Source organism: Equus quagga, chromosome 7 (genome assembly GCF_021613505.1).
Source record: "Equus quagga isolate Etosha38 chromosome 7, UCLA_HA_Equagga_1.0, whole genome shotgun sequence".
Taxonomy (NCBI): Eukaryota; Metazoa; Chordata; class Mammalia; order Perissodactyla; family Equidae; genus Equus; species Equus quagga.
The window spans coordinates 68,585,468-68,656,245 of record NC_060273.1 but is presented as its reverse complement, the minus strand read 5'-3'; the positions used below and the strand labels follow the sequence as shown (position 1 = coordinate 68,656,245).

The 70,778-nt window shown below is 42.4% G+C and overlaps 2 protein-coding genes across 4 annotated transcripts; one reads left to right on the top strand and one right to left on the bottom strand.

Moving 5' to 3' along the window:
• Window positions 1–8,111: 8,111 nt before the first annotated feature.
• Window positions 8,112–21,221, bottom strand: ATOX1 (antioxidant 1 copper chaperone). The gene is made up of 4 exons (XM_046668702.1): window positions 20,972–21,221; window positions 14,304–14,379; window positions 11,332–11,501; window positions 8,112–8,247 (listed from the first exon to the last, which is right to left on the bottom strand). Exons 1-3 carry the CDS (start codon window positions 21,188–21,190, stop codon window positions 11,377–11,379), a joined length of 420 nt encoding a protein of 139 aa, XP_046524658.1. The 5' UTR covers window positions 21,191–21,221; the 3' UTR covers window positions 8,112–8,247; window positions 11,332–11,376.
• A 15,768-nt stretch (window positions 21,222–36,989) lies between these two features.
• Window positions 36,990–70,212, top strand: G3BP1 (G3BP stress granule assembly factor 1). Of its 3 annotated transcripts, none has more exons than XM_046668407.1 (12): window positions 36,990–37,142; window positions 55,006–55,118; window positions 57,474–57,555; window positions 58,020–58,193; window positions 60,678–60,768; window positions 61,702–61,795; window positions 63,063–63,264; window positions 64,530–64,631; window positions 65,301–65,412; window positions 65,624–65,752; window positions 66,148–66,257; window positions 69,128–70,212. In XM_046668407.1, exons 2-12 carry the CDS (start codon window positions 55,024–55,026, stop codon window positions 69,332–69,334), a joined length of 1,398 nt encoding a protein of 465 aa, XP_046524363.1. In that variant the 5' UTR covers window positions 36,990–37,142; window positions 55,006–55,023; the 3' UTR covers window positions 69,335–70,212. The 3 variants fall into 3 exon arrangements, with proteins under 3 accessions (XP_046524363.1, XP_046524364.1, XP_046524365.1); XM_046668408.1 differs by lacking the exon at window positions 36,990–37,142 and adding an exon at window positions 37,602–37,770; XM_046668409.1 differs by lacking the exon at window positions 36,990–37,142 and adding an exon at window positions 37,826–37,849.
• Window positions 70,213–70,778: the final 566 nt, after the last annotated feature.

Below are 70,778 nucleotides of genomic sequence, written 5' to 3'. Positions count from 1 at the left end.
GGGAAGACACTTCAAAGAGATAAGCAGTCCCCTCCAGAGAAGCTGACCCTTGTTGAACAAGAGAGGCCCAAGTAATCACCAGGTGGAAAAGAGATGCCAGATGCATTCAGGTTCACTGATGGGGAAAATGGCGAGCGACTGGAAATGGGTGAACATCCAGAATAAAGGGGTCATGAGGTAGACTGTGCGATGGCAGACGTCAGCGTGCTGGCCTGCTCCCCGCGTGGGTGAACAGGATCAGACATCCACACGTGCAAGGATGGGTAAGGATGCTTCTGAGTGGAGCAGCTCCTTTGGATATTAAAGCTTGCGTTTGCAGACTATTCTGGAAAGATGCATGTGAAGTTGGTAACAATCAGTGTCTCTGAGGAGGAGGACCACCGATCTGAATTGAACAGGATATTTATTTTCCTCGGTATACCCTTTTGAACTGTTGGCAATATTTTCCATGTTCCTGTATCATCTTTTTTCTTTTAAATTATGAAATATTTCTAGCACACAAAGAAAATGTAGAGGATAATAAAGTTACTATCTTTGTATCTACCTGCTGGCTTTGACAAATCTTAACATTTTGCCATATTCAAATGGAAAAACCTACAGTTCTTTTCCTGTCTTTGTTCTGGTTACCAAATGTGTGGGGTTTTTTTCCCACACCAAGCAACTCTGCGACACTAGGTGGGTGTCCTACAATTTAACTCAATTCTGACATTATCTAGCTGGAGATAGCATCAGATTCCACAGGTTAAGGGCTCAGTCCCACAAGACTCCTCCTCCTCCTCAGACGCCAGTCACAAGTAGCAGCTCCAGATTCCCCAGAGCTTCTGCCTGACTTGGCTACAAGTCAGAAGTTCCTGTGACCTCCTCCCCTTTGGATTCGATTATTTGCTAGAACAGCTCACAGAACTCAGGGAAACACTTACGTTTGCTAGTTTATTAAAGGATATGATAAAGGATACACTTGAACAATCAGATGAAGAGATACATAGGTGAGGTCTGGGAGGGTCCCAAGCACAGGAGTTTCTGTCCCCGTGGAATTGGGGTGCACCACTCTCCCAGTACATAAATGTGTTCATCAACCTGGAAGTTCTCTGCACCCCAATTCTTTTGGATTTTCTACATAGACGATTGTGTCATCTGCAAACAAAGACAGTTTTATTTCTTCCTTCTCAATCTGCATACTTTTTATTTCCTTTTCTTGCCTTACTGCATTAGCAAGGACTTCCAGTACCATGTTGAAAAGGAGTAATGAGAGGGACATCCCTGCCTTGTACCTGATCTTAGTGGGAAAGCTTCAAGTTTCTCACCATTAAGTATGATCTTAGCTGTAGGTTTTTTGTAGATATTCTTGACCAAGTGACGATGTTTCCGTCTATCCTTCATTTACTGAGACTTTTTATTGCGAATGAGTGTTGAATTCTGTCAAGTGCTTTTCTGCATCTGTCGATACGATAATGTGATTTTTCTTTTTTAGCCTATTGATGTGATGGATTACATTAATTGATTTCCTAATGTTGAACCAGCCTTGCATACCTAGAATAAATCCCACTTGGTGGTGGTATATAATTCTTTCTTTCTTTTTTTTTTGGAGGAAGATTAGCCCTGGGCTAATCCTCCTCTGTTTGCTGAGGAAGACTGGCCCTGAGCTAACATTCATGCCCATCTTCGTCCACTTTATATGTTGGACACCTGCCACAGCATGGCTTGCCAAGCGGTGCCATGTCTGCACCCAGGATCCAAACTGGCGAACCCTGGGTCGCTGAGAAGTGGAATGTGCAAACTTAACCTCTGCACCACTGGGCTGGCCCCGATAATTCTTTTTACACATTGTTGGATTTGATTTGCTAATATTTTGTTGAGGATTTTTGCATCTTCATAGGAGATATTGGTCGGGAGTTTTCTTTTCTTGTAATGTCTTTGTCTGGGTTCCATATTAGGGTAATGCTGACCTCATAGTATGAGTTAGGAAGTATTCCCTCTGCTTCTGTCCTCTCAGAGAAATTGTAGAGAATCGGTGTAATTTCTTCCTTAAGACACCAACAACTGGTTAATTTTAAATAATAAGAGGATCAGTCTTGGGAGAAAGGTCCTGGGGACCTGGAGCCCCAACATCTGCTCCTCTCTCTCCCCTGAGGTACCTGCATGGAACCTTAGGTTTCCATAGAACACAGCTTGAAATCACTGATCTAGACCATGGATTGACAAAATTTTTCCGTAAAGGATGAGATAATAAACATTTTAGGCTTTGTGGGCCAGATGGTCTCTGCTGCAATTATTCAACTCAGCCATCGTAGTGCAGAGGCAGCCACAGATGATGCACACATTTGAGATGAAAATGTGTCCATGAGCTATTGAGCGAAAGAAGCAGGTTACAAACGTCAATGCTAAAAATGAGTTAACACTTTTTCAGTGCTTACCACACACTCACCACTGTGCTAAATGGCTTACATGGATTATCTTATTTAATTCTCAGAACCAGCCTACCATACAAACGCAACATCTCCAATTTACGGATGGGGACACAGTGGCCTAGATGGGGCAAATAACTTGCCAGTGTGATACGGAGCTAGGATTCGAACCCACGCAGTCTAACTGCAGAGCCTGAGCTGTGAAAGGCTACAGTCCATCGCTGTTTATGTTTACTTAATTACTCTACCTGAGCCTTAGAAGGATCTTACACCAAAAAGTAAGAGGATTTTCTTTGCCATATGGAGATTGAAGGGGGGCGTTGATATATAAATAAGATTATCTTTAAAAAATAAATAAATAAGATTGTTTCAATTTTTTTATAATTATTCTCTATGGTCACAAGTTAGATATTTCCATTAATAACATACTAACACCAACAAGTGAGGCAGTAGGACTTTTCCTTTCCCTGTTCAGTTCTATCTAGAATTCCGCGAGGCACGTGCCATCTCTGGAGGCGCTTGGTCTGAGGAAGAGGCAGGGGCCTGCAGTGATCGAGACGGGGAGCATCTGAGGCCCCCACTGGCTTGGTTGGTCCCTCAGCCCTGGAGGGAACTGGGAACTCTCAGATGGCAGGCTGCTCCTCCAGCCTTTGGCCTTCAACCCCGCCCTCTGCCCTCTCTACCATCTCAATGGCCTTTGTGGCCTCTTTAATTACTAGGAACAAAGAGGAAACCACAGCTTCTGTTTAGACCAGAAAAGGAGTTGATACCCACAAACTGGCTGCCTCAGTGAGGGCTGTTTCCGAATTGGCCTCTGGGCAGAGGAGTGACTGAGCAGAGCAGCGGCCAGGCCTGATGTTGGATGTGGCCTCACTGGGCAGCTCAACCCTTTTACAAAGTGGTAGGATTTGGGGACACGTTCTCCAAAATGTGCACTAGACTACCAGCATCGACTGAGCGCCTACCACGCGCTGGGCGCCGTACGCACGTTTACCTGTGAGGTAGGTGCCATCCAGAGCCACGTTCCCCGGATGAGAGATTGAGTAATCTGCCCAGGTTCCCTCCGTTTGATGACCTCGTGCTCTCTCGCCTCAGTCCAGCTCTTTCCATGCTGAATCGGGAACCGTGTGAGCTGGCACAGGATCACTGGGGGCCCAGAGCCACTTGGCCTTTTCCATGTTTTCTCGGCTTCCACTATCAAAAGGGCATCAACAAACTACCTAATGACCAAGTGGTCTGATAACTCCAGCTCTGTCCTTGAGGAAGGGCTGAGAGAGGGAGTTCGGGATGTTCCCTGTGGGGTAGACCAGGGAGGAGTGGTAGGGATAGAGAAGAAAAAGCTTGTTCTGCCTCTGAGGAGCCACCACGGGGAGGGGCTAGACTGGGGCCCCGAGTTTCAGGAGAAACCCAGCCCCAGTCATGAGAAGTGCCAGGGAGATAAGGGTGGGTTCACCATGAGAACTTTCCCTCACAAGCTGTCTGTGGCACTGCCTTTCAGGGTGCTGTGCAGGCCAACCCTCGGGGAAGAGGAGGCGGACGTGATGCTGGCCTGGATGACCAACTAGGTCTTCTCATTTCCGAAGATCCCCCGATGATGATAACAATAGCCAAGCTGAGCACCCTCTGTGCGCATGCCTCATCTCAATTCACCCTAAGAAGAAGGTATAGTTACTATTAATCCTATTTTACAGATGAGAAAACTGAGATCCTGGACAGTTAAGTGACTTGTCTAAGTTCACACAGCTGGTCAACAGCCAGGCTGGCACTGACTCAGCGGTGTGTCTGCAGAGCCTGCCTTCTCATCCAGGATACCGCCTGCTTCTGGCTGTCTGGGATCTGCAGCCCTAAAAGGATTAGGATGCTGGGCTTATCTATGATAAGCAGACCGATGGGAGATAGCATCCTTATTTCCAGAGGCTCTGAGATTTTATTCCAAGGCTCCGTTCCATGGTCGTGGGGTTTGCAGGCCATCTCCCTCTTAGGAAGCAGATTGGGAAACTTGTCCACTTAAACTAAGTGGCCACAGCCCCTGAAGACATGGAACTCTAAAAGCAGCTCTGATGGACACTCCCAAGAAATTACAGACTTGGGCTTTTTGAGAGACTGGCACTAATTAAAGGAGGAGGCCACAGAGGGCGCCACGACCTGAACAACCACCGCTCACCTCCCTCCCACACAGGGCGGAGCTTGAGCTTCCATTTTTACTTTTCACGGTCTGCCACGGTTGAAAGGATCTAGATCTGAAGTATTTTAAATTTCACTTTTCAAATTTCAAATTGCATAATTGTGAAACTTGTTCAAACAAAATCTTTCTTTGTGGAATGCCATCCTGAAGCCTTAGGCGTGTGATCATCTTATGTAAGTCTCACAATAGTCACATGAGGTGGGTACTATTGTGATCCCCATTTTGCAGATGAGGAAACTGAGTTGCACAAAAGTAACTTTCCAAGGTGATTCATTTATTAAGTGGTGGAGGAGGAATCTGAATCCAGGTCTGCTGAAGTCCAGAGGACGGCTTCACACTGCTGGGCAAAGCCCAGTAGATCAAACTATGAGCCGACCGCCTTGGTCTGGGTCTGGGTCTGGGTCTTCGGGCTGGAAGAGGCCAACCCATTGACTCTCCTTTGTGCCCTGTGAAGCCCTCAGGGAAACTCGCCAGCATCACAGAACAGTTTAAAAAACTAGAAACAACACAAATGTCCATCAACAGATGAATGAATAATTCATGGCTTGTGGTACAGCCATATAACGGAATACTTATCACTCAGTGATAAGAAGAAATGAACTACTGATACCCACAATAACATGGATGAATTTCAGAATAATCAAGCCGAGTGGAAAAAGCCAGACAAAAAATGAGTACATACTTTACGACTGCACTTATATAAAAGTCTAGAAAACGCAAACTGATAGTGACAGAAAGCAGACGGGTGGCTGCTTGGGGGCAGAGGGAAGGATGGGAGAGACTACCAAGGAGCCAGAGGGAACCTTCTGAGGTGATAGATGTTGTCACTATCTTGATTGTGCTGATGGTTTCATGAGTGCGTGTGTTTGTGTATCTTAAAAAATTATACACTTAAAACATGCGCAGTTTATTGAGTGAAATTATACCTCAATAAAGCTGTTTTAAAAAAACACTCAAAAGTAAAAAAACTTGCATTTAACAAGAGGCAGAGACAGAAGGTGACTTGCTCAAGTTCACGCAGCATGTGGGGGCTCCCTCTGTGGCCCGCACCGCCACAGGGGAGGGAGCCTCGCTCAAGGCCGGCCCCCAGGCTCTACCCCCAGCCCTGAGGGCCAGAGTGGCTTCTCCCCGCCATGGGGAGGTCAGCACTGGACAAGGCAAGGCTTTGGCCACGGGGTGGATAGGTCGACAAGAGGCAAAGTTGGTGGGAACTTTACCCCAGCAGTCCTGGGAACAATGATGGTTACTGAGAACACTCCAGGGGTGGCTCCAGGCTGCTGTACTCACAACCAGGGACCTTGACAAAAATAGAAACCTGCTAAAGGATCTGACCAGGTGATCTCCTCTATAAGATCAACTCAGCAAACGCCTACTGCGCACCTACCATGTATCAGGGGCTGTCCCAGTTCACCATCTTAGAGGGACCAGAGAAGATGGAATGAGATCAATGCAAGGGCGTGACACAGTAAATGCCCTCCTCAATGGTAGCCATTACACACCCATCACATATTCCCTCAGTGCCTGTCCTGTGTCCTTGAGGACAGGAAGGACACGTGGACAAGAAGCTTTGCAACAACTGAAGCCAGTCGGATAAATGCTGTGAGGGCTAAGAGGAGAAATAAATTACTTCCAGTTGTGGGGAGGCTGTGGTATGTAAGGGAGGGAAAGGAATTTGTACATGGAGACAAGGCGGCGGAGTGGAGGCTGGAGGAGGGGATCATTCCACTTACAGGGAGCGAGACACCTGGGAGACACAGGAGGCACAGTCTGGCTGCAGCGAGGGCTGGGAAAGGCTGGGAAGGTGGGCTGGGGTCAGGTGCTGGGAAGGCACCTGGGAAATAGGTGGACACTGCTCCCCACCCCCACCCCTGCAGAAGCCCGTGCTCTGCTGTGTGATCTCATTCGCTCTGTGGACAGCCAGCTGAGCTGCTGGCAGGCTCCAGAGTTTCTTCCATCCCTGTGGGGCCTGGAAGAACAGAACCAAGGAGATCAGCTGGAAACTTGGATTCCAGGGTAGGAGGTGTGGAGGACAGCCAAAGGAAAGGAACCGCTCTGAGGACCACTCGTCCCAAGAGACACCAGTGTCTCAACCCCCGGACGTTCCCAAGGGGCCAGCCAGCCTGACCACATCTCCTGAGGAAGTTTGAAAATGGAAAAACTCCTCAAGTTCCTACTCCCAGAGCCTACAGAAACTGTGTGAAACTTCTCTGCGGATGGTCAAATCCAAAGGACACCGCCATCTGGTGGCCAAGAAACCCAGATACCATGAGGGATGAGAGTCCCTGTGCCCCAGAGGGACCACGAGGCAAAAATGGCTGATACTTGTTTCATAATTTCCTAATAGGACCAAAACTATGCTGGCACACAGTTTTGAGTCGGAACAGTATTATTTCTGGCCACAAAGTTCCCTGAGGTGCAGGTGCATCATGCAGGTGAGGAAGCTGCATGATGGGAGAGCTCAGGTGACTGGCCCAAGGTCACAGGTGGCCAAGTGCAGAGCCGGTCTTGTCCCAGGGTCCTGCAGCCTTGGCCCCTGACTAGTGCCCAATAAATGGTCAAAGCCGTGATGCTCAATGTGTGGTCTCCAAGACCCTTTCAGAAGGTACCGGAGGTAAAAACTATTTCCGTGTCTTTTTCTTTCTCTAACAATCATACGATTAAGTTTTCCAGAATCTAAAAGAAAAGGAATGATCTCATCTAGTCCTGATGGCTAATGGGATGTGTGCCTGGGTTTTCTTGTTTCAAAAATTCCTGTTTTAATCTCTAATATGGCATAACCTACATAATCAAAAGCTCTTTGAGATACTCAGTAATTTTTAAACGAGTCAAAGGGTCTTAAGACAAAAAGGTTGAGAACTGTTGGTTTAAAGAAATATTTTTAAAAAATAAAATAAAGCTACACACGCGAAAACATTCCATTTTGACATAATTGAATCAACTCTGGGAGGCACTAATTCCTAGGCTGACTGGAATCCCAGCTGCCATTTTGATAGACCTTTGATTAATGAAAAACACAAAAACGAGTGAGGATGTTTACTGCCTAACTAGTGACTGACAGGCGTCAGTTCATTCAAGCCCCACAACTACCATGTGCAGAGGATGCTGTTCCCACATTTTATGCCTGTGGACAACAGGAGGTTGGGGGCCCCCTGGGAGGTCCTGGAGCTTGGACTCTATTGTTGGCAGTCTATCTTCACAGCCTCTACCCTCTAGTCTAACTGCCTTAAGATTCAATATCCCTTAGGTGCAATTTTCTTGATAAGACGAAGGTGTTTCAAAACATGGAATCTAAGAAAGTAGTGAAAAGAAAGGGGATCAACCTGGCCCAACACCTTCACTTTACAGATGAGGAAAAGTGAGGCCCAGAGAGGGGAAGTGACTTGCTAAAGATCACACAGCAAAAAATGAGAACCCACCGGGCCTTACCCCCAGTCAGGAGCTCTAAGAACTCCAACCCAAGTAGGCATTGCGATTATCTCCTTCATAGCAAGTGACATCAAGACCACGCAAGAGACAACACCTCCAATGAAAGCAGCTCGACTTTATTGCAGGGAAGCTAGGGAGGAGGAGGGCGAGTGAGGGTCTCTGCAGGAACTCCGGTCACTGAGCAGGACTGCCAGGCCCCAGGTCTGTCTGGAAGGCAGGAGAGGGTCAGGCCTGGAAGAGATAAGTTAGGTGGAGCAAAGGCGCCATCTGCTGTGCACATGGAGACACTGCAAAAGCAGTCAAGGTTCGCTGAGGGCAGTGGGGGCGGAGGGGGGAAACCCAGGTGCTGGGGCAGGACGGGAAGCCCAGCGGTCAGCCCTGCACACTGCCCCCACCACGTCTGTTACACTCGGCTGGGCTGGAAGCCATTAACCTCGCTGAGTCGACCACCGCTGAGGCCCCCTTCCGGGGAGCTCCCAGGGCTGCTGGGACAGTACTCCCTGTCCTGTTTCAATTCACACTGGGAAGGCAACAGACAAAATCAGGAGGCAACGATTCTGCCAGCCCATCAAGGTGACTTCACAACCAATAAACACTCTCTCTGCTGTTGAAACGGGGTTTCAACTCAGCCACCGGGGAGCTGCTGAAAACAGACCGAGATCTACGCCGCCTGGGGCAAAGCTCGCTGGATGGGTGACTCACCCAGTGCCGTGCCTCTGAATCCACAGGAGCCTTTCCTTACGACACGTGGTTACTGACACAGTACACACAAAACTACATGGTGTCTAGAATTTGCTTCAAAATAATATGGGGGGGCCATAGATGAGACAGTGATGGCAGTGATTTGATAATTGTTGGATCTGGGTAATGGGTACACGGGGATTCATTTTACTACTTGTACGTTTGAAACTTCCTATAGTAAAAAAGCTAAAATAAATGAATAAAAACTACTGTGAGGGGGCCGGCCCCTGGCATAGTGGTTAAGTTCACGCGCTCCGCTTCAGTGGCCTGGGGTCCACAGGTTCTGATCCCGGGCATTGACCTACACACCACTCATCAAGCCATGCTGTGGCAGCATCCCACATAGAAGAATTAGAATGACCTACAACTAAGATATACAACTGTGTACTGGGGCTTTGGGGAGGAAAAAAACAAACAAAACAAAACAAAACCACTGTGAGAATTATTCAGCCATAGAAAAGAAGGAAGTACTGACAGAGGATGAATCTTGAAAAGATGCTAAGGGCAAGAAGTCAGACACAGAAAGTCACACATCGTATGATTCCTTTCATATGAAACATCCAGAATAGGCGAATCCAGAGAGGCAGAAACCAGATCAGTGTTAGCAGGGGCTGGGAGAGGGGGAAGTGGGGAGCGATAACTCAATGGTACAAGGAGTTTTTCTCAAGTGATAAAAAAGTTTTGAAACTAGAGAGAGGTGGTGTTCGTACAACATTGTAAATGCTCTAAATACCACAGAATGCTGTACTTTAAAATGGTTAATTCTATGTCATATGAACTTCACCTCAGTAAAAAAAAACTACTATGAGAAAAATACACATTAAGCTACACAAGGTTTACAACTGGCAGGTGTTATTTTTGTAGGTAAAGAAAATTCACATGCTCAGGCTGTTTCCAATTCAAGGCGTCTATCTTGGGGCTCCCCCATGTGGATAGCCTGCTCAGGATGTTTTTCATCTTCCCTCCCTCCATCCCTTCTTGTCAGAGAACTTTTATATTTTTTATTTTTTTTGAGGAAGATTAGTCCTGAGCTAACATCTACCGCCAATCCTTCTCTTTTTGCTGAGCAAGACTGAGCCTAAGCTAACATCTGTGCCCATCATCCCCTACTTTATATGTGGGACACCTGCCACAGCATGGCTTGACAAGCAGTGCATAGGTCTGCACCTGGGATCCGAACCAGCAAACCCTGGGCCACCGAAGAAGAGTGTGCAAACTTAACTGCTGCGCCACCAGGCCAGCCCCAGAGCACTTTTATCAAACAATCTAATCTTACATGGAGACCCAATATGAAACAGGGCTAGTGGGGACAAATGGTGGGGCCCAGAATCCCACCCACTCACCCTCCCTCAAAACCCTAGGGGTGTAGGAACCAGGTGGTGAACACTGATGCACAGCATGGTAGAAACATTATCCTCCCTTTAAGGATCATCCCTCACATTCAGAGAGATTTCACAGGAACCCCCACATGGCAGGAAAGCGGGGTAGAGGCTGTAGCCCCATTTTACAGATGGGAGGCCTGAGTCTCAGTAATATAGGAAGTGTCCAAAGTCGCATGTGAAATGAGGGCAGAGCTGGAATTAGAATCCCAGAATTTCGATTATTCATCCCGGGCTCCTTCCTGAACATGGGCTGTATCCATGGACAGAAAAGGGATAAGGAAAAGACACATGCGACATCTCACGATTTGCATGTGATGTCACCATACTACAAGACACTGCCATGGCTCAGATTCCAAGGTACACCTTTAGGAAGGAGGCCATACTCAAAGGGGACTGTCACAGCTGGCCAGTCAGCTGTAGCTGGCCGCTGCCTGGGGAGCTCTCCGTGGGCCCACTCACAGAGACAATGCCACCAACCATTATAGAGCTCCAACTCAGGATGCCTGACTCTCCTCCTGGCTCTGCCACTCACCTGTGTGGGGCTTTGGGCAAGTCACTTCCCCTCTCCAGGCCTCATCCTTCTCAAGTACAGTGAGAGCACTGAACCACATCAGGGATGCGACAATCATTGTAACTGCCCCATCAAATGCACTCCATGGGCGGTGACAGCTAGGAGGGCTATGCTGTGAGGGAGTCTGAGAATGCGGCTGGGAACAGAGGGCAGGAACGTTGGATCGATGAGTAAGGTCTGCCCTGGTTTCACAGTGAAGAGTACTGGCCCTGTGCCTCTTACCTGCCCCTCCAGATTACGTAAAATCAAAGAGAATGTCCAGCTTAGACACGCGATTGTTTTTGCAGCGGTCTGGGCAGAGGGCATGCTCAGGAAGCCCACAGCAGTTTCCAGTCGGGAGAGAGGCCAAGTATGAAGTAACTTACCTGGTCAGTGCAAGGGGCTCAAGGTCTAGGGCATAGGCGTCATCTCTGATAGGACAGCCAATTTATCAAAGCAAAAACACATAGCTCTTAACTTAACCCCTGTTGATCAAGAACTGCACCCTCCAAGTCATAAAGGGGGCCCTGGGAGACATTACATAGTACTCTCTCTACTCGCAGTTGGCTGCAAGGATTCCAGGAACATGCGATTTGCAGTAGATAATGAAATATTTTGTTGAAGTGCTGGGGCCTCACCCACCTGCCCGCTTTGGTCCATCCTGCGGGCCAGGGGCCCAGGCCCTTGCTACTTGGGGCCGAGGTAGGAAACGGCCTTTCCTGTTTTCCCCAGGGTCTCCAGCAGAGTGTCCACGCTGTGCTCAGAGTCGATGCAAACCTTCTTGTTGGGCAGGTCAATGTCAAACTGAACTCCTGCAGGAAAAGGAAGTGGGGTGTTGGGGGAGGAAGCAGAGATCCTCCCAGTCACAGTGGGGAAGAGTTCAGGCTCCAAAAGTCTTACTCACAACACCCTTCCCCTTTCCTGCAGACCAGTGCTTAGCCAACTTTTCTTGCAAAGGGCCAGAGAGCATACGTGGCCGTGTGGACTTGGCAGCAAATTCTTCTGTATGCCTATTGTCTTTACAACCCTTTAAACACGTACAAACCATTCTCAGCTGTACAAAAACAGGCTGCAGGCTGGATGACCTGGCCCATGGGCTGCAGTTTGCTGATCCTAGAGTTTGCTCAAGCCTGGGGCTTCTTTTAAGTGTTTTTTTTTTTAATTGAAAAAGTAATACAGACACACCATTAAAAAAAAAAAAAGGGCAAACATTTCTGAATAAAATTAGAATGTATAAGGCCCCCTACTGTCTCCAACCTCTAGAGCACTGTGAGCAGGATGGCATCTACCCAGGCTTTTTCCCAGACAGACAAATGAAAAGCAATTCCCCTAAATGGCATCATACTACATAAATTGGTGTGGCTGTATTTCACTTTCGAATGCCCAGGACGTCTCACCATCTTAGCACACAGAGACTTCCTTCATTCTTTTTAACAGCTACACAGTCTTCCACAGTGTGGATGTACCACACATCTACTCAATCCCCCACTGATGGACACTGAGGTTGCTTCCAATTTTTCACTATTAGCACAACAATGCTAGAGTAAGCATACTTGAACATATCTTACAGAACTTGTGAAAATATTTCTATACCGTGAATTCATACAATGGAAATCGTGGGGAAACAGACAGGTACATTTTAAACGTTAACAGATATTGCAAAGCTGCCCTCCTAAAGGGCTGTGCCAATTTAAAGGCCCCCAACTCAGCAATACATGGGAGGACCTAGAATTGGTCTTGTTGAGACAACAGAGGGTGGAGGGAAAGCCCTTGACTGGTTCCAGGCCTGGCTTCACCACTGACTAGTGGGTGACCATGGGCCAGTCTTGCCCATTATAGGCCTCAGTTTCCCCTCCAGTTCATGAAGGGGTTGGGGTTGGCCAGTTCTTATGGTCCTCCCAGTCAAGTATGCCATTAGACCGTGATTCCTCAGGCCCAGTACTGCTCATCTGGGGCCCCAACCAACTCAGAAAACCCTTCTGACCCTTCTCAAGAGGCCACCCAAGCTGGGGATAGTAGTGAAAGATGGGGAGAAACCTGTCCAAGTTCAAAGGCAGATCTCTAAGCATCAGTCAAGAGGCCTTAAAAATCACATGGCGCAGGGTTTAGTAATAAACTCTGAATTGGTACCTAACGGATACCCGGGGCAAAAAGGTGCAAAGTGCTCTTGCTACACTCTGGGTTTTTGTCTTTTGGTTCAGAAGTGTCTCCTCTTCTTTGGAATAAATATTTTGGTGGCATCATAGAGTTGGAAGAAACTGAAATCATCTAACACAGTACATTTCAAACTGTGCACCCTGAAGCCCTGGGTCCAGGGCAGGTGTCCTTGGCTGTCAAGAGAGAAAGCAGGGCCCCCTTGCTTCATCCACAGCGGGCCGCAATGTGTATGAGGGGCTTCCGAGCAGAGGTTCGTTCTTAAAGTATCCACAGCAAAAGCTGGTGTAGGCTGACATTCCCATACGACAGCTGGGGAAACCCAGGCTCCCGGGAGAAGAGCCCAGAGTCATGTGGTAAGTCAGCAGCCAGGTTCTTTCCACTGCTTCAGCTTCTTTCAAACTAAGATCCTAGTTATCAGGACTGGAAACCAGCCACGACTCACTGGGGGACTTTGGGCAAGTCCCTTCCCTCCCAGGCAACAATGCCAACATCCCCATTCCCCAGATGGAAAGTACGGCTCAGAAGACTGTGTGAAGTGCTAATGAGACCCCAGCCACATGGAAGCCCTTGAAAATGGGGTGTTATTTTCATCCAGGGCTTTAAAAACGAAAATCTTAGAAGACCGACTGCCCTGGCACTACCAGAACTCTGATCACAACTCCGTCCCTCCCTCGTGGGACCCCAAGGCCAGACCCCAGCCCTCTCTGGGCCTCAGTTTCCCCAGCTGAGAATTAAGGGGGCTGGATGAGAATAATGGTTTTCTAAATATGTCCAAAGAAGGTGCTTTAGAAGTGCTACACATGACCGATTCAAAGTTTACTTTTAAATTGTCACATTTTAAATTTTAATAGAAAATGACACTCAGATGTGTCATATAACAAAAGTGATTACACTGGAGATCACCAATGTACTAACGCATGCTGCCAGGGCTCTGGAGCTAGACGGCATGGCCAATCCCAGCTCTGCCACTTACCAGCTGTGTGATCCCAGCCAAGTTACCTAACCTCTCTGAACTTCCTTTCTCTCGTGTTCAAAATGGAGATAATTTAAGAAGCTATCTAGGGGCTGGCCCGGTGGAGCAGCAGTTAAGTTCGCACGTTCCGCTTTGGCGGCCCGGGGTCCGCTGGTTCGGATCCCGGGTGCAGACTTGGCAAGCCATGCTGTGGTAGGCGTCCCACATATAAAGTAGAGAAAGATGGGCATGGATGTTAGCTCAGGGCCAGTCTTCCTCAAAAAAAAAAGAAGCTACCTGAAATGGTTGTGGTGAGGATTCAATGACATGGTCCACAGAAGCTACTAAGCAGAGTACTCGGCACACGCTAAGTACTCAATATATTTCAGTTTTACCATTATTATCAGCTTAAACTCAAGCTTCTCCTGCGCCATGTCTGCATGCATTTGAATATAAGTGTATCTGTCTCCCCCACCCCATTCCCCACCAAGGGCCACTCACTCACCTCCCAGCTTGTTGAGGACCCGAGTGACCGCATTAGAGCAGCCTTCACAGGCCATGTCCACGGAGAACTCGTGCTTCTGAAACAAACAAAGGGGACCATGAGCCAAGTCCTGCAGAGTGACCCACACACTCCACCAGCATGCAGGTCGCCTCCGGGGCCAAGACAGGGGGCAGAGAGACTGGGCAAGATCTGGCTGTCGTCAGACTTCCCAGCAGCCTGTTTCTGACCTCCTACTCTCGTCAACCGCAAAGTCGCGTTAACTGAGGGTTTCTCCATCTCATAGTTTGTTGGATTAAATGAGATAATCCCTCTAAATCCTTTAGCAGTGTTTGGTACACAATGAGTCGAATCACCTGGGAAGCTAGTTTAAAACGGTTTCTGGTTTCACCTTCAAAATTCTGATTCTTGAGCTCTGGGCTTGTCTCGGGACCACCAACAAGTCTGATGTGGGTGGGCCCCAGTACTCTGAGCAATGTTGATCTGGTGGTCTTATTTATGCATCAGAAGATCACTTTCTGCATTAGAATCAGCTGGGAGCTTGCAAAAACTACAGGTTCTGATCAGTAAGCCCGGGCTGGGGCATCCATTATGGCCAGCAAGCCTCCCTGGGGATTCTGACACACGGAGACCATTGCTCTCATCCAAGGGCATCACTCGCAGAGGGAGTACCCAGACCTGGGAAAGGAAAGGATTTGCCGGGGCTCCCAGTGAGCTGGAGGCCAGGCCTGTAAGGGAACCCAGGCTCCTGCACTCTCTGTGCGGGCTCCACATCCTACAGTCTCCAGGATATCTAACGAACCAAGCTCCCAGAAGACAGGGGTTTTGCTCAGTTCACTGCAGCATCCCCAATACTTGGAACAGCGCCTGGTACAGAGCAGGTGCTTAATGCATTTTGTTGAGAGAATGGATGATTGACGTGGCTGGTTGAGGACCTCTGGATCCTTTCCTTTGCTTTCAGACAAAGATTACTTATACCAATACTTCCTTCATTTTTCTTTTTTTGAGGGAGATTAGCCCTGAGCTAACATCTGCCAATCCTCCTCTTTTTGCTGAGGAAGGCTGGCCCTGAGCTAACATCCATGCCCATCTTCCTCTACTTTATATGTGGGATGCCTACGACAGCATGGCTGGCCAAGCGGTGCCATGTCTGCACCCAGGATCCGAATCGGCGAATCCTGGGCCACTGAGAAGTGGAATGTGCGCACTTAACCACTGCGCCACCGGGCCAGCCCCTATACTTCCTTCCTTTTAAAATCTCTAGAAATGAGACCCCTCTTCAGATCCCAGCTCTGACATTTACTAGCTGTATGACCATGAGTAAGTTACTTAACTCCTCTGTGCCTTGGTTTCTACATCTGCAAAATGGGGATGAGAGTCCCTCAGGGTGGTGAATGGAATGAACATAGGATTTTAAGTGTGGTAGCCAGCATGCAAGATGGGCCCGGCAATCTCCGCCTCTGGGTATTTATATTTTTGAGTAGTCCCATTCCACAATATCTCAAGGTTGGTCTGTGGGTCCAGTAGAAGATGGCTGAAGTGATGTTATGTGACATCTGAGGCTAGGTCATAAAAGACCGTGTGCTTCTACATTGCTCTCTCTCCGCGCTCAAGAGGAAGCTGGCTGCTGCGTCTTAAGGACATTCAAGCGACCCTGTGGAGAAGTGCATGTGGTGAGGAACTGAGTCCTCCAGTCAACAGCCATGTGAGGGAGCCATCTTGGAAGCAGATCCTCCTTCCGACGGACCACAGCCCTGGCCAACATCTTCACTGCAACTTCACGAGAGACCCTGAGCCACAAACACCCAGCTCAGCTGCTCCCAGTTCCCTGACTCTCAGAAAACGAGAATTAATAAATGTTTGTTGTTTTAAACCACTAAGTTTGGGCTAATTACCCAGGAACAACAGATAAAACATCAGGTAAAGAGACTCAGACCCAGCAGTAGATTCCACTGGGTAAAAAGTTAGCTATCAGATTTATTATTATTAGTTTGTTCTACTTCCCTCTTTTCTTTCCCTTCAAAAAACAATGGCTATACTTTTCAGGAAGCACTTCAAAAGATTTCAAATCTATTATCTCAATTGGAATTCTGGGCATAGAAATATATCTCGCTGGAAGTACCTCAGGCAAAAATCCCTGCCCCTCAAAGGCCCCAGGCCCCTTATTTATACCCAACAGGTATTAGCCAACTCAGTTTTCTCAACTTCAGTGCGCATAAGAATCATCGGGGAGCCTGTGGACCGAGTGGCTCTGCTGCCACCTGCCTCAGTCGGCTCTGTGGCTCTGGGGTGAGCCTGGGCCGCTCCATTTTTAAGGCACGAGGAAGAGACAGGGAGGCAAGACTACACACTGAGAAAAACTGGTAAAGTAGCTTCTCAAACACTTTCCAAGTCTTAGAACATCTTTGGGTCTGGATCATCATCACGCTGTACAGGGGAAACTGAGACCAAGAGTTAAGCGGCTTGGATTCCCAGCGCTGAATTATTTAACCATGTGACCAGGAGACTACTATTTTATTGACGCCAAATCTGCAAGACCTGCCTTAAATAAAATGGTTCGTTTTTCTTTTCTTCTGGTTAAACAACCTCTGATTCCTTCAGCTTGGTTCGTGACTATTCAATAACCACCACAACAAATGCTGGAAATAGGGATTTGGAATGAGTATTCCAAAATCCTGTCTTTAGGGTGTGGTCCTCAGACCAACAGTAGCAGCAGCAGCTGGGAGCTTGCCAGAAATGCAGCATCTCAGGTCCTGCCCCAGTCAGAATCCTCATTTCAAGACACTCAGTTTATTTCTGCCCACATTACAGTTTGAGATGCTGTTCTAGAACACTAACTACAGCGCGCCCGCAACCTGGTTTTATAAAGCTTTACTGGAACAGAGCTAAGCCCATTCATTTACTTTCACACCATAGTGGCAGACCTGAGTAGCCGTAACAGACCATATGGTTTATGAAGCCTAAAGTATTTACTATCTGGCCCTTTAAGGAAATGTTTGCTGTCTCCTGCTCTAGAAGAACCAACAATCAAGATTCGTCAGTGGTTTGCACCTGTATACTCATCCAAAGCTTTAAAGGGTTTGCAAGACCAATCTAAGACCTAAATCTATTGAATGTCCACCATGTGCCAAATGCTCTTTATTCGCTAAGTTAGCCCTCCCCCAGCCTGGTAAAGGGAAGTAGTCACCCTATTTTACTCAGGAGGAAACTGAGGTTCTCAGGAGTTAACCTAGGGGCCCACAGTCGCATGGGGAGTAGGTGCTGAGGCTGGGATGTGAACCCAGGCGTTCCAGGCTCCAGGGACATCTTGCTGGTTCTGGACCAGCAAACAGCACTGCCGCCCGCTAGCCCCCACAACCCTGACTATTAGCAGGAGTTCTGAGAGTCAGAACACCTTGTGAAGCAGCACAAGGTTTTGCTGCCCAAAGACCTAAAGTCAACAGATATTTGAAGTTTTCCACTGCTGACTAGAGAGAGTGGGTCTCCTTTTGTCCTCCACAGTAGAGAGGTCAGAAGCCAGGAGGTGGTTTCTGGATGGCAAACGTTACAATTCAGTGCTCCCCTCCTCCACCTCTGAGTTGCAAAAGTAAATTTGGTGGGCAGAGGATATGAACAGACATTTTCCCAAAGATGATATACAGATGGCCAATAGGCACATGAAAAGATGTTCAACGTTACTAATCATCAGGAAATGCAAATCAAAACTACACTTAGATATCACCTCTTACCCATTAGAATGGCTATAATCACCAGGACAAAAAAATAACAAATGTTGAAGAGGTTGTGGAGAAAAAGGAGCCCTCATACACTGCTGGTGGGAATCCAAACTGGTGCAGCCACTATGGAAAACAGTATGGAGATTCCTCAAAAAATTAAAAATAGAAATACCATATGATCCAGCCATCCCACTACTGGCTATTTATCCAAAGAACTTGAAGTCAACAATTCAAAGAGACTTATGCATCCCTATGTTCATTGCAGCATTATTCACAATAGCCAAGATGTGGAAGCAACCCAAGTGCTCATCAACCGATGACTGGATAAAGAAGATTTGGTATATACACATACAATGGAATACTACTCAGCCATAAAAAAGACCAAATTGTCCCATTTGCAACAACATGGATGGACCTTGAGGGTTTTATGTTAAGTGAAATAAGCCAGGCAGAGAAAGACAAACACTATATGATTTCACGTATTTGTGGAACATAAACAAACTTATGGACAAAGAGAAGAGATTAGTGGTTACCAGGGGAAAGGAGGGTGGGGGTGGGCACAAGGGGTGAAGGGGCACACTTATATGGTGTCTGACAAATAATAACGTACAACTGAAATTTCACATTGTTACAAACTATTATGACCACAATAAAAAAATTAATTAATTTAAAAAAAGTAAATTTGGGGGTACGGAAAATCTACTTAATGGACAGAGTAATCCATTCTTTACAGAAAATCCCAAGACCAGCCCCACCACTGAATGCTTGATTTTGCACAGTCCCAGCCCCTCAGGGCGTCTACTCTGTCACCTACAGAACAGGTCCTTTAAAGTAGATAAAAAAAGCCCAGTACGCTGTGCAGTTCTTTCAGAGAATCTCAGAACTGGAAGGGCAGGCATGGAGTGGGGTCACATTGGGCAGGTCCCTCCCAGAGAAGGAATTCTTTCTCAAACATCCAGGACGTACAGTCTTGTAACACCGTGATGACTGGGAGTTTTCTAATCCTTCTACTTGAGTGCCTACTATGCGCCAGGCATTGTCCTAAACACTTACGTGCATTACAGTGTTTAATTGTCACCACAATCCCATGAGGTGGGTACCATTATTATCCTTTCTTGACAGACAAGGAAGCTGAGGTTCAAAGGTAAGTTCACTCATTCAGGGGGACACAGCTACTGAGCAGCAGGACCTAGATTGCGCAGTCTCCAAAGTCAAAACATCTAACCACTGTGGTCCTTGTTAAAATGGGGTTGAAACCCGCCTGCCTATAGTTCTGCCCTTACTTGTCCTCGGTCTACGCAAGAGTGGCCACTTCTTGGCAACCAGCTGTTAGTGGCTGTGCCAGATATTCTGCTGGCATTCTCTCCAGTTAATACTAACACCAGCCCTATGAGGTCACAGTTTTTATCCCCATTTCACAGATGAGGAAATCAGGCACAAAGAGGTAAAGCAGCTTGCCCGAGGTCACCCAGCTGGCCAGCAGGGGCACAGATTTTTCAAAGAGGTTCCTGAGATTCCAAGTGTTGGCCTGAGAAACCTCCCAGGTGACACACTCTCCTCCTTGTAGTTTTGTTGGCAGTCCCTCGACCAATACCCTCCTTCCTTCAGCTGTTCATCTGGCGATGTGGTGTCAGTGCCCTCTTCAATCTGATCATCCACTCTGGAGGGTCTTTTGTTTGTCAAAATTCCAAGAAGTGAACAGAGAAGAGAGTGATCCTCAAGCTGGCCTTTCCTTCACTGTCACCCCCCACAAAAACCTGGTGGCCTCCATGGTCCCAGTCCCAGGGTGATTAATGCTGTCCTCGGCAGATTTGCTTAACGGGGAGGGCTGATTCTATCAGGTTCTTTGTCCATACTTTGTATTGTCTGAGGATTTGTCTCAAGGCACCTGCCAAGACCCAAGGGAAACGACACCTGATATGTTTGTGGATCAGCCCAGGGGGCCTCTGGCTCACCTGTTGGCTCCCCAAAGCTAGGCTGCTAAGACACAGGGCACCTGCAGGATACCTCTGGGTTCCTACTTGGAGCAGAACTGTGAACTAGATACCCTGGGGGAAAGTGCTAAACACCACATGACACCAACTCAGGATCTACAGGATGCAACTGGGATCAGAGCTTCCTCCCAAGCCCGTGTTACTACTTTTGTGGTCAGGCCAGGAGAGACTGGGAGCCTGAAGGGGTTTAACCTTGGCTCTGCCCAACTCCCAAGATGACCTTGAATAAGTTACTGGGTTTTTAATATTTTTATCTCAAAAGGCCTTAATTTTCTACAAAATGCCCCATGAGCAACCACGTATATGTGACAAGACTGAGAGAGCTGCAAAGGTGGGCTGAGACCTACTCACTCCTCCCCAAACTCTGTCGCTGAGCAACTGGCGACTTTGGACAGGTCCCTGAACCTCTCTGGGGATCACAGGTTCAGGTTCAGAAAGTGACTAGTAGGAAAGGTTGAAAGCACTGTCTGCATTCAGTGTGGCCCAGCGCTAAGGGCGCAGGCGAAGGCAGGAAAAACACACACCTCTGAAAACCCGCCCTCTCCATGAGGCAACAGCCACCCCATCCCCCTCTTTCACCCCAGCATCCAGATGGAAGGCGCGGGGACTAGGCGTCCCAGATCCGGCTAGCCACCCACTCCCTGTGTGATCTCAGGCGACTCTGCCCTTCTCTGCGTCTCAGTTTCCCAGTCTAGGCAGGGAAGGCTTGGGCTTGTAATCAGGGCAGCCCTAGCAGCTCCGATGTTCTGAAGCTCGGCTCCTAGATAAAACTTCTTTCCGATCCGATCTTCCGGAGGGTCGCAGAAGCTGGGGGCCGGGCGGGGAGAGGTGAGGAGAGAGGCAATAGCTCTGGCCGCGGCCTGAGCCCTGGAATAGCGACATCTGGCCGAGCGGCGGTGCAGCCGACGCGCAAGCCGAGCGCCGCGGGTCTACGCGGGGCGGGGGCGGCGCGGCCACTTACCGGCATGACTGAGGAGGCGGTAGCGGCAGCGATGACGGCTTTCCCGGGTCTGAGCGTTGGCGGGGTGGCTCTTCCGAGAGTGCACGCGGAGAGGCCCCGCCCCCTCCGGCCCGCCCGGCCAGGCCCCGCCCCCCGGCCCCGCGGGCGGGCAGACGCAAGTTGGAACACTGGCCGTCCCGCCTCCTTGCGGCAGGCGGGGTCCCCGGCCGCCCGGCACATCTGAGCCAGGCGGTACGCGGGCCGCTGGGCCAGCCTCCACCGCCTGTTGGCCATTTTTAGAACGCCTGCAGTGTGTCAGGCTGGCGTTAGGGGTTGGGAATCCGTAGAGAGGCTCCCGTAGTGAACAGGCCAGGACCCCGTCCCTTCCTAAAGGGACCATCTCACATGTTCACAAGGTCAATATTTATTGAGTAGCATCCATGGGCCAGCGCTGTCCTAGGCATCCAAGACGGTAGTGGAAAAGACAGCCCAGCAGGGAGCGAAGGAAGCAGGCGATGATGATGCAGTGTTGGAGGAGTTGTGTCGCGAGAGCAGAGAAAGGACCTCTAACTGAAGCTGGAGTGTGTGTGCTGGGGCGGGGGGCGGCTGTTGAAGAGGGGAGGCTTCGGGAGGAGGTAATAATCTGAGTTAAGCGGGAAGAGTCCACGTGCATCTGATGAAGGAAGATGGGGTATTTGGGTAGGAGAGTGCAATTCATGAGAGGCAGCGTTATGGAAATTCATTAGAGATGAGGAAACCCTGTCAAAGAGGAGAGGTAAATGTACAGAATTCTAGTTCCAACATATAAATAAATACATGAATTCCGTCTTTTACATAAAAATAAGCCGGGAATGAACTACCGCAAATGTTACTAGAAGTTATTTTGGATGGGTGCAGGACTACAGGGAAAACCCTGATGTATATATTATTTTTAAAATTTAAAATAGCACGAAAGAGTATACAGCGAAAAGTCTCTGTCCTACGATGATCTTCCCTTTTTAAAGAAAAGGCATACTATACAGAGTTGCACCCTGCTTTTCTCATTTTAGGAACTATCTTAGAGATTTTTTTTTAATAGTCCATATCAATCCCGTCCATTCTTTTTAGTATGACATAGCCTTCTATTATTCAGTTGTACCATAACTTATTTAACCAGTCCCGATGGCAGAAACTATTGCTTGGCTAACCCAACACTCATTCTCAATCTTTTTACTCTAGCTGCTACAGAGGCTGGAACCCCTAAATACTTGCTTTCTCATCCTCCCTTGCAGCCAAGTGTGCCCATATGATATGGCTCTGGCCGATGACTCAAAGGCAGAGTCAGCTAGGAGGCTTCTGGGAAAGCTCTTGCTTTCCTCTCAAACGAAACAGATACCACTCCTTTCCCCTTCCTGCCTAAAATAGTGATGTGCACCATCTAGATGCAAGTGCACCATCCTCCAACCATGAGGGAAATGCCAAGAGAATCACAGAGATGCTGATTCTGGCTGTGTGCTTGCTGAACCCATGCCAACTACAGCTCGTCTCCCACTTGTTATGTGAGAAATGTCAGCCCATCTTTTTAGTTCAGCTGCTGCTACTCAGACTTCATGTTATTTGCCCCTGACACGTTCCTGGTATATCCCCCAATGATGGGCATATGGGTTGCTTCTAATCTTTTAATGCTAATAACTATGATGTAATGATAATCCATATTCATACATCTTTGCTTAATATTTTATGTAAAATAAATTCCTAGATGTGGAATTGCTATTCATTTTTCATTTTGATATAGCCAGATCGCCTCTCAAAGAAGTTTTATCAAGTACATTTTCATACCTCCAGATCAATATGTACTAACCTCACCTGCTCCAATATTATAGGTGATATTTATTTCCTTTTTCCTACTTTTCGTTGCCATACTTTTGTAATGAATATGTATCAAGGAAAGAATCACAGGGAAGAATATTTTTAAAAAGAAGAGTTTGGGAATTCTGAGTTCCAGACTGACAAGCAGTCTCATTACCAGCCTTGTAAACTCGGGTAACCCATTTCATCATTACATGTGTGGGCCTGCGAAATGGGCCCTTTCTGACTGACTGTGCTGTTGCAAGGATAGGAATATATAGACTATAGTCGCGTGTAGGGCTAGGTTCACAGACAGTGGTTGGTGCCTTCTTCCTGGTAATTCCCTACCTCTAGACCACACCTACTAGAGTGACCCTCTGGTGGATGCTGGGGTTAAGCTTTGCAGAGAAGGTCCTTTGTAGCTGCTGCCTACTCCCTCTGGGAGACCAAGTGTCTGTTTTCTGTGTTACAACACAGGTATGCACTAGCTGCCTCCCTGCTTTATCCACCAAGGAACGCTTAGCCTTGGATCAAAGGTTCTGAGCTGAAAGGGCCCTCCCCCACCACCCGGAAGCCATGGCGGGAGAAGAGAGGAGACAAAGCCAAAGGAACCTGGGCTGCAGGCTTGGGAGAGGCGGCATGGCCTCAGGCAGAGTTGCAAACTGGCTGAATCTGGCCTCCAGACATACTTTCTTCTGTTCCTAAAGGGTTCAAAATATTTTTGGATTAGTTGACCACATTTAATTACACTGAGGGTGGTTGCACAACATTGTGAATGTACTTCATGCCACTGAATTGTACACTTAAAAATGGTTAGAATGGTAGATTTTATGTTCTGCATATTTTACCACAATTAAGAAAAAACAAATTTATTTGTAGACTGACATGTAAAAGTAGTTACTTCTTTATTACAAGAACTGAGAAAAGCACTTTTAAAAAAATAAAAATTCCAGATAAAGTTTTAAAAAGAATGAATTCAATTATTCCTCTTGGAAAAAATATTTCATTGCGTTTTTTTTTTTTTTAAAGATTTTATTTTTCCTTTTTCTCCCCAAAGCCCCCCAGTACATAGTTGTATATTCTTCGCTGTGGGTCCTTCTAGTTGTGGCATGTGGGACGCTGCCTCAGTGTGGTTTGATGAGCAGTGCCATGTCCGCGCCCAGGATTTGAACCAACGAAACACTGGGCCGCCTGCAGCGGAGCGCGCGAACTTAACCACTCAGCCACGGGGCCAGCCCCATTCATTGCGTTTTTAAGTGAGAGCAAAACATTTTTTAAATTATTTTATTGAGGTCATAATGGTTTATAACATTGTGAAATTTCAGGTGTGCATTATCATTTATCAGATTCTGTATAGACTGCATCGTGCTCGCCATCAATATTCTAATTTTTAGCTATAAATGTGCCCATTTACCCCTTATGCCAACCTGTCAACCCCTTCCCCTCTGGTAACCATTAATCTGTTCTCTTTGTCCATGTGTTTGTTTATCTTCCACATGTCAGTGAAATCATGCGGTGTTTGTCTTTCTCTGTCTGGCTTATTTCACTTAACATAATGCCCTCAAGGTCCATCCATGTTAATGCAAATGGGGTGATTTTTTTTTTTATGGCTGAGTAGTAGTCCTTTGTATAAATATACCACATCCTCTTTATCCAATCATCAGTTGATGGGCACTTGGATTGTCTCCATGTCATAGCTGTTGTGAATAGTGCTGTGATGAACATAGGGGTACATATGTTCCTTTGGATTGTTGATTTCAAGTTGTTTGGGTAGATACCCAGTAGTGGGATAGCTGGGTCATATGGTATTTCTATTTTTAGTTTTTTGAGGAAGCTGCATACTGTCTTCTATAGTGGTTGCACCAGTGTGCATTCCCACCAGCAGTGTATGAGGGTTCCCTTTTCTCTACATCCTCTCCAACATTTGTTGTTTTTGTCTTGGTAATTACAGCCATTTTAACAGGTGTAATGTGATATCTCATTGTAATTTTGATTTGCATTTCCCTGATGATTAGTGATGTTGAACATCTTTTCATGTGCCTGTTGGCCATCTGTATAGCTTCTTTGGAAAAATGTCTGCTCACATCCTCTGGCCATTTTTTGATCAGGCTGTTTGTTTTTTTGTTGTTCAGTAGTGTGAGTTCCTTATATATTATAGAGATTAACCCCTTGTTGGATATATGATTTCCAAATATCTTCTCCCAATTGGTGGGTTGTCTTTTGTTTGATCCTAGTTCCTTTTGCCATGCAGAAGTCCTTTAGTCTGATGAAGTCCCACTCGTTTATTTTTTCTTTTGTTTCCCTTGTCTGAGAAGACATGGTACTCAAAAAGATCATTTTAAGTTTGATGTCAAAGAGTGTACCACCTGTATTATCTTCCAGGAGTTTTATGGTTTCAGGACTTATCTTCAAATCTTTGATCCATTTTGAATTAATTTTTGTGTATGGTGCAAGATAATGGTCTACTTTCCTTCTTTTGCATGTGGTTCTCCAGTTTTCCCAACACCATTTATTGAAGAGACTTTCCTTTCTCCATTTTATGTTCTTGGCTCCTTTGCTGAAGATTAGCTGTCCATAGATGTGTGGTTTTATTTCTGGGCTTTCAGTTCTGCTCCATTGATCTGTGTGTCTGTTTTTGTGCCAGTACCAAGCTGTTTTGTTTACTATAGCTTTGTAGTATATTTTGAAGTCAGGGATTGTGACAGCCTCCAGCTGTGTTCTTTTTTCTCAGGATTGCTTTAGCTATTCAGTGTCTTTTGTTGTTCCATATAAATTTTAAGATTCTCTGTTCTATTTCTGTGAAGAATGTCACTGGGATCCTGATTGGGATTGCATTGAATTTATAGATTGCTTTAGGTAATATGGACATTTTAACCATGTTTGTTCTTCCAATCCATGTGCGTGGAATATCTTTCCATTTCTTTATGTCATCTTCGATTTCTTTCAATAATGTCTTATAGCTTTCAGTGTATAAGTCTTTCACCTCCTGGGTTAAATTTATTCCTAGCTATGCTATTCTTTTTGTCGCGATTGTAAATGGGGTTGTAGTCTTGACTTCTTTCTCTGCTAGTTTGTTATTAGAGTATAGAAATGCAACTGATTTTTGTAAGTTGATTTTGTACCCTGCAACTTTGCTGTAGTTGTTGATTATTTGTAATAGTTTTCTGGTGGATTCTTTAGGATTTTCTATATATAGGATCATGTCATCCACAAACAGTGAAAGTTTCACTTCTTTTCCAGTTTGGATACCTTTTATTTCTTTCTCTTGCCTAGTTGCTCTGGCCAAAACCTCCAATACTATGTTGAATAGGAGTGACTAGAGTGGGCACCCATTCTTGTTCCTGTTCTCAGAGGGATGGCTTTTAGTTTTTCACCATTAAGAATGATGTTGGCTGTGGGTTTTTCATATATGGCCTTTATTATATTAAGGTACTTTCCTTCTGTACCCATTTTCCTGATAGTTTTTATCACAAATGGGCATTGGATCTTGTCAAATGCTTTCTCTCCATCTATTGAGATGATCACATGACTTTTATTCCTCATTCTGTTAATGTGTTATATCACGTTGATTAATTTGCAGATCCTGAACATCCCTGTGTCCCTGGTGTAAATCCTACTTGATCATGGTTTATGATCCTTTTAATGTATTGCTGTATTTGGTTTGCCAGTATTTTCTTGAGGAATTTTTGCATCTGTGTTCATTGGTGATATTGGCCTGTAATTTTCCTTCTTTGTGTTGTCCTTGTCTGGTTTTGGTATCAGGGTGATGTTGGCCTCATAGAATGAGTTAGGAAACATTTCATCTTCTTCAATTTTTTGGAATAGTTTGAGAAGGATAGGTATTAAGTCTTCTTCGAAAGTTTGGTAGAATTATCCAGAGAAGGGGCTGACCCTGTGGCTGAGTGGTTAGGTTCGCATGTGCTGCTTTGGCAGTCCAGGGTTTCACTGGTTCGAATCCTGGGCACGGACATGGCACTGCTCATCAAGCCATGCTGAGGCGGTGTCCCATGTACCACAACTAGAAGGACCCAAACAACTAAAATATATACAACTATGTACTGGGGGGCTTTGGAGACAAAAAGGAAAAAAATAAAATCTTTAAGGGGCCAGCCTAGTGGCACAGCAGTTAAGTTCACACATTCCACTTCGGTGGTCCAGGGTTCACCGGTTCAGATCCTGGGTGTGGACATGGCACCACTTGGCAAACCATGGTGCAGTAGGCGTTCCACATATAAAGTGGAGGAAGATAGGCACAGATGTTAGCTCAGGGCCAGTCTTCCACAGCAAAAAGAGGAGGATTGGCAGCAGATGATAGCTCAGGGCTAATCTTCCTCAAAAAAAAAAAAAAAGAATTCTCCAGAGAAGCCATCTGTTCCTGGAGTTTTGGTTTTTGAGAGGTTTTTGATCACTGTTTCAATCTCTTTACTTGTGATGGGTCTACTCAGATTTGCTATCTCGTCTTGATTCGTGTTTGGGAAGTTGTATGAGTATAAGAATTTATCCATTTCTTCTAGGTTATCCAGTTTGTGGGCATATAGTTTTCCACAGTGTTCTCTTATAGTCCTTCGTATTTCTGCAATATCCATATCCATTGTAATTTCTCCTCTTTCATTTCTAATTTTATTTATTTGAGCCTCCTCTCTTTTTTTCTTGGTGAGTCTGGCTAAGCATTTGTCAATTTTGTTTATCTTCTCAAAGAACCAGGTCTTAGTTTCGTTGATCCTTTCTACTGTTTTTTAGACTCTATTTCATTTATTTCTGCTGTAATTTTTCTTATTTCCCTCCTTTTTCTGACTTTGGGCTTTGTTTGTTCTTCTTTTTCTAGTTCTATTAGGTGTAGTTTGAGATTACTTATTTCCTTATTTGTTGAGGCGGGCCTGTATTGCTATGAATTTCCCACTTAGAACTGATTTTGCTGCATCCCATAAGAGTTGGTATGATGTATTTTCATTTTCCTTTGTCTCCAGGTATTTTTTAATTTCTCCTTTGATTTTTTTCATTGATTCAATAGTTGTTCCGCAGCATGTTGCTTAGTCTCCACAAATTTGCAACTTTCCCAGCTTTTTCCTTGTAGTTGATTTCTAGTTTCATAGCATTGTAGTCAGAAAAGATGCTTGATATGATTTCAATCCTCTTAAATTTGTTGAGGCTTGCCTTGTTTCCCAAGATATGGTCTATCTTTGAAAATGTTCCATGTGCACTTGAGAAGAATGTGTATTCTGCTGTTTTTGGATGGAATGTTCTATATATATCTATTAAGTCCATCTGGTCTAGTTTTCATTTAATTCCACTATTTCCTTGTTGACTTTCTGTCAGATAATCTATCCATTGATGTAAGTGTGGTGTTAAGGTCCCCTACTATTTTTGTGTTGCTGTTAATTTCTCCCTTGAGGTCTGCTAGTGGTTGTTTTATATACTTTAGTGCTCCTGAGTTAAGTGAATATATATTCATAAGCATTATGTCCTCTTGGCAAGAAGTCCCTTATATCTTTATATAGTGCCCCTCTTTGTCTCTCGTTGCCTTTTTTATCTTGAAGCCTGCTTTGTCTGATATAAGTATAGCAACACCTGCTTTCTTTTGTTTGCCATTTGCTTGGAGTATCGTCTTCCATCCCTTCACTCTGAGCCAATATTTGTCTTTAGAGCTGAGATGTGTTTCCTGGAGGCAGCATATTGTTGGGTCTTGTTTTTTAATCCACCCAGCTATTCTGCATCTTTTGATTGGAGAATTCAACCCATTTACAATTAGAGTGATTATTGGTATATGAGGGCTTAATACTGCCATTTATCTCTTGTTTTCCAGTTGTTTTACGTTTCCATTGTTTCTCTTCCTTTGTATTTCTGACTGTCATTTCATTTTGGTGGTTTTCTGTGGAGGTTTTCTCAATCTTCTCTTTTTCTATAAATTGTGGCTCTGCTCTAATTTTTTGTTCAGTGGTTATTTTTTTTTTGAGAAAGATTAGCCCTGAGCTAATATCTGCTGCCAATCTTCCTCTTTTTGCTGAGGAAGACTGGCCCTGAGCCAACATCCATGCCCATCTTCCTCTATTTTTTTTTATATGTGGGATGCCTGCCACAGCACAGCTTGTCAAGCAATGCATAGGTCCACACCTGCGATCCAAACCAGCGAACCCTGGGCTATTGAAGCAGAACGTGCGAACTTAACTGCTGTGCCACCAGGCTGGCCCCTGTTTAGTGGTTATCTTGAGGATTGTATAAAACATCTCATAGATGATATAGTCCATTTTCTGATGGCTTTTTATCTCCATTAGCTTAAGCAGGATCGATCCCTCTCCTTTTCCACGTCTGAGTTATTGTTGTTACAAATTATCCTGTTTTGTGTTGTGAGTTTGTGACTAAGTTGCAGTGTTTATAGTTACTTTTGATGCTTTTCTTCCCTTTATCATTTAAGTTATAATTAAGTATTTGCTTCCCTGTTCTGAGAGTTGCAGTTTTCTGACTTTGTCTATTTATCTCCTTACTCAAACTTTTCAGATCTTTGCCTTTTCGTTTCAGGTGTGAGGTCACCTTTAATAATTGCTGGTAGGGGAGGTCTAGTAGAGATAAACTCCCTCAGTTTTTATCTGGGAAAGCTTTTATTTCTTCATATCTGAAGCATAGTTTCGCTGGAGAGAGTATTGTTGGCTGAAAGTTTCTGTCTTTCAGGATTTTGAATATATCATTCCACTCTCTCCCAGCCTGTATGGTTTCTGCTGAGAAATCTGTGGAAAGCCTGATAGGAGTTCTTTTGTAGGTTATTTTCTTCTGCTTTTCTGCCCTTAATATTTTTTCTTTGTCATTGACTTTGCTAGTTTTACTATTATATGCCTTGGAGAAGGTCTTTTAGCACTGATGTAATTAGGAGTTATATTGGCTTAAAGTATTTGTAAGTAGGGTTCCTTCCCCAGGTTTGGGAAATTCTCAGCTATTGTTTCTTTGAACAAGCTCTCTGCTCCTTTCTCCCTGTGGGATACCTGTAATCCTTATGTTGCTTTTCCTAATTGAGTTGGATATTTCTTGAATTCCTTTGGGTTTTTAAAAATCTTAGTTCTCCGTCCTCTTCCACCTGAAGCAATTCTATATTTCTATCCTCTAAATCACTAATTTTTTTCTTCATAACTTCAGCTCTATTTTTAAGGATTCTACATTATTTTTTATTAATTGTGTTCTTCATATCCAGAATTTCTGCTCTTTTTTTTTTATAGTTTCAATCCCTTTGGTGAAGTATTCCTTCTTCTCATTAATTTCATTCCTGACCTCATTGAACTGTCTTTCTGAGTTTTCTTGTAACTTGTTGAGTTTCTTTATGACAGCTAATTAATTCTCTGTCATTTAGATTGCAAATTTCTGTGACTTCAGGATTGGATTCTGGAAACTTGTCATTTTCCTTCTGCTCTGAATTGTTGCTGTAGTTTCTCATGGTGTGTGATGACCTAATCTTTTGTCAGGGCACTTTTGTTAGTATCTGGTCGCAGATTCCACCTGTTACTGCTAGGGGGAAGCAGGAGCTGAGTTTCTGATCCCACCCCGTCTGCTGGAAGTTGTGGGGTATTACAGGTGTTTGCGCCAGCTGGGAGAGCATTCACCTGGGCACATAGATCTGTCACTGCCTCTTCTTACAGTTGTGTTGGCCACTGTGCTTGATGGACAGGGTTTCCTTATGGGGTCCGAGCCTGGGCCACTCCTTGGGACCACAGAGGCACTGTGGGCTCTCCCACCAGATGGGAAAGCAATCATGTGGGGACTCAGGGCTGCTGCCACCTCCTCCCACAGTTGTGCTGAGGCATGATCCCACCCTCGGGGCCACAGTAGTACTATGGGCACTCATGCCAACTGGCAGAACATTCACATGTTTGCACAGTGTGGCCAGGAGGCAGGGGAGTGCTCACCTAGCTCCACCACCTCCCTAGGGCAGTCCATCCACCTTCAGATGTATAGCTGCATGGGTGTCTCTGCATCTGTTGTGTTGTGGGGGGTATCCTCCATTGATGAATGAATGCCCATTTAGTTGTGGTTCAAAGGGGAAGAGATAAAGGGAACAGCTCACTCTGCTATGTTGCTGATGTCACTCTCAATACATTTTTATAATATATTTAAAAAATATTATAAAAATAAATGTTAAAAAAAAACCCCAGTGATGTCACATGATGACTCAGATTTTGAGTATCTCTTGAAAAACTGAAAGATCTGGAAACATATCTGCAACTGACAGGATAGGCCAGGTAATGCTGTAATAACATCATCCCCCAAACCTCAATGGCTTAAAACAACAGATTTATTTCTCACTCGTGTTATACGCCCATCACAGGTTGGGCAGGTTGGAAGAGCTGCTCTGTGCAAATTGTTTTCACCCAGGGACCCAGGTTGAGGGCGATCCCCAATATGAGATGACATTGAATATGGGGGTGAGGGTGGGGAGGGAAGACCTTGGCAAATAATCGCCAGCTCCAAAGACTTCTCTGCCTGGAAGAGATATGTGTCACTTCTGCTAACAGTGTTTTTGCCAAAGCAGCACACGTGATCATGCCTATTTTAAAGGGGGCAGGAAAGTATAATCCTACCAGGCACCCAGAATGAGGAGAAACAGGAATGTCAGAAAACGTAACTAAGGACTGCTAAGGACTCTTTAGACAAGGCATGGACTCTTTGAGCTACCACAGTCTCCAGCACTCCTCAGTGGTCTACCAGCTCTGTAGCCAAAGGCCAGGGGACATTTGTCACACTGTCCTCTTGTTCCTTTATTCTCTGCCAGACTACTTTAGGCTTTGGGGATTTAAAGCTGTGTTTAATGTGACAAACCAGACAATTCTTGTGTTAATTCCTGGCTGTTTTTAGCAATTAACCTCTCTGAACCTCAGTTTCTTTCCTTATAAAATAAATATAATAATTAGACCTTTCCTCGTAGTGCTGTTGTGAGAAATAAGGCAATGCTCATAAACTATTCAGTTCAGGGCCTTGCGCATCATAAGCACTCAGCAGCTACTCTTAGGGTTTTGACAAGTTACTTTTTAAATTCATAATGTAGCAAAAGTTTCTTAATGTAAAAATATTTTAAAGAATACAGATAAAGTGAAAGTTTCCTTCATACCCTTATGTCACTGTCTTCTACAGAGGTAGTGACTACTATCAGATTGCTGTACATCTTAATATCAAAAAGTAGAGTTTCTCAGGGCTGGCCTGGTGGTGCACTGGTTAAGTTTGCACTCTCTGCTCCAGTGGCCCGGGGTTTGCCAGTTCAGATCCTGGGTGTGGACCCATGCACCACTTGGCATGTCATGCTGTGGCAGGCATCCCACATATAAGGTAGAGGAAGATGGGCATGATGTTAGCTCAGGGCCAGTCTTCCTCAAAAAGAAAAAGTAGAATTTCTGGCTCATAGGGTGTATGGATTTTAAATGTTAATAAATACTTTCAAATTGCCCTCAGAATGGCTATGCCAATTTATATTTTCTACTAGCAGTATATAGGTATAACTATTTTCCCACACCCTTGCCAACATTTGATATTTAGAAAATTACCATTTTTCACAATTTGATGTGTGAACAGTTATTTAAATTCTTTTTGCCTTGGTTTCTCCATGTGTTCAAAGGATCTGTTTGAGGATTAGATGAACTGTTATGCATATTTTATTATTGTTCCTTCCTTCCTTTTTGGGCTTCAGGTGTAGAGTGATATTAACCTGATTTTGAACATGAGCTCTGCCACTTTCAAGCTAGGTGACCTTGGGCCAGTCCCTTAACCTTTCTGAGCCACAATCCCTACATCTGTAAAATTGAGTTAATACTTCATAGAGCTTTTGTGAGGAGGAATTGAAAAACTATGCCAAGCACCATGCCTGTCACACAGTAGGTGCTTGATACATGCTATGTTATTTTGGCTTCAAGTTTTGTCCCTCTTCTAAGCCTCAGGGAGCGAGGACTCCTATATGTGAGGTCTGTGTATGTACCAGAGTGTGCTACAAAGAACCTTTTGCAAGCAGCTTTGGCTGCAGGTTCCCAGGATTTGCCATGGATTCCAAAACTCTCAAACTACCTGGAAAGTTGTCCATGCAGCATTACCTGGTGGCACGCCTGAGAAAGAAAGACAATCCCAGCCTCTCAGGGGTTTCTCAGGAGCCGTGCCCTTTCCCCTACTTGGGGCTGTATTCTCCTGCCCTGGGCAGTACTGACGAGTGGGTAAAAGAACATGGACTTGAAGTCAGAGAGTCCTAGCTTCCTGCCCTAGCTGTGCAACTTTGGGCAAGCTGCTTAACCTCTCTGAGCCTCTTTCTGAGAAATGGGAAATAGGGCGGTTGTGAACATTAAATGAGATCATCTCCGTAGAGAACATTAGCAAGGTGCTTGGCTCATGGTCAGCACTCCATAGAGTTGGAGGAGGTGATGTGTTTGCAGACAGTTTGCAGCCAAAGGAGGGGGGGAATCCAATAGGCATGTATTTCTGAGCCAGTAAAGGGTCTCTTTGGATCTTTGTGCGATTTTTGTATGATAAGGAGCAAAAGGTAAAGAGGTTAGCAGTCTGGGAGGGAGGCAGATTAAAACTCTGATGCCTCATTTTCAAAACCTAAAGGGGTAATGCTGTACTTCATCTTGTTTGTTTTAAAGATCAAAATTTCCCTATTTGTAGTTCCTCATATCACTATTAAAATCTATATTTAACATTGAATGTCTTTGGAAAAATAATACAGGCACATGTTAAAAAAATTATACAGTACCAAAGGGTATTTTGAATGAATGGAAACTAATAAGGCTTTCTCCTGCCCTGGCCCAAGTTCACCTCACTGTGAGCAATCATTAACGCTTTCTTGTGACTCCTTCCAGATACAACCTGTGCAGGTACAGCACACCATTCAGGAATGTGCACAGATAACTATGGCAATACAGTATAGCTTAGTGGAAATAATTGCCCCATGGTGCCCCTCCCCCGCTTTACTTTTCCCATTATTCTGCACTTCACTTTCTTCATTTATTGATATCTCTTGGGGATCGCTCTATAACCACACACATAGATCTGCCTCATTTTCTCTACAGTTGCATGACAGTCCCCTGTAAGAGTGCACTGTATTGTACCCATCCAGTCCCACACAGATATTTGGGTTGTTTCTTGTCTCTTTCTACCACAGGTGGTGCTGCAATGAATATCATTATACTAGGTCTTTGTTCATAGATGGGAGTTGAACAGTTAAAGATACATACAGGCACATATTTCAAATCACCCTTCATGAATGATTAGCTATGTTTGGGAAACAAAGATCCAAATGATATTCTTGGGATCATTCCTCACCTAATATTTCCCACCACCCTTCCACTCTCCCCACAAAACTGGATTTTCTGGGGTCTTGCCCATGCTTCTTCCCACCCTGATTCTCAGAGCTTTGGGGAGAACTGGCAGAAAGAGAAGGGTGAAGCAGTATACTGGAGGGGTTTGCAGGTTTTCCTTGGCAGTGGAGAGGAAGACCAGTAGGAGGCCCGGGACTCTCCTTTACATGATTAAAGTGACTAGGCCAGGGTTTCTCAGCCCCGGCACTGTTTACTTTTTGGCCAGACAATCCTTTGTTATGGGGGGCTCTCCTGTGCATCCCTGGCCTCCATCCACTAGATTCCAGTAGCCCCTCTACCTAGTTGGGACAAGACCACACGTCTCCTGGGGCAAACTTTCCTCCCCCCGCCCCCTTGAGAATCAGTGCTCCAGACAATTCAACCGTGGTAAATTAGTCACTGAACCTTTTCTAAATATCCAGCAGCTGGGGCCTGAGAGTTTGTGATCTGAGTGGGGAAACGACCGCAGGAGGATGCAAACTTGCTCTCTTCTATGGAAGACAGCAACGACCACCTGAGGGAGCTTGTCCACATTCTCCCCCTGGTAATCCATTGCCCTTTCCTTCCTACCTCCCATTACACAACACAGTGCAGGACCACAGTCTCATTGTAAAACTTTATCCTTATCACTCCCAATTTAGAGGGTTCCCTAGAGGGAACGACTACTGTTTTAAATTTAGAACTCTTCCCACACATCTACATACCTATTTTAACATGCAGGAATCAGGAGTTTTGTTTTTTGTTTCGTTTTTAACATAAATGGGGATTCACTGCATGTTTTGTTGAACTCGATTTTTTTTCCAATTAACTATTGGAGACCGGTGCATATCCATATAGTTCTACCTGGTCGTTTTTTAAAATGCTGCATAGTATTCTATATTATGTGCATATCACCACTTAATCAGTTTGCAAATTGGTGAGCAATTATGTTTTCAATTTTTAAATATTCTAACAAAACTGACAATGCTGCAGTCAACACCGGGTACACGCCTTTTTGTAGGAAAAAAATGTAGTTATCAACCAAGAAGTGGGATATACACAATTTTAATAGAGGCTACCAAATAGTCTTACAAAGAGTTTAAAATTCCCCCCAAATGTGATTAAGAATAGCCTTTACCCCCATCACAGGCTACCTGGGATAAATTACCAATCTGTGAATTTAAAGCTTCGAGATCTGCTCTCATTAGCGTCAGTTCGGAAAGTCATTTTGCAAAATGCAAATTTCTTAGTCCAACCTGTAAGAAACCTTTACAGGGGCTCTTCACGGTCCTCAGAATAAAGTCCAGATTCCTCAGCATGGCTAACATGATCCTGGAGGTTCTTAGCCCAGAATACTTTTAGCAGCTTCTCTCCGCTGGGCTGAGTTCCCTCCTGTGTCCTCATAGCCCCAGGCGCCTGTTCCCGGGCTTGGGAGCAGCTCCGGGCCCAGCGCAGCGCCGGAGTCTCCTGAATGGGTGACATCGGGCAGGGCCAGCGTCTTTATCATCTCTGACCTCAGCCCTTGGAGCTCAATAAACGCTGAACTAGCCCGGCCGAAGCTGGAGTGGGGCCGGGGGCCGCCCGGAGCCTCCAGCCTGGGGCCAGGCCCGGCGCACGGAGGCGAACCGGGGCGCTCCCGGGCCCCTTCTCCGCGCCAGAGGCGCTTCACGTGCTGCTTCTGCAAATTTCTCCGCCAAATTGAACGGGAGACCTCCCCGCGGGGTCACATTCTTGGAATGAGAACGGACCGAGGCGGGTCTGTGTATTTCCACGTAAAATGTTCCTGGTGACCAACAGAGGGCCCAACAAAACGCCCAGGGGACTGCAGAGGGCCAGGCTTAGCCATCAACCGTTTCGGAAAATCCTCCGGGTGTCCACAGTGGAGTTCAAAGGCGGAACGACCTGAAAATAAGCCCCGCACCCCCAGCATTAGAAAACCGAATGACAGTGGTGGAGGGTGACGCACAGGATGTTGCGCTGAGGCCGGGGCTGGTCGGAGGATCTACAAAGCACCTTCCCCGGCAGCAACAAAAAGGGAAAGCCTCGGTGAGCACCGCGAGCCGCCCACCCGGCCGCGCTGCAGGGGCACCGCCACGAACGGCGGGGAGAAATGCGTGTCCTCAAAGGCCGCCGCAGTTTCCACGTGCGACCTTTTGCAAGATCTTGGGGACACAGGGGGAGCGCCTCTCTCCCTCGGCTCTCCCTGAACACTTGCTAACAAGATTGCTGACTAATGTGAGAGCCACCAAGTGCCCTTAGGCGGCCGCACGGAAAGCAAAAAGTTGCTCTAAAAAGAAAAAAGCAAAACCAGGAAAGTTTACCGCTTGGTTTCCCTGGCACCACACTGTGGGGAAAACGTAGGAGAGGGGCCTCAGGGGCCAGACCGACCAAAGGAGGGAAAGAAAGGAAAGAGGACGGATGCCCAGAGCAGGGAAGCCTCCGAGCCGCCCCAGAGGGCACGGAGGCCCTGGGGCTCGGTCTCCTTGGTGCAGTCCAACCCCCGCGTCAATCAGCTCCTTCTTGCGTTGCGATTGGCCAGGGACTCCCTTGGCCTCCCTGGCGCCCACCTCTTAGTTGCTTGGGGTTTACTTCCCCAAAGTACACGGGCCCCACCTTGTGGAGCAACCGCTCCTGCCTGGAAAACGGTTCTCCGCCCAGGGGAACGCGTTTTAACGAATGGGAGCGGTCCCACGTATTTATTGGCTGCCATGGGTATCGGTCAAAGAACCTCCCACCCTCCTTTCCACGATACCTTTAAGTAATTGGTCACTGTCAGTGCCAATCCGTTACTAGGGAAACGAGACCCTCACAGTCTCATAGGCATAAGTCAAAGCCAATCAAGAGCCACGCCTTCATCCTGAGTCAGTACCCAATTGCTGCTCGAAGAGCTCAGAGGACGCAGTCGGGATTGGTCACCAGCCTGCCCGACCTGGCCGCAGCAAGTTAGGTTGAGTGCACTTATATACACCGGCGACGGAGCACGCGTGTGTGCGGACGCAGTTGCGTGAGGGGTTTTCGCCTTCCGCTGTGCTGTGGAGCAAAGCCTGTTCCTCTCCCGCTCAGCCGCGCAGGTACGCCGGGGGGTGGGCGGGGCCGGGCTGCCCGGGGGACCAGGACGAGCTGGGGCGGTCGTGAGAGGGAGGAGAAGTCCGAGCGGCGGCCGCGCACCCCCCGCCCCCACCGCCAACGGCCGCAGGCGCGCGCGGCGGGCGCAGGGCCGCGCGGAGCCTCTGCCCCCGCCCTCACCGGCCGGCGCGCGTGGCCGTGTCCACGTCCGCCGCGTGCGCGTGCCGCTTCCAACGGCCACGCGCGGCGAGAGCGAGCCGCGGCCGCCGCCCGGCCCCAGCGCGATCTCGGGGGCCCGGGGCCCCGCGCGGTGGCTCGCCGGCCTTTCCCGCCTGTGCCCCACGCGCCCGCCGGGCCCTTCCTGCCTGGCGAGGGGCTCCAGCTTGGCCCCCAGCGGAGGAGGCCTTTATTTAGGAGCAGGGGCGACACCAAAGCGCGATAAGGTTTTTTTTTTTTTTTTGGCCCGGGAAGCAGAAGGGTTGCTCCTCGCCTTTAGCGGGAGAAAGGGGAGCGGCGCATGCAGGGGTCCTGAGTGATGGTAGTAGCTAACACTTCCCCTAAGCCCTCGCTCCGTGCCAGGCGCTGGGCTGCGCAGTTGGGGTGCCTGTGTCCCTCTCACGACGACCCGAGGAGGTAGGTGCGCCGATTTCCCTCGTTTTGCAGCGGACCCGGCGGCCCAGAGTGGAGTGACCCGGTGAGAGGCACACAGGCGGTAAGGGGCAGGTCTTCGTTTGAACCCAGGCCTGCTGACTCCTGGCCCCCGCGCCTGTTTTACTCTTTGTTCCAGCGCCCTGTGCGGCTCCAGGGCACCTTTGGCCCCAGAGCACCAGTCCCTGGGGACAGCATCCGCCAGAAAGGCCGCCTGCTGCGAGGACTACAGCGGCATTTGTCCTTGAGGCCGTCACGGGCTTCCAGGGAGACGGGGGTGGGAAGGGGGATTATGACAAAGGGAAAGAAAGAATGTGGGCTTCCTTTCTACATGTCCTCGTACGAATAGGTGATGGATGTGCCGCCCTAAAAGCTTCTGGAAAAAGTAGGGAAGAAGATGAATAAGTGCAGACGAACATGGGCAGTGTTCCTCGTCAGGTTTGGAACTCCTATTACCTTGATGGGAAATTCCCGCCAGCAGTAAGTTAGGCTCTGATGTTAACCTTGAATCTTCTTTCTTCCTTTTGATCGGAGCAGACTTTTGAGAAAGACGTTCGAGAGGCTAGTTTAACTTCCTCGTTTTGTAGTTAAAGAAAATGAGGTTCAGAGCGATGAGTTTCAGATCTCGGCAGCACGTGTAGGTTAACATTTGAAATTGCGATAGAAAAGAAGGTGCCCAGTTACAGCGTAAATCTGACCCCTGCGGAGCTCATGCTGGGTGAAGTGCTGCTTGAGAAGTGTTGGCAATCTTACCCCTTTGGCGGTTGGGATCTTCTGTGGGTGAAAGCCTGTCTACCTTCATTCTTTTCTTTAGCAATGCTAAATAAAAGACTCCTGTGTATATACGAAAGTAGAAGACGCTTTCAAAGACTTGAATTTGTGTTTTTCTACTACAGTTGTACTTTAGATTTTATAAGCCTGTATACACCCTGGCTTAATGAAATAATGTCCCTCTGTTGCAGGTCCAAATCATTACTTTACATCACAAATGTCTCTATTTGAGATAAAACTACAATAAAAGTTTTGGGACTAGCCTTCTAAATTAGTTCTGATTGTAATGGCTTTCAACTTTTTGGAGTTTTTTAAGAATTTTTTTTTTTGTTTGTATAGACACTTTTTGGGATTGGTCTTTATGAGTAAGGATCTTTTGCAGTCAGAGGGAGCGTGTAATTTACATCCTTGTAAGAAAATTTAAGAACTGTGAGGAAGCTTAATATTTGTAAGTGTTTCCATTTATCCAGTACTTTCTATGTTTCTTAGTACAAAGTAGCAATAGGTAAAGGGTCAAAATGTTGCATGGACAAGTTTCATACCTTTGTTGGTGTTGCTATAAATAACAGATTGCTTTATAGTATAACATTGTTTTACTTGGAACTTGCCTTCCTGTAGCAATGCCATTTACCTGCATTTAGACACCTGTTAACTATTGAATTGGCATTTTGAGTTAGCAAATGTTAAGACGCTATACCTGCTTTTAAAATGGTAAGTTTGAGTCCAGCTGATTTATTACTCCTTGAGGTAAAATAAATGAGAATGAGATTACCTTATGCATTAATTGAGGGAAAGTTTTGTTAGTTTCCCGTTCAGGTATTTAAAAAAACACTGTTCTTGGTTTCAGCAAATGGTTATAAAAACTGATATTTCACAGATTGATAGCCCAGTTGATCTGTTATGCGTTCATTTATCAAGAACAGCTGAATTGGAGCAAATTGGGATAATACAAGACTTGTGTGCCTCTCTGCTTCCCAGCTGAGGCAGAGGTTACTTTTGTTAATCTTTTCAATCTGAGCTTTTGTACCTCTTCTGACTGGTAGAGAAGTAGGCAGTTCTTTGTTCTTTTTTTTAACTTGGATTCAGTTTGCTGGTCTCAGCTGACAGTCTGCTAAGGAAACACCAGGAGATTTGGTAATGTTTTTGGTGACCTGCTTTGCACCAGATCTTTGTAATTTACCTTATTGATTTTTTTACTTTAACTTGTTTTAGTACTTTGCATAGAAAGTAAAGGGCAGAGGTTAGTTTTACATTTTTACAGGTTTGTGAATTGTGTATGGTTCTTAGGATGCATCGATGGGTCAGCGTTAAAAGATGAAGTTTGATGTAAAGCCTGAATTTGTAACCTAAACCAATTTTGTCTTTTCGTCAGTTTAATAAAATTACTCACTTGATCTTTCAATGTTTTGCAATTAGACTGGTTTTTTAAAATAATATTTCAGAATTCAAATATGCACTGTATGTCCATTTAATTGTGCTTTACGACTGCCTTGGACAAAACTTACTGACTTTACAAAGGGAGATAGTTGTCAAAGTAGGCAGGTTTAAAACAAAAAGGCACGCACCCGCCCCCCGCCCCCCCCCACCCCCCCACCCGTCAGCTGTTAACGGCTAGTGGGAAAAACCTTTAGTGCAGTACTGTTCTTCCAGCCCTGGAGTTAAATTTAGATTCAGTAACTGTAATCTCACTTGTAGCTGGTGATCACGCTGTGGCGGTTAACCAGGTTTATGTTTTAAAATCTCAAAAGTCAGCTTTCTTTTTACGGATTTTTGTTGTTAAGTAATCTTGGACACCGTGTCTGGCCTTGGTTGGGAAAGCTGACTTGGAAGCTACGTGATATGGCGAAGGCTGGGAATGATCTGCGCATGAAGAGGGGGCTTTGTTTTATTTATTTATTTATTTTAAAGATTGGCACCTGAGCTAACGTCTGTTGCCAGTCTTTTTTTTTTTCTTCTTTTCCCTGAAGCCCCCCAGTACATAGTTGTATATTGTAGTTGTGGTCCTTCTGGTTGTGCTATGTGGGACACCCCCTCAGTGTTGCCTAATGGGCAGTGCCATGTCCGTGCCTAGAATACGAACTGGCGAAACCCTGGGCCACGGAAGCGGAGCACGGGAACTTAACCGCTGGGCCATGGGGCCCGTCCCAAGAGTGGGCTTTATACAGCAGAAAGTAATAAAAAAAATAAGTTCTCTCACAGGCTGTGGCCTTAGTAAATAAATAAGGTCTTTAGATGACCTTAAATGATAGATTTCCCCTTCTGTCCTCTGATACTACAATGTTATGTTGTAATACTGCTTAGCTGTGTAGCCTGTGTACTGTATTTCAGATGTTAATAAAAAATAAGAGGCGGTTCAGAGAAAGCAAGCTGGCGTCCTGGGTGGGACATACTTCCCCTTTGTAGGGATGTACTCCTTCCTGGCTCTTAAGTGGCTATGTAACAGCATCGATGTATATTTGTATAGCCCTTTACGTGTTTTAAAAGTGCTTTCACATATTTTCATGTTTTTATTTCTAAGAGAACTGAAGCTCTGAAATCCAAATAGTTGTCTAAACTCTTTTGTAAAGCATGTGGTTGGTGCACCTATTAGGGAGCTGTAGACAGCTTTGTGCTATTTCCTTATTCAGAAAACCTTGAAGGATTCAGAATTTGGAAGGTGTGAGTCTAACACCTACCTATCATGGTACATTTATCAAAACTAAGAAATTGACATTGGTAAAATACTACTAACTAAATGATTGACCTTTCTTGAATTTCCTTAGTTTTTCCACTAAGGTGCTTTTTCTCTTCGAGGATCCAGTCCAAGGTACCACGTTGCATTTAGTCCTCCTGTCTCCTTGGTCTCTCTCTGTGATGGTTTCTGTCTTTCCTTTGTCATTTATGATGCTGATGCTTTTGATCTCAGTTTGGGTATGTCTGGTATTATGTCTGGACTGTGGTTATGGGTTTGGGAGAAGACGACCAGAGGTGACTTATCAGCCTTCTTATCACATCAGGGCATGTGTAATGTTATTACTGGTTGAATTTAATCTCGATCACTTGATTCAAGTGGTGTATGCCAGGTTAGTATTTGCCCCCTTTGCATAGTCTCTTCATTAGAAGCTAGTCACTAAGAGGGAGGAGAAACGGTGATTTTGTGGAAATATATTAAAGCTACCACTGTAGGGTCTGGCTCCGTGGCTGAGTGGTTAAGTTGGCGTGCTCCGCTTTGGCGGCCCAGGGTTTCATGGGTTTGAATCCTGGACTCGGACATGGCACTGCTCATCAGGCCATGCTGAGGCGGCGTCCCACATACCACAACTGGAAGGACCCACAACTAGAATGTACAACTATGTACTGGGGGGCTTTGGGGAGAAGGAGGAAAAAGCTACCTGTGTAATTACTAAATATTTTGGGGTAGACACTTTGAAGCTTTGCAAATATTCTATTTCTCTAAAGTTTCCTCCCTTAATTTTAGCATTTATTAGTGGATCTTTCCTGCAGCTGTTGCTGGGGTGTTCTAATGGTAATTTTTTATCTCCTTCATTCCCTCTACATTTGAAATTCTTCTGTAAGGAAGACTTGTCTCGGTTTATTTTTAAGACTTTATTTTCTTACCTGTTAATTTTTTTATTTAGTCATTTATGTCACTATAGACTCATGGATATTTTATTCTTTGGGTTGTATTCCAGTGCTATTCTAACTTACTTTTACTTATATTTTTTATTTTACAAATTGTTCCTATTTTGGCTCTTGTGTCCTTTTGACGTTCCCCCATGCTTTTTCCCCCAAGTATTTTCTTTCTTTACCAGGTGATTCAGGCTCGTCTTGTATTTTGCCTGTTGCAGTCCTAGAATCAACCGTTCTCCAGGGAGCTGTCAGGAGCGATTTTGAAGGGAGGTGACAGGTGGTAAATGTGAAGAGTTTGGAAAATAGATTGAACAGTGGACCCGTGATGGTGATACTTACTGCTTTTGCTCTGAGCACAGACATTGGCTTCTGTATTAAAGTTTCTCTGGTTCTGGGAGAACGTTTTTGTTTCTCTCATAACTAAAGTAAATTTCAAATGTTGGAATGCATAGCATAACCTTGCAGAAATTTACAGCAGTTTAGTGTATGCTCAGTTCTTATAAACCCTTACTGGTTATTTTTTCCTACTATTTTTGATAAATTATTAAAGTAAAAAGGCCGCAAAATCCCATCATACCTGGCATTGATAATTAACATCGTGTCACTCTTTTACGTTTGACTTCTTTTTTTCTATTCAGTTTCCCATTCCCCTCCTTTCCCCTGAGACAACCTTTCATCTTTCAAGGCCATTTTATTGATGGGGTAAAAATTTTTAAGAACAGCTTCGTTGAGGTATAATTGACATAGATTAAACTGCACATATTTCAGGTGTACTATCTGGTAATTCTTGGCGTTATTTATACCCATGAACCCATCATCACAATCAAATCCATCACTCCTCATCTCCTGCCCCCAGGAATCCTTTGTCTACTTTCTGTCACTGAAGATTAGTTTGCAATTTTCTAGAATTTTTATGAAAATGGAATCATATAATATGTGCTTTTTTTTTTAATTGCTGGGTAGTACTATTTTGTAAATATACCACAGTTTGTTTATCCATTCATCTGTTGATGGACATTTGGTTTGTTTCCATCTTTTGGCTGTTATGAATAAAGCTTCTTAAGAGACTACCTAACTTTTCCAAAAGTGGTTGTACCACTTGACATTCCCACCATCCATGTTTGAGGGTTCTACTCCTTAATATGCTGGCCAGCACTGTGTGGTCAGCCTTTTAAATTTTAGTCATTCTGGCAGGTGTGTTGTGGTACCTCACTGTGGTTTTAATTTGCATTTCTGTAATTACTTATGATTAGTATTTTTCATGTCCTTATTTGTCATTCAGATAATTTCTTTGCTGAAGTGTCTCTTCAGATCTTCTGCTCATAATTCGTGGGGTGGTTATTCAGTTTTGAAAGTTCCTTATGTATTCTGGATACAGATTTTCTATCAGATACATGCTTTGCAAATATTTACTCCTAGTGTGGCTTGTCTTTTCATTCTCTTAATAGTGTCTTTTGTAGAGCAGAAGGTTTTAATTTTAACAGAGTCCACATTATCAATCTCTTCTCTTACCATATTTTTGGTTTTGTGTCTAAAATCTATGCTTTAGGGGCTGGCCCCCTGGCCGAGTGGTTAAGTTTGCACACTCTGCCTTGGCGGCCCAAGGTTTCACTGGTTCGAATCCTGGGTGTGGTCGTGGCACTGCTCAGCAGGCCATGCTGAGGCGGCGTCCCACATAGCACAACCAGAAGGACCCACAACTAAAATATACTACTATGTACTGGGGGGATTTGGGGGGAAAAGAAAAGATCAGGACTAGTTGTTAGCTCAGGTGCCAATCTTTAAAAAAAAAAAAAATCTATGCTTTAGTCAAGGTCATGCAGATTTTGTTTACAAGTTTTAGATTTTACCTGAAACCATTTTGAGTTAAATTTTAATTGTGAGGCATGAGTTGAGGTCCTATTTTTTTTCTATCTATGGATATGCAGTTACAGCACTGTTTGTTGAAAAGAGTATCCTTTTTCTAATGAATTGTCTGCTCTTTTGTTAAAAATCAGTTGTCCCTTTTTGTGTGGGTGTATTTCTTTACTCTGTTGCATGGATCTATTTGTCTGTTTTGTCTATTGTATTGTCCAGACTGTTTTAAAAATACATTTACGTATGTATCTATGAGTAGTATCTGGTATTGTTTTATGTATACTAAAAACCGTTGAACTTATTTAAAGACGATCATACAGTACGTATTTGGCAACTGACTTCATTTTATATTGTTTTTGAGATCTATTTCGTGCTGACTTTGTGATTGCCAAAATAGGGTGACTTTATGTCTTGCTTTCCTAGGGACAGTTCTAATTCACCCCACTTAACCTGGCATGATTATTAATAGTATCACTTTTCAGTCTTTTTTTTTCTGTCCAAAGCCCCCCGTACATAGCTGTATATTCTAGTTGTAAGTTCCTCTAGTTGTGCTGTGTGGGTTGCTGTCTCAGCATGGCTTGATGAGCAGTGCTAGGTCTGCACCCAGGATCTAACTGATGAAACCCGGGGCCTCCAAAGTGGAGTGCAAGATCTTAACCACTAGGCCACGGGGCTGGTCCCCTACTTTTCAGTCTTTTAATTGCCCATATGATTATCTTAGATACAGAGGTTTCCATGATGTGAATAAACCACAACTTAATCCATTTCCCATTTGACAGATGTGTAGGTTATTACTGGTCTTAGAAATACTGGTTTTAGAAATAGGGTGGTGGGGCTGGCCCAGTGCATAATGGTTAAGGTTGAGTGCTTGGCTTCGGCGGCCCGGGTTTTCCCAGTTTGGATCCTGGGTGTGGACCTACACACTGCTCATCAAGCCATGTTGTGGCAGCATCCCACATAGAGGAACTAGAAGGACTTATAACTAGGATATACAACTATGTACTGGGGCTTTGGAGAGAAAAAGGAAAAAGGAAGATTGGCAACAGATGTTAGCTCAGGGCCAATCGTCCTCACCAAAAAAAGCATACCAAAAAAAAAAGAAGGTGGCGGTGAATTTCTTTGTGTCTTGCGCAAATGAATGAGTTCCCTTAAATATGCATCTAGAAGAGAATTGCTAGATTCATAGCTTTTTTTTTTAAGATTTTATTTTTCCTTTTTCTCCCAAAGCCCCCCGGTACATAGTTGTTTATTTTCAGTTGTGGTCCTTCTGGTTGTGGCATGTGGGATGCCGCTTCAGCGTGGCTTGATGAGAGGTGCCATGTCCGCACCCAGGATTCAAACCAGTGAAATCCTGGGCCGCTGAAGTGGAGCATACGAACTTAACCACTCGGCCATGGGGCCAGCCCCCTAGATTCCTAACTTTTTTGATTTGGTTAGATAACTGCAAAATTGTTCTCTACTGTGGTTGTACTGATTGAAATTCATTCAGCAGTTTTGCAGGTTGTCTTTTCCCTGCTTCCTTGTCAGTGTATGATACTGACTGATAGTGTAATACTTTGGGGGATCTCCTGTGAGAAGGGATAGGTTTTAATTTACATTTACTGGTTACTTAGTTCATCTTTTGTTTGTTGCCCAATTAGTCTCCTGAGAGTTGCCTGTTCCATTTCTTTTGCCCATTTTTCTTTTGGGTTATTCTTTTTTTTGGTGAGGGAGATTTGCCCATTGCCAATCTTCCTCTTTTTTTTTTTTTTTTTTTTTTGCCCTTAAGGAAGATTAGCCCTGAGCTAACAGCTGTGTCGGTCTTCCTGTATTTTGTATGTGGGTCGCTGCCACAGCATGGCTGATGAGTGGAGTAGGTCCAAGTCTGGGATCCAAACTGGTGAACCCGCAGGCTGCCAAAACGGAGTGTGTGGAACTTTAAACACTCTGCTATGGGGATGGCCTGGAGTTATTCTTTATTTTAGTGATTTATATAGGAGTTCTGTGTTTATTGTGGATTCTAATCATTTGTTGTATGATGGTGCATTTTTTTTCTTAATTTAAAACTGGCACTTAGAGATCATGAGTTGTTAAGACATTTTGCTATTTTGATTTTGTGAGGAAGAATAAACTCAGCTATTAAAAATTCAGGTGGATTGTGGTCAGTCTTCTTCCATGCTTCCCTGCTCTTGAGACATAAATCCTCACAGCTCTTTAGACTCAGTTAAAAGAAGTATCTTTAGCATTTCTTTAAAGTTGCCATGCAGGGGCCAGCCTGGTGGCGTAGTGGTTAAGTTGGTGCACTCTACTTCGTTGGCCCAGGATTCCCTGGTTTGGATCCTCAGTGGGGGCCTATGCACTGATTATTAAGCCATGCTGTTGCAGGCATCCCACATATAAAATAGAGGAATATGGGCACAGATGTTAACTCAGGGCCAATCTTCCTCAAAAAAAAAAAAAGTTGCCGTGCAGTCTGGTAATTTGGGGTTAAGTGGACATTTTGAAAGATTAGGGAGTATTTCACAGATCAGGGTCAATCCAGCAAAAATAAATCCATGATTATGTTAGTCTGTGAGGCAGCATTGACATTTCCATTTGTATATATATTTTTTAGAGTAGCGCTTATTGACGACGTTATGTGCTTTTCCAATTAGGTAAGAAAAGTAAAAAAATTACATTCTTTGCTCCTTGTAGGTAACTAATAATTCTGTTGCCTCAGACTTTTTTTCCCCTGCACTGTAAACTACCTTAATTTCACTTTCATTGTTCTCTTTGAGGGATCCTAAGGCCAACACAAAGTGATAGTGTTGGAAAAATTAGAGTATTACAAGCCAAAAGCAAATTCCTTCTTAAAATTGGAAAACATCAGAATATATTCTGATATAAGTCTTTAAAAAAAGCAAAGTAAATAGATGCCTTGTTTTAAGACAAATTTAAAAGTGAAACCAGTAACTTTTTAGAAGCATGCTTAACTCTTGGAGTTTAGCCCTGGAAGTTGAGCAAAAGTAGTGAGACAGAAAACTCCCTGTACCATGAAAAAATTGAAATTGGACCATCCCCATCTGCTGCTAATAAATACAGAGAGGTGTTCTGTAGTCCTCAGATCTGTTGAAGTACTCTCTTGTACTAATTAAAGTCACACAGAGTGGAGTTAATGTTTGGAATTACAAACCTAAAGGGATTTTAAAGATCATTTCATTTCAAGAGAGCTAAAATATATAACATACCGCTCGCTGTTAGACATTGGTACCCTTTGTTGCATTTTTCTTTTTCTTTATTTTGTTCTGAAGGTAGTGCACATTCGTCCTAGGACATTCCAGCAATACAGAGGTCTAGGAATGTTATTTTTTAAATAGCTGCATAGTATTCCATTATATAATGTTTCTATATACATTATATGTAACATAATATAATTTCCATAACACAGTGCCGCAGTGAATACTTTTATAACTTATGTTTACATATGTTTTTATACCTTATGTTGTGTGTTTATACCTTGTGTTTTTTATATAGACTATTGCATAATGTAACTCCCCTCCCCCCCACCCCTTACACACACACACACATACACACACACACACACACGAAACAGTGGTCACTGCTTTCAGTTAGTGGTTAGGTTGTTGGTGTTTGGAATGAAGTGAGATAAGCAGTTGGACTGGTATTTTCTGGTAGCTCTTCTCAAGGGAAATATTCCTCATGACTTTGATGAATAAAATTGTTTCAGAAATACTTATTTCAATTCAGCAAACTTATTCTCCTAGCATAAGAATAAAGTAAATTATTTAGCAGTGTTTAACAGAATAGTAGAACTTAATGCTGTATTTATTGTTTTAAGAGAGCAGAAATTTTTATGCCTAATGGCATAAACATACCTGAAACAATTGTAGCTCCATGATGCATGTTTTAAAAGTTAAAATATTAAGATGTGCACTTGATTTGATTTTGTAGTTTGACTGGGCAGTTATATTCTGTGGGCAAGTCTTCCTGGATAGCATTCATATGAGTGGACCACGGCTGTTATGAAGTCAACCTAGAAGTTCTCTAAAATGGTAAAATTTTATATCAAGTTCTTGGGCTTCCATAGTCCAAGGTCCTCTGTTCAAAAATTCTTGTAGAAAATAATCCTGTATTTTTATTTTGCTAGCCAAGTACTTAAATAGTTTTCTGGGTGACAGAAAAGGGTGGGTGTAGAAATGCTTTCCTTCATCATAGTTAATAATTAGTAGTAAGAAGAACAGCTAACCATATCATTTGTAGGAATTTCTGTGAGCGATTTGTAATTTATGCCCCAGAAGGTTTATCCTCTTGATCTAAAAGCAGTGTAATAAGGGAGTGATCTCCAAATTGGAATGATTTGGAGTGTTCAACAAACTTACTTTGTCTGGGGAAAGTGGCATGTGTCTTTTAGAAAGTCTTCCAGTCTTCATATCAGCATGGGAAGGGGGAATCACTATTGGTAATTGAAATACTAAAAATAGTTTGTTTCCTCCTCCTCCTGTTTTGTTTTTTGCTGAAGAAGATTTGCCCTGAGCTAACATCTGTTGCCAGTCTTCCTCTTTTTGTATATGAGCCACTGCCACAGCATGGCCACTGACAGATGAGTGCTGTAGGTCCATGCCTGGGAACTGAACCCGAGCTGCTGAAGTGGAGCACACCAAATTTAACCACTAAGTCACCAGGGTTGGCCTAATAGTTTTTTTCCTGTTCCTAGTTTTGGTACATGCTTCATAGTCTAGCCATTAATGTTGCATTGACATATGCTCTTATATTAGAAACAGCCCAAGTCCATAGTTGTACAAATTTGTAAAACTTTTTATTTTTTTCTTTTTTCATTGAAGTATAGTTGACATACAATATTGTATTAGTTTCAGATGTACAACTTAGTGATTCAACATTTATTTACATTACAAAATTATCATACTGATAAGGTTATTTACCACCTGTCATCGTACAAAGTTATTACAAGATTACTCTGTTCCCTGTGCTGTACATTACATCCTCACGACTTATTTTGTAACTGAAAGTTTGTAACTCTTATCCCCTTCACCAATTTTGCCCTTCCCCCAACCCCCTCCCCTCTAGCAATTACCAATTTGTTCTCTATATCCATGAGTTTGCTTCTCTTTTGTTTGTTCATTTGTTTTGTTTTTTTTTTTTGGATTCCACATATAAATGAAATCATACGGTATTTCTCTTTCTGTCTGGCTTATTTCACTTAGCATAATACCCTCTAGACCCATCCATGTTATCACAAATGGGAGGATTCCATCCTTTTTATGACTGAGTAATATTCCATTGTATATATTTACCACATCTTTATCCATTCATCTACCGAACACTTAGAATGCTTCCTAATCTTGGCTATTGTAAATAATGCTGCACTGAACATGGAGGGGGCATATATCTTTTTGAATTAGTGTTTTATTTCCTTTGGAAAAATACTCAGGAGTGGTATTACTGGATTGTATGGTAGTTCTATTTTTAATTTTTTAAGGAATCTCCATACTGTTGTTCATGGTGTTTGCACTAATTAATTTCCACCAACAGTGCCCGAAGATTCCCTTTTCTTCACATCCTTGCCAATATTTATTTGTTGTCTTTTTGATAATAGCCATTCTGACAGTGTGAGGTGATAACTTATTTGTGGTTTTCATTTGCATTTCCCTGATGATTAGTGATGTTGAGCACCTTTTCATGTACCTATTGGCCATCTGTATGTCTTCTCTACCAAAACGTATTAAAACTAATAAATGAATTCAGTAGAGTTGCAGGATACAAGATAAATATATGGAAATCAGTTGTGTTTCTATATGCTAACAATAAACTGAGAGAAATTAAGAAAACAATCCCATTTATAATTACATCAAAAAGAATAAAATACCTAGGAATACATTTAACAAAGGTCAAAGACCTGTACACTGAGAACTGTAAGACACTGATGAAAGAAATTGAAGATCACATAAGTAAATGGAAAGATCTATTATGCTTATGGATTGGAAGAATTAATATAGTTAAAATGCCTATACTACTCAAAGCAACTTGCAGATTCGGTGCAATCCCTGTTAAAATACCAATGACATTTTTCACTTAACTGGAACAAATAATCCTAAAATTCGTACGAAATCACAAAAGACCCTGAATAGCCAAAGCAATCTTGGGAAAGAAAAACAAAGCTGGAGGTGCCACACTCCTGATGATCTTGAACTATACCACAAAGCTGTAGTAATCAAAACAGTATGGTACTGGCACAAAACACATAGATAATGGAGCAGAACAGTGCCCAGAAATAAACGCACACCTATATGTTCATTAATCTATGGCAAAGGAGGCAAGAGTATGCAGGAATGTTTGATAAATGAGGGGGAATCTTGGAACTTTTTAGCATGTGTTTTAATTGATATTCATAGTTTATAATTGTCACAGTAACTGGCAAAACACCAGTTTTTCTGAGGTAAATCCATTTGTTTGTTTACTTTCATTATTTTAGATTTGATAGATTGAGAGTTCTGATGAACCAGAGTGAGATTAAAGACTATTCTCAGGAGGTACCACGTTAGTTCACGTATTTCTCATAGCTTGTGTTTTATGTTTGGGCCAAAAACAAAGATGAAGATTTCAGAGAGGTGATTTACCAAATAAAGTTTTTCTAATTAGGATTGATTGAGTATATTTGTATAGATTCAAATCGCCAAAGTTTTCTTTTGTTACTGAGAATGGTGATCAGATAGATAAGGTTACTCACAGAACTGTTGGTGTGTGGTCTCCGATCACTGAAGAACTTCCCTAAACGTTTTGTGGTCATCGATGCTATTGGGTGGGTCAGTATTCTTAATTATTGTAATACATTTTCTGATGTCTTAAAGATTTTTTTTTTTAACATTTCATTAAATGACTTCTATTTTTTAAAGCTTTGTGCTTTAATGTTTTTAATTTTTTTTATTAAGATTATGATAGTTTACAACCTTGTGAGATTTCAGTTGTACATTATTGTTAGTCATGTTGTGGGTACACCACTTCACCCTTTGTGCCCTCCCCCCAACACACCCCCCCTCCCCTTTTCCCTGGTAACCACCGATCAGTTCTCCTTGTCTATATGTTAACTTCCACCTAAGAGTGGAGTCATATAGAGTTCATCTTTCTCTGTCTGGCTTATTTTGCTTAACATAATACCCTCAAGGTCCATCCATGTTGATGCGAATGGGACGATTTTGTCCTTTTTTATGGCTGAGTAGTATTCCATTGTGTATATATACCGTATCTTCTTCATCCAATCATCAGTTGCTGGGCACTTAGGTTGGTTCCACATCTTGGCTATTGTAAATAATGCTGTGATGAACATAGGGGTGCATGGGACTCTTGAGATTTCTGATTTCAGGTTCTTAGGATAGATACCCAGTAGTGGGATGGCTGGGTCATAAGGTATTTCTATTTTTAACTTTTTGAGAAATCTCCATACTGTTTTCCATAGGCTGCATCAGTTTGCATTCCCACCAACAGTGTATGAGGGTTCCTTTTTCTCCACAACCTCTCCAACATTTGTCACTCTTGATTTTGGATATTTTTGCCAATCTAATGGGTGTAAGGTGATAGCTTAGTGTAGTTTTGATTTGTATTTCCCTGTGGTTCCCCTGTGGTCCTTTCCAGTCAGTTCTCTCTCAGGCAGCTACTTTCTTATTGCTAGCACCTTAGGTGAGTTTTCTCTTTGGCCTTTTCTTACTCATTAAAGAAACAATGTTGTATGTGCTGTCTTAATCTAAGTTCTGGAAAATCTGGAAGTTCAACCTGACAGACGAATGGATGATCAGAATTCCATTTTCCTTATATAAAGTTCTAACCTTCTTTTGTGTGAGAATGTTGAATGAAAGAAAACTTTTTATTCCTCATGTGTCAGACAGTGTTAAGTTTTGAGGCTAGAAAGTTACATGTAAGAAATGGTGTCTATTAAGAAATTTAACATTTAGAAAGAAGCTTGCATTCTTTCAGAATGTTTTATCTGACCATGACTAATGTAGAATCCTTGAAGCCTTTGGCTACTTTTTTTTTAAAGATTTTATTTTTCCTTTTTTCTCCCCAAAGCCCCCTGGTACATAGCTGTGTATCTTTAGTTGTTGGTCCTTCCAGCTGTGGCATGTGGGATGCTGCCTCAGCGTGACTTGATGAGCAGTGCCGTGTCCGCGCCCAGGATTTGAACTGGCGAAACCCTGGGCCCCCGAAGTGGAGCGTGTGAATGTAACCACTCGGCCACGCATGGGGCCAGCCCCGGCCCTTGGCTATTTTAATTCAGGAATTTGTCCTTTTTTTTTTTTTTTACACGTGAAGCAATATAGTTTCTTTTTATTAAAATGCTGTATTTAGTCACATAGAAAATGATTTTTTTCTTTTTTTCCAGTTTTATTGAGATGTAGTTGACAGGAATATTATTTTCAAATAGTGCTATTACTTTGCTCGAGCTCGTTGGCCAGTATTTATTAAGGAAGAGCTTAAAGGAGAGACTGACGACCTAGAGCTTCTACTTGATGGAACTAGCTAGAGCTTGTAGTGTAAATATAAGCCTTGGGAGGCTCCGATGACTGACAGTGCAACTTGTAACTTTAGTATAGAGGATTGAAAATTGGGTTTCAACATAGCTGTTGTATGTTTCTGAAGTTGACAATTTCAGCCCAAAATAATGTATCATCTGTTGAGAAAGTTCAAAAATGCTCATTGAGGACCTAGTTTGCAAAGTATTCAATTATATTAAACTAATGAAATTAATATTTGGACAGTTGGTGAATGATACAGACTTTCTGGACAAGCTTCCGAATTATAACAGTTAGGAAGAATCCACAAACGAGATGAAGATGAATATAGGATATAAATATGTCTTGACTTTATGGCAATGACTTGAAATAAAATATTAATGATAATGGTGTAATCAGACCAATAATGACCTTTTTGAAATTCTTTTTAATTTGAATTATCTAGGTAATCTCAAAGGGAAAAGAGAAGTTCTAGAGGTGGTCTGTAAATTTTAATTTTTTTTACCTTTGATATGTAACCTAGAGGATTTTCATCATTTGCATAGAAGATTGGGTGTGACAAGTAGTATTGGATAAAATGTTTAGACATTATATCATGAGAAGACTACTTGGCAGAATCAAAGGATGCAGTTAGGTTGATGTTATTAGCCTAGTTAATGATGCCATTTTTAATGTTGACTGGGGAATAAGAGCACATGGTACTGAAGACATTAGCAAGAGCTAGAGTAAAAAGGTAGAGTAAAAAGATAGGACTTTACTTAGTGTGTTTTCTTCTTCTGATTTGTCCTATCATGAAGGTTCCCTTTAAGTTGCTTTTTATATTGTGGACATATTGTATATTTTGTATTAAGACAGAAGCAAAACTTTCTGTTCACCCTCTTTATATGTTAGAAAATATGTAAGTACAACTTAATGGAATAAAAATTATATTATCAGTTTCTGAGGTATCGGGAGACCTGTCTTCCATTTCTGAAGCCAGTCGTGAGATGACATTGGATTTTTCCTTTTATCTGAGATTGGGTCAGATGTTAGTGGTTTTCGAAGAGAATAGCTAAGCCCTTTTAAGAAAGGGAATTTATGTAGGGACTCTAATATATAAGAAAGTGCAGTTGCTCTGGTTTTTGTAATCTTAAAACTCAGAAACCGTAGGCTAGATAACTGTTAAGATCCTCTGATGTCCAGCTGTAATCTTACGAAGTTATGAAGAGTCTAGAATCAATAAGAACATCTGCAACTATCTTTTTTTGGACCAAGAGCCAGGGGAAAAATACACACAGCAGTTTCTCCTTCTGCCTACTTTAAGTGCATTAGTTTAAGACTTAGGATCCAGATTCTTGTTACTGCCCTCCTCATAACCATGCCTGCAGGCAAATTCTTGTTTCGTAGGGCTGAGATGCTATTCCATTTCGATGTAGTGGCTGTAATTTGGGGAAAAGGGAGAACAAGTCTTGAACTAATTTGTTAGATTCTGGTGAAACAAGTGGTAAATGGGACAGATATTCAAGAATAATACAGAAATGCGCTGTATGAGGATAAACGTATATCTACGGATTACTTCTGCAGGATTTGACCAAACAAACTCAATCCATTTTGCCCATTCTTTAAGAAGACTGAAATGCAGTTTGTCTCCTTTTCTTTCACACTGGAATTAATCTGTACGGATCCCTCTGTGCGCCTTTATGTTTAAGTTCAGGATGATTGTTCTCCTCGAACGAGGAGCTGGATTTTCTTATGCTAAATACTCAGAAAGTGCTGACAATAATTAAGGACTTATTGTATGTCAGGTCCTTTCTTAGCACTCAAAAGTGCTAACTTTAAGTTACCTTGATAATTTTGAGGTGGTAGGGATTATTTGTTGAGTAAAAACGTCTTATTTGTTAACGTGTACCCATTTTATTTTCAGATTCTTTTTGGTCCCCATATAAAATAAACTAAGCATATTTAGAGTTGTTAGTTTTTGTGGTTTCTTTTTTCAAGATATTAAAATTTCTCTGATTTAGTTTGACTAAAAATGTGATAGTATGTACCTGTATGTCAAAGCTATATTTTTTTGTTTGATTATCACCCTTGAATCTAGTATTGTAAATAAAGATACGTTTGTAATCTTACAGCTGGAACACTCTTAATTGGGTTTAGTAACTTAGGAAAATTATGGTAGGATGCATATTAGAAATACTTGGAGGTTCTTATTTTGGTTTAAGAAAATTGAATGGGAATAATGATGAATTGATTCTTCGTAGTGATTTTTTTCCTACTGTTCATCTGATGCAGTCAGTTTAAATGTATAAAATCTCACCTGGTCTCTGTAGGTTTTGTTTGTTCTTATAATGTGTATTTCTTTTTAAAACCAAAAACTGCTGAAATGATCTTATCTTCCTTTGAGTTGGTTTTAGTAAGTGATTCAGTCTTCTTCCCTGCCACTTTCTCCCCTTGTTCTTTGTCTTTCAGGTTGAACACATTTGGTTTTTCTTTTTCCCGTCAGGTTGAATTGACCAAAGCAATGGTGATGGAGAAGCCTAGTCCCCTGCTGGTCGGGCGGGAATTTGTGAGGCAGTATTACACGCTGCTGAACCAGGCCCCAGACATGCTACACAGGTAAGACTTTTTTTTTTCCCTCCTGCATCATCTAATGCTGTTTTTAGTGTGTGAGTACTTATCCTTGACGTTCTTTTATTCATCACACACCTTGTAGGATTGTTGCATAATAGTGCTTTGTACCTAGGTACCAGTAAATGATGGCTGTTAAAATTATATAATAATTTAAACACATATTATTAAAAAATTAGATTGTTACCTAAGCTTATACATTATTAGAAAAATAATGCCTGAAAATGTAATGTGTAATCATACATTTGTTTTTTGTTTTGCTGTTTTTGGAGAATCATGGATTATTTAGTAAGAAGATAGTGAAGATTCAAGATTGTTAAAACTGTAATAACATACTTTTGTGTTGATGTGCTTTAAAAAATTGGGATATCTTTTTAGTAAAAATGGCACGTTTGTTGTCAATTAAAACAGATGTATGAAATAAACATGGAAGTCTCTAGTAAAACCATGCTAACAATTTTTCTATTTATATGTAAAAAATTTTAATATACTGTCTTTTAGCTTTTTTACTTGATAATCAGGCTCTTATGAGAGTGGTACATATATCACATTAATTTTAGTATCAACAAAGTTTTTGTTTTATAGAGAGAGATAGTATACTTTATTTAGTCTCCTAACGATGCATACGTTGCTCTCATTTCCTCTTAGAAACAATGCTGCATTATACAAAACTCTTAAGTCTATTTATATGGACTTATTAGAATAATTTTTTAGAAATTCCAAAATATGTATTTGCTGGACCAGAACTATTTTTTGCCTCTATACTTTGACTGGCTTGTTTATTGGGTAAGACATGATTATTAGGTAAGAAAGAAAATTTTGTAAATTCGTCTTGAGTCCTGTTGCTCTAAAAATGGAAAATCTCTTTTTTAAGGTTTTACAATTTCCTAAACACTTTCACCTGTTTCCTCTTGCTCTTTACAAAAACCTGTTAGTAAGGTATTATAGGAGAGTTAACTTCGTTTTGCAGATGAAGATGCAAGGGGTTAAAAGTTTGCTGGTATTCACATGACTATTAAGTGATAGAACAAACCTCCAAATTATTTTTCTTTTCCTTTTTGTTGAGTTTTATGTAAAAATTTTATTCTCTGCCCTTAGATAAATTTGGAATTTAAAAAGGAGTGGGGAACCGGCCCCGTGGCCCAGTGGTTAAGTTCTCATGCTCCGATTTGGCTGCCCAGGGTTTCGCTGGTTCACATACTGGGCGCGGACATGGCACCGCTCATCTGGCCATGCTGAGGTGGCGTCCCACATGTTACAACTACAAGGATCCACAACTAAAATATACAACTACGTACTGGGGGGATTTGGGAAGAAAAAGCAGGAAAAAAAAAAAGATTGGCAACAGTTGTTAGCTCAGGTGCCAATCAAAAAAAAAAAGTGGGAATTGAAAGAAACCAACCAAATGCATTAATATATTTATTGTCAATATTATTTATTGATTCTAAATCAAAACGTGAAAAAAAGGTTTTTTCCATTTCATCTCTGAGGTACATCTTAGATGCAATGAAAAGTGGCTTAGCCAGCAGTGAACTGATTCACTGGCTGACGTGGAGCCCTTTTAATAACTTTGAAAGTTGAAACGTAGACTTGGGCTTCTCTTGGGTCTAGATCTGTCCCCTTTTTAGAGGGCACAGGCACAATCAGGATGTAGAATGACGTGTATGGGCTCAGTTGTGAAAAATTGTTTATCTGGAGTACAGATATCAAGGTATCCTGATAGTGGTTATCCCTGGATTGGAGCGTTTCTGGTGTGTGTGTGTGGCTTTCCCAATCTAATATTATTGTAGTGAAAACAAAGGTGTTGAGGATATAGATGAATTAAAGCTATGGAGTATTAAAGTCTGAAGCTCTTATGTGTCAGCAAAAATTGTTAAAGACTGCTCCTAAAACCCACTTGCATGAGTTACTGCGTTTTTAAGGGAATTCTTCACGTGCATTCTCAGATATAAAAGGACTCTCCAAGTCTATGAAGAGTATAGATATCCTCATCTGTGTCAAAACTGCCTGTTTTCTTGAGTGAAAACAGGAACTTCTGTTTTATTTTTAAATGGTCATCTGACGTGAACTACAAGATCCTTCCCAGCGTGATCATCCTACCCTGAGACCTGAGACTTGTGACTTGTAAAAATAAGTGTTCTGCCTCGTTGACCAAATCCATTCCCATTCAGCAAATGTTGACTGACACGTAGGGGCTGGATGTGTGATTACATACAAAGATGGAAAAACACATTCCTGCCTCCGAGAGTCTGCCGGGGAGGCAGATAGGTTCCAGACATGAAAAATAAGTACGTGGTCTGAGGGTACTTGATGATAACAAGCAAGTTATCTTCCTCTTTACAGATTTTATGGAAAGAACTCTTCTTATGTCCATGGGGGATTGGATTCAAATGGGAAGCCTGCGGATGCGGTCTATGGACAGAAAGTAAGCGTACCAAGCTTTATGTAGGCTGTTAAGCAGCTAGAAAATAACCCGTAAAATTGAGTGGGATATGTCCTTAATAGATTTACTGATATTTAAAGATCAAATTTCTCAACTTTTTAGAAATTGAGATATTCAGTAACTTTGATTAATATAATCATTGAGAAGTTTATGATACCACATTTGCTCATTTTTTGTTCTGTATTCGGAAGTTGTTTTATGTTAGGAGATAACTGGTTTTAGTATGGGGAACATCTTGTACACATTTCTTAGGTATATGTTAATTCAGGACAATTATTTTAAAAGGCTCAAGGTAGTCTCTGGAAATGTACTGTATTAAGACAAGTTGGAGTAGGGTCTTTGTAATTTAAACATGCAAATTCTCTTTACCTGTGTTGTGTTAGAAAGTTTTTTTTGTTGGAGGTTGTATAAATTTTAGGGCATTAATTCTTGTCTCAATTTCCTAGGAAATCCATAGGAAAGTGATGTCACAAAACTTCACCAATTGCCACACTAAGATTCGACATGTTGATGCTCATGCCACTCTGAATGATGGTGTGGTGGTCCAGGTGATGGGGTTGCTCTCTAACAACAACCAGGCTTTGAGGAGATTCATGCAGACATTTGTCCTTGCTCCTGAGGTATGAAGGAAAAAACAGTGAAACGTTGTGCATATCTTTAAAAATTGTTCATTTTGAAATTTGAAACTTACAGAAAAGTTGGAATAGCACAGTAACTCCCACATACTCCTTACCTAGAGCCACTATCAACATTTTTTACACGTTTATAATTCTTTTTTTATTTGTCTATCATTTATAATTCTAAACTGTTTGAAAGGAAGTTGGAGACATCATGCCTAGTCATCCTCAAATACTTAAGTGATCGTTTCCTAAGAATAAGGAATTATCTTCCACAGCCATGGTACAGTTACCAAATTCAAGAAGTATCGGTATAATAGTTATCACTCTACAGTCTATATTTAAATTTTGATAATTGTCCAAATAATGTCCTTTATAGTAATTTTTTCCCCCGGTTCAAGATTCAATCCAAGATTATACAATGCTTATGGCAGTTACGTCTCTTTAGTCTCTTTTACTCTGCAGTAATTCCTTAGTCTTTTGTTTTCCCGGCGTTGGTGTTTTTGAAGAGCACTCAAGTTGCTTTGTGGAGCACTGCAGTGTGAACTGTCTTATATCTCCTTGTGATTAGGCGGGTTCTACACACGTGTGTGTCTTTCAGTGTCTCACACTATGGAGGCACTAGATGTCATTTAGTCCTGTTACTAGTGATGTTAACTTTGATCACTTACTTAAGGTGATGGTTACCAGGTTTTGCCACTGTAAAGTTAGTATTTTTGCTTTTCTTATTAGTAAGTAAATCGTGGGTGACTTTTTGAGACTATGCACATATTTTGTTCTTCATCAAACTTGACTGGTTTTGGCATTCTTTGATGTTTCTTGCCAGAATCAGCTGCTACTCTGATGGTTACAGGTGGTGATTATCTATTTCTATCATTCTGTGTTTATTAGTTGGTATTCTGCTGTAAAGGACTTTGCCTTCTCCTATCTATTATCACTCATGGAGTCTTTGATTATTTAGTGGATTTAATTCATTACTAACTTTATATTGATGTCTAAAATGTCCCAGATCTGGTAATTGTGAACCCCTTCCAGCTGGCTTCTGTGTTTTCTTTTTATTTTTTTGAGCACTTCTGTAACTTTCTGGCACAAGACGTTTCAGGCTCCTCTTGTCCTGCCCCAGCTATCTCTGCCCCAGCCCCAGCCCCATTCTGGAGTCTGTTTCTTCAGGGGGCCCTGGTTCTTCGTAGTTATCATGCTTATCCTGAAAGGACCACAGGTTTATGTTGAATAATTGCATTTGGACTATCTTCTTGACTCGTCCAGATTGAAAAAAGTCAGGAAGCCTAGCTGTAAGCGTCTGAACGTGGCTCAATAAGGTCTTGCTGATTAAATGTTTTCTCTAGCATTACTCTTAAGATAACTTGCTGTTTAGGATAGTGTATCTAAAACCCCTATGATTTTACTGTTAGAATATAAAATTGCTTGATTGTCGATTTGAAAAATTACATGAAGTTACTTTAGTCATGATTTTTAGAGCAAAGCTTAGATTATCTGCAGCATAAAACTAGTGATGGTCTTCTAAATATGCAAGGAATCATGTGGGATAGAATTGCCAATTATAAGGTTACTTATAGTTCTTTTTTTCCTTTAAAGAGGAAGAATCTAACATTACCTTGGTATAATGCAGTGTTACGTAAACTGTCTCATTTAATACTCAAAGCTCTAAGGTATATGTTGTTATCCCTGCTTTTAAAGATAAGGAAACAGCCTTAGAAATTGAATAACTACTAAATGACATGGTTGGATTTAGACTCAGGTGTGTCTTATGCTTCAGTAGGCACCCCTTTTCAGCTACATTGCCCTTCTGTGCTTGGATACAGATTTAGGGAATTTATTTTTATTTTATTTATTTTTTTTTCCTCGCTAAAGCCTCAGCACATAGTTGTATATTCTGGTTCTAAGTCCTTCGTGTTCTTCTATGTGAGCTGCTGCAAGAGCGTGGCTACTGACAGACAGGTGGTGTGGTTCTGTGCCTGGGACCAAACCCAGGCAACTGAAATAAGAGGGCACTGAACTTGGACTGCTAGGCCATTAGGGCTGGCTCAAGGGAATTTTAAATATCTATTGCAGTTGGCAATATGTATGTATTATTCAAGAAATGATTTGAGGTGTGGCGTCTTACATACTTAGAGCTTTATCAATTTTTAGGTATCCCTCTGGTGGTATTTTAAGCAAGCAATATATTTGAGTGTAGTTTTTAACTCCATAATGTAGAGCAGGGTTTTTCCATCTTGGTGCTGTTAACATTTTTGGCCAAATAATTCTTTGTTGTGGCTGGCTGTCCTGTGCATTGTATGGTGTTTAGCAGCATCTGTGCTCTCTACTCAGTAGTTGTCAGTTGCATTCCCTGATGTGAAAATTGAAATTGCCAAATGTCTCCGGGGAGAGGGGTGTAGTGTTGCCCCCAGTTGAGAGTCTCTGGTGTCAAGTGGTCTGGCTTTTTAAGAGTCTGCTGAATAAATGAAAACTTTGTTGGTGTTGCAGGGCTCTGTTGCAAATAAGTTCTACGTTCACAATGATATCTTCAGATACCAAGATGAGGTCTTTGGTGGCTTTGTCACTGAGCCTCAGGAGGGTAAGTTACTTGTGTAAATTTTTATTGATGGCACCAGATTGACCTGAAGAGAATATGGGTTTCTTGAATGTTTTCATTATACTCTGTGTTCTGCATTAATAATTTCTAATTGTTAAGACATATGGAGGGTCTAAATTTTTAACCTACTTTAAGCTAACAGGTTAGCCGGCTTCATCAATATTGGTAGAACACAAAACTCCTCAGTCAGTAGAGGGTTATTCCTCACAGCAACAATAGTGGCATTTTTGCTGCAGTTACCATAGTACCCCATTGAACAAGTCCAGATGATATCTGCACTGAAGTGGGGTGCATTACAAGAGTGGGGGACCCTAAGTTTAGGGAACCTAAATCTTTTATAAATCTGCCCTTTGCTTTAGAAGGAGACACTATTTTCCAAGGCAATTTGCTGTATACTAACGTTCTTAAAAGATAGTCTGGAACAAAGGGATGCCATTGCCTCAATTGTAAGATGTGCAGAAACACAAGAGACCCAAGGAAAGTTGTCTCTAAACAAATAATTGTTGGTATTTCAGTGTTTTTAATCTGGCTGAGAAGATTCTAAGTGCTTTGTATAACTATGTAATACAACAGCCTTATAGATAAGTTCTTTTGAGGTACTGTTTCCAGTTAATCGATTAGAGCACTGGGATGCAGAGAAGGAGTTTGCTGGATGTCATGTAATTAGTTAGATGGTAGAGCCTGTATTGGATTACTGACAGTATGACCTCAGACTCCACGTTCTTAACCCAAACACTGCAGTAGCCTTAATTCTGTCCTTGAAGCCTATCCATGATTTTACTAAAGTGCCCTGTTTTCTTTATTTTTTTATATATGCGTGCTTTTATTTTGCCTTTTTGATCATGATGAACATTATGAAAGTGAATATATTTGTGAAGTAAACACAAATTACTTTAAATTTCTTTTCTCACTTAGAATCAGAGGAAGAAGTAGAGGAACCTGAAGAGAGACAGCAGACACCTGAGGTGGTACCTGATGATTCTGGAACTTTCTATGATCAGACTGTCAGGTAAGGAAAACTTTGTTCGTCTGTCCAGAGCTGCATGAGAATTTGGGTTGTCTTGTCTTTCCCTTTGTTGAACGGTAGTCGTATATTATCAGAATCACCTCAGAAAATAATGGTGATTTCCCAGAAGAAAGGTTTTGCTTTGGTATTCCTGAGCTAACAAAAATATATAGCTTATTTAATATAGATTGCACTATGAGGACTACTTAAATACTATCATCAGTTGCTTTTTGGTTTAGTTTTTCTCTTGGCGGAAGTTAAAAATAGATTTGGGGTTTCTTACCAAGTATTTAGCACATCACGGCATTGCATTAAGTGCTTTGGGGGGAAGATAAAGTGTACAAGGACTTATTGAGAGATCAGGCAAAATTGATAGAAATTCAGACATGAGTTAAGCAGGAATAAGAATTTTATTGTCTGCGTTAATTAATGAATGTGTGATTGTATCTTTGGCTTTTTTTTTTTTATCTGCAGCTGGAACAGAAATGTGTTTGATAGGAATAGAAAATAATATTTTTTTGTTGCCATGTGATACCCTTAACGTTAATGTTCAGTGCCTAAAGGATGTTCTCAAATGTTTGTCAAGGTGTATTGATGAGTTAACCACATTACTCACCTGAGTTGCTGGTTGAAAATGAAGATTTATTGTCCCGCCACAAACCTACCGAATTAGAATTCCAGGGGGAAAAACACCGGCAGCTTTGAGAAACGTTCTGTGATTTATGTGGAAGTTTAAGAATCTTAACCAATGTCTTCTTTCTCCAAAATGTCTTGTGTATTTTTATTTATTATGCGAGGTTTTTTTGGTGGTAAAAACCGCATAACATAAAACTTACCTTCTTAACCATTTTTAAGTGCACAAATAGTTCTGCAACAGATCTCTAGAACTTTCGTCTTGTGGAACTGAAACTATACCTTTTGAACAACTCTCCTTTTCTCCCTCCCCACAGCCTATTAGAGTTTTGTGATAAGTGATAGGTAAATTGTAATGGTTTGAGGATTCTAACTGAGAAACAATGGTTTGGTTCCTTTTAATCTATTTTGATGCTATTGCTTATCAAAATTTAGCAAATCTGACTGCAGTTAAGGTTTGCTTATTGAGTGCTTTTCTAAAATATCTTCTTTTAATACTCAGATGTGTAATTCTTAGATCTTCTTTGGAGGAAGGGAGCTGTTTTTGGGTTCAGGTCTCTATAGTTAATAGGTACTTGGGAATTTCTTGGTAAGTCAATGGAAGCAGAATGATATTTCTCAAATTTTCCTGTGAAAGCAACGACTTAGAAGAACATTTAGAGGAACCTGTTGCTGAACCAGAGCCTGATCCTGAACCAGAGCCGGAGCAAGAGCCTGTATCGGAAATTCAAGAGGAAAAGTCTGAGCCCGTGTTGGAAGAGACTGTTCCTGAGGATGCTCAGAAGAGCTCTTCTCCAGCACCTGCAGACACAGCTCAGACAGCGCAGGAAGACTTGAGGGTATGCAACATGTCCTCATGTTTGTTCTGTTTCTAGTTTATCTTTGAAAAAATCTCTCTTCTCCTTTATTATTGTTTGGTTGACTTTTGCAGGTGTATTTTTATATTGGTGGTTCCGGGAAATTTTTTACATATTGAGCCAGGCCTTGGATGAGAAGTAAGATGTGTATTGCGTTATAATATCAAAAGTAACTTTTTTTCCCTCTAAGAAAACTTTAAAACTTTTAGACTAGAAATTTCAGGTGCTATTTTATCACCATATCAGCAACCCCTCATCTTTTTAATCTTTCATCTTTCAAATTGCAAATTACTAGATGCTTGTTGTAACAAACAAGTGATAATGTATCTTTAAAAAGAAATAACATAGCACAACAGACTTTCCTGCCTTTTTCTATGAAATCTGATAGAACTGCTGAAATATAACTGCTTTTCCAGTTAGAATACCTGATTTCAAAAGTTTGAAGCCTTTCAGTTACTCTTCCTCAGTCACGTCAGGATGATGTTAACTGAACTCACGACCTTTACAGTTGATGCTCCTGAAGTAGTATGTTTTGGTGCTGTGTTTATGGGGGCAGGGTTCTTACATGGTTATTTGTTTAACAGCTGAATCAAGTGCCTATGTCCTAGGCATTGTTCTAGATTTGGGAACTCTAGGTAAAGCAGATGGGGGTCTTGGTCTCTGGCAGCTAGTAGGTGAATAGGAAGGAAATGGTGCAATGACATTAGCTTGCAGGTGGAAAAGTACGTTGGCTGGATTGAGAATGGATGGCCAGTTAGGTGGCTATTATGGTAATCCTGGTGAGAGAAGCTATCTTGGATTAGGGTCGTGGCAGTGGAGATGGAAAGAAGATAATTAAGAGGCAAATAACAGGATTTGGTGATTTTGATAAGGATTGAAAAAATGTTCAAGATAATTGTGAAGTTAGTGTAACTGGGTTGATCTTTGCATCATAGATTAGGGGAAACATAGGAAGAGCTGGTTTTTGAGGGGAGAGAATTTTGTTTGATTTATAAACTTGAGATTGAGTAACAGTAGCTTCTTAGATGCTAAGCATCTCGTACTTTGCTGGTACTTGATGATTAGTCTTAAGGGATATTAGCACTAAATTTGTAAGTAGGGGAAAAGGGAATCTCAAGATACTTGTAAGCTCCATCCTATTTATGAAAATGGGATGCATATATTATGTACAAGAAATCAAAAGCTAATAGCTTTTATATTGTTTTGATGTATGGCGTGATCAACTAATGTTGGTGGTGTTCCCTTAGACATATTCTTGGGCATCTGTGACCAGTAAGAACCTTCCACCCAGTGGAGCTGTTCCAGTTACTGGGATACCACCTCATGTTGTTAAAGTACCAGCTTCACAGGTGAGTTTCTACTTAAGCTTGTATATTAGCAAATTTACCTGTATTTCATATAATGTTGTTTCACAGAGGTTTAGAGAATGGGGGAACTGGTATATAGGGCAGAGGAGAAGGGTACAAAGTGGTGTTTCTTTTGTTTTTTGCTGAGGAAGATTCATCCTGAGCTAACATCCATTGCCAGTCTTCCTCTTTTTTTTCTTTTTTAAGTGGGCCACTGCCACAGCATGGCTGCTAACAGACAAGTGGTATAAGTCTGTGCCTGGGATCCAAATCTGGGCTGCTAAGTGGACTGCACTGAGCTTAACCACTAGGTTAAGCCCCAAAAGTCATTTTCTGTTTGTTTTTGTTGTTTTGTGAGGTGGATTGTCCCTGAGCTAACATCGGTACCAGTCTTCTTCTATTTTGTATGTGGGATGCCACCACAGCATGGCTTGATGAGTGGTGTGTAGGTCTGCACCTGGGATGCGAACCTGTGAACCCCAGGCCGCTGAAGCAGAGTGCGTGAACTTAACCACTACCAGGCTAGCCCCCCAAAGTGGTTTTTAATGATTTTTTTTTTGTGAGAGAATTGTCATTTTCTAGTTTAAACTTTATTGTTAGCTAAGAAACTTTACAAGAAAAAAGGTAAGCTTGCTTTGTTTTTACACAAAAGTTAACTTATATATTTTTCAGCCTCGTCCGGAGTCTAAGCCTGAATCTCAGATTCCACCACAGAGGCCTCAGAGGGATCAAAGAGTGCGAGAACAACGAATAAATATTCCTCCCCAGAGGGGACCTAGACCAAGTAAGAGCTCAGAAGGGTGACTTCTCTAGTTTGGGGGATTTTGAGGTGAGAGCTTGTATTTTGGGGGCAGTTGTTTGTGTACTTAAACAAAAAATATTGTTGAGTTGATAGAATTACCTGTATTTGGGATGAAGAGAAAACTATTGCATGGACCAGTCACTGCAAGATGTCGTCTTTCTGTGTTTCATTGCTGTTTTTGTTTCTTCTTAAGTCCGTGAGGCTGGTGAGCAAGGTGATGTTGAACCCCGAAGAATTGTGAGACACCCTGACAGTCACCAGCTCTTCATTGGCAACCTGCCTCATGAGGTGGACAAATCGGAGCTTAAAGATTTCTTTCAAAGTAGGTTATTGAGTTTTAAACACTAGATTCATCTAAGGCAGCACTGTCTAGTAGAAATAGAAGAGGAACCAAATGTATAATTTCAAGTTTTCTAGTAATCACATTTTAAACAGTAACTAAAGAATTTAACTTTAATAATTTATTTAACTCAGTGTGTCCTAAAACATTATCATTTCAACATGTAAAAATGTATAAGAGATATTTTACATTTTTTTATACCAAGTCTTTGAAATCCTGTGTATATTTTACACTTAATGGCACATCTTCTTCTGGACTACCACATTTCAAGTGCTCTGTAGCCATGTGTGACTAGTGGTTATTGTATTCGATAGTGTGTGCGTAATATTTAAAGGGAATGTTTTATTAAGTTATTTGAGAATTTGTTTCACTTGCAGATTATGGGAATGTGGTGGAGCTGCGCATTAACAGTGGTGGGAAATTACCCAACTTTGGTTTTGTTGTGTTTGATGATTCTGAGCCTGTTCAGAAGGTCCTTAGCAACAGGGTAAGCAGTTTTTCATCTTGATTTTTTTTTTTAAATGAGTGTGTGTGTCTTGGTTCTCTGAATCTGTTCATCCTTATAACTGTGTTTTCTTATATGTAAAGTGTAATTTATTGCAACATGTTTTGATAATAAATTCCATCATGTTTGACTGTTAAAAGACCTGCTTGGGACTTTAGCGAAACAAAACTTCTGTCTGAATAACATAGTTTTTGAATAAGTGAGTGATGAGAATGAAATAACTAATAGTTACCAGTGCACTGAGATTTATACAAACTCCTTTCCGTGGTGGGGGCTTCTGGTGTAGAAGATGAAATACAATGTTCCTTTTAGCTAAGATAACTTAGAGAGTCAGTTTTACCTTGGGCAGTCCTGGTATATAACTGTTGTCTGAGATATAACTGTGAGGAGCTTCTCCTTTTGCTATGTAAGTTGTCTGGGTTTGGAGTCTCCCTGCCTGGAACAACTTTTATTAACAGTACTCTTACAAACATGAGTACTTTCTAATGATAGAGGGATTTGTAAAATCGGAATCTTACTACTGTGTGGTTCCTACAGAACTCTTCCCTTCCCTCACGTCTTTGATTAGCAAAAACACTTTCTGTAGTAGCAGTGGTAGCAGCAGCAGCAGCAGCAGCAGCAGTAGTAGAAGAGAAGAACAAAGGTATAAATATTGTTAATTTACTGAGATGGGTGTTGGATTTTTAGAACCTCACTTTTTAAAAAAATTGAGGTGAAATTCACGTAACAAAATTAACCATTTTAAAGTGTACAGTTCATTGGCATCTAATACACTTTGTTGTGCAACCATCACCTATTAGTTATAAAACATTTCTCTCAAAAGAAAGCCCTTTACCCGTTAAGCTGTCCCTCCCTGTATCTTCTCTCCCCAGCCCCTGGCAACCACTAATCTGCTTTCAGTCTCTGCAAATTAAAACTACACATTTTACTGACCAGGTGATTAGACTAGAAATGTTGTAGATCATTATTTGCCAGAGGTTTTCCAGAACCTCTGATGTTCTCCAGAATGTTAGAGGATATTGCAAATTTTCATTGTTGTGGTCCTAACATCATGTGAGCCTTAATCTGCAGATGGGCAGTATCTTTCAAACTGTTTGACCACTATTTTTGTGAAGCATCTCCTGCAAAACATTGACAAATGAGGAGAGGAAAGTGGCTTATTTCACGAGGTCACAGAATACCAAACCCAGAGATGTCCAGTAGGCTTTGTGGAAAAATCCATCATGCAATAGGTCCAGTGGCCAAGCTTTTGGTGTAGCATTGAATTCATACTTCCTTTGAGGGTATGATAGTCCCAATGAGCCAAACGAGGGCAGACCTGATAACTGGCTTCCTGGTGAATTGTCCAAGATAAGGGGGTGTTTCATGCAATGCATGTGGGTGAGCCATGGCATCTTTATGCATGAGAATTGTTGGAGGTGAATTTCCTCCGAAAGGGACTGGGAATATGTCTGGTACCATTTTTCATTCAGATTGCTTCTACCCTTCTCATGACTTCTCAGAGATGTCTTCCGTAACTACCTTTTAAAACATACCCAGCCCCACCCTCTCTCCCCTTATCTTTCAGACTTTAGTAGGGTTTCACTTTTTCCATTGTATCTAGAACACTGCCTGGAACAGTGCTTCAGATTAATGTGTGTGAAGTGATTTATATAGTGTGTATATAAAAAATATATAATTATTTATGATATTTATGTTGTGTTAAATATTTATAAGTGTACTGATATAAATACATATTTAATCAGAATTTAAAATATATCTTAGAATTAGAGCTCAAAAGAGCCCTCTCCGCTTGGAAACTTTCAGATCACTCCCTTGTATTTTGGGAAGTTGACGTGTAGCTTGCCTTTCCTGCATCACGCTGTATTGGTAGGAGTGTCCCTACTCCCCACGGTAGTTTTTATCAGTTCAGAAGTAGCTTATTGTAAGACTGAGAACCATGGTGTTTGACATGCTGTGGTGTGGCGCAGTGGTTCAGAGCTTACACTTCCCAGTCAGGAAGCCTTGGTTTATGTTCCTTTTCCGTCACTCACTAGCCTTGTGAGCGTGGGGTAAGTTCCTTAACCTCCTTGGCCCTTAGTTTGCTGGTCTTTAAAATAGGTATAATAATAACCCCCAGGGAGGTCATTGTGAAGGTTAAATGAGATGATAAATGTGTAGTATACAGAACACTTCTCTGTATAGTAAGTGCTGTTAGATATTTATTTAAAAAAAATATTTCAGTTAGAAAACCAGTGAGTGCCAGTGAGGGGAGCGTAAATCAAATTCATTGGAATCTTGAGTAACCCTTTGTTTTCTACTTTAGCTCTATCGGGTGAAAAGAAGGCCCAAGACTTAGTGTGGTTGTATCTCTTTTGCTTTCACTAAGATATCTTATCTTTATTATCTTCAGTATTTTCCAACATTCTACTAAGGCAAATAGCATTTTGTTAAAGTTATATTTAGATGAAATAATGATGTTTTTGAGATGTGTATGTACTTGGCATAAATATATGCAGCACAATCTTTCTACACTAGATGGTGATGGGGTTTTATTCTAAGACTTGAAATCCATGGAGAAGGTGGTTGTTGTTATTTATATTCTATGTAATTTCATGGGAAAATAAGATTTGCTTTAATAAGTACAAATGAGTTACTTATGCTGCTGTGCTATTTAAATTGACTTTTTTGAATTAGCCTCTCCATGTATTTGTTATTGGGGGAAATTATGTGTTCTCAGTTCAAAACAAAAGCCGAACTTTGAGAACGTAGCTGGTTTGTACGCTGCTGGTTCTTTGTAAGAGCTTTGTTTGATCTTGGATAGTCATCAGCCCATAAGCACTGTGTAAGTCTGCTCACCTTGATTCTTCCAGCCCATCATGTTCAGAGGTGAGGTCCGTCTGAACGTGGAAGAGAAGAAGACTCGAGCTGCCCGGGAAGGGGATCGTCGGGATAACCGCCTGCGGGGACCCGGAGGCCCTCGAGGTGGGCTGGGTGGTGGAATGAGAGGCCCTCCCCGTGGAGGCATGGTGCAGAAACCAGGATTTGGAGTGGGAAGGGCACTTGCTCCAAGGCAGTGAATTGCTCTTCACCGATCTTCGCACAGCAGGACAAACCCCAGCTCCTGCAGAATGGTGAATTTCTTCAGCCAGCCTTTGGTGTCTTGGAGTATGATCCCCTAGTCTGTTATAAACTGCTTATGTTTGTACAATTTTACTTTTTGTGGTGTGCTCCCTCCCCCTCCCTTCCCTCTCCTCACCTTTTAGTCCTTCACTTCCAATTTTGTGGAATGATATTTTAGAAAAAAACGGATTTTTAAAGAAGAAAAAAAGACTGAATTTCCTTGCTTTACTTGGCATTATACAGACTGGATTTTTCTTTTTAACAGCCATTTCCCCAAAGGAATGTGTCTTGCTTATTACTGACATTTGGTATGTTTCATTCATTGGAATATTTCTTACTTATTTTCTACGTGTTTCAAAAGCCTGTGAGAAAAACAGGATTTGATAAACATTTTGAAGTCAGGAAAAACCGAAATTGTTTCTTTGAAAGTCATGACTACCTTCTGGTGTGGAGAAATTGCCATTGGAAAAATTGACAATTTTGATTCTCAGTGGTATGGTTGAAAACTGAATAAAAGGTGTTACTAGAGTTTTTCTCGTCTGCTATGTGATCACAAAACAATTCTAAAACCTACTGTTTTTACCATCGAAATTTAAATTGCGAGATAGGTTTTAAATGTCTAGAATGCAACTGATATGCTTTTCTTGAACTGTTAGATTTTTTTGAAGTAGAGTTCTTTCATGTTTAATTTGTATTTGTAAAAAAACAAAAAAACAAAAAAAATCCCCAAATCTGAATAACACAAAACCAGAGCAAAAAACTGTTGTGCCTTCTATTTATCTTTGATTCCACTCTTGCAATTGTTTAAAGAAAAACAATAAAAAAAACAAGTCTAGATTTGTTGTATCAGGTTCAGAGTATGTTGGAATTGTGGAGTTCCTCTTTCACCTGTGTGTCTTTTGTTCATGTGTTATGCCTTGCTCTGAAACTGAGTCTCAGACTGGAATGCCTGTGAGGACACATGCTTCTGTAGCAGTCCTTTGACCTACATAGTTCAGCATTTGTATTAACTTTTAGTTTCGCTGTCTGTTAAGAATCCTAATCATAGTCCAGAAGAAGGAATGCAACTTTAATCTTGGACTTTGCTTATGTGCTTTAGTGTCTGCTAGTTTTTTGTTCTTTGAATCATAACCATTTGGTAAATTTTCTATTTTGTTATGGTTCTCTTACTGATGTAGGGTATGCAGTGGGGCGATTCTTGGAAATGGCCAATTTTTATTAAAATATTTCTGGAAGAAAATTTCATCTGGCAATATAGACTAATACTCGTTTTACATAGTATGTTTTTTGTTGAGTGCCGTGTGTGAGATGGGTGAAGGTTTTGATTACACATTTGTGAAGCAAGCCTTTGTGTGATAACTTGTCATTACTAGCTGACGGGCAACGAGATTGTCAAATTTA

Excerpts from the sequence above, each read along its gene's own strand:
- ATOX1 (XM_046668702.1), bottom strand. The coding sequence starts at position 21,190 with ATGTGCCGGGCGGCCGGGGACCCCGCCTGCCGCAAGGAGGCGGGACGG. Across the intron at positions 14,380-20,971 it reads CCGCCTCCTCAGTCATGCCG|AAGCACGAGTTCTCCGTGGA; the intron begins GTAAGTGGCCGC and ends TGTTTGTTTCAG. Across the intron at positions 11,502-14,303 it reads GGTCCTCAACAAGCTGGGAG|GAGTTCAGTTTGACATTGAC; the intron begins GTGAGTGAGTGG and ends CTTTTCCTGCAG.
- G3BP1 (XM_046668407.1), top strand. The coding sequence starts at position 55,024 with ATGGTGATGGAGAAGCCTAGTCCCCTGCTGGTCGGGCGGGAATTTGTG. Across the intron at positions 58,194-60,677 it reads CATTTGTCCTTGCTCCTGAG|GGCTCTGTTGCAAATAAGTT; the intron begins GTATGAAGGAAA and ends TTGGTGTTGCAG. Across the intron at positions 61,796-63,062 it reads TTCTATGATCAGACTGTCAG|CAACGACTTAGAAGAACATT; the intron begins GTAAGGAAAACT and ends TTCCTGTGAAAG.